The following is a 72,089-nucleotide window of genomic DNA, read 5'->3' as shown; positions in this document are numbered from 1 at the left end:
CAGCAGTGGACCACTGATAATATCAATTAGGCTTCACTCCCAGAAGGAAAAGACTGACTATGAGAAAAAATACTGAAATCGTTAACAAGACCTGGTAGATGATACCTTGGATGCCAAGGACCTGAGGGAACTGTCTTGGAAAGTGCACAAGATATGATATGACAGTCCCAGGAAGGGACTTCTGGGATAGAATGTGACAGCTTGAAAGATACCGTATTTCTTGGAAATTTCTTGGTGAAGGGACGAAAAGAGGTTAAGTGTAAAGAAAGTTCTCAAACAAATAATACAAAAAATCAGAAGAGAAAGAAACATAATAAGAGGCACCATGTATTGTAAAGAAAATGCCCTATACTATAACAAGAGAAGGAAGAAGAAAATGAACCCAGGAACTAAGTAAGTCACATAGGTTGTCACAACAACTCGCCCAGAGGATGACCAAATGTTTTTGTACAGAAAAATACAACACAGTTCAAACAAACAGGGAACAACTTCAACAGCAACCGTTCAAAGTTACTAGTAAATATATATATATATAATATATAAAGTCTATGCTATATAACTTAATATTTTATTTATATTTATAAAATATTTTATTTATATATAATGTTATATAATTATATATGATTCAAATTTTTCAGCAGATGAAAACACACAGATACACATGCACACACAAACTTATATGACAATGCATGGGATCTAGAATTTTATTAGCCAAGATCATTATGAAGAACAAAGTTAAGGAATTTTACCACATGAGATCGAGGCATATACATAAGGTAGTATCTAAGGAGAAACAGATCTATGGAACAGAATAGAGTTCAGAAAGAGATGTACACATATGTTATCCCCTGATTTATAACAATGTTACCATTGCAAACACTTGGTGAAAAGATGGTCTTTTCAATAAAAGGAACTGAGTCAACTGGATATCTGAATGGAAAAAAAAAATCAATCTTGACTCCTACCTTACGCCATACCAAAAAATAATAATAATAAATGGCATAGCTTACATGTGGAGGGAAAAGACATTAATCATTTAAAGAAAAATAGAGAATATGTGCATGACTTCAGGGAAGAGAAAGATGTCTCAAACAGGAGACAGAAAGCACAAACCATAAAAAGATTGATAAACTGAACCTCATAAATATTAAGAAATTCTGTTCACCAGAAACATTATCAAGAGGGTGAAAATGTTCCAAATACTCCTACCTGACAAGGGTTCATATTTAGATTTAAAGAACTCCTACAAATGAATAAGAAAAGAAGCAGTCCAGCAACAATAATAATAATAAACTGTTAAAAGACATGAACAGTCGCTTCACAAAAGATACTATCTGAATGGTCAATAAGCACATAAAGTACTACTCATTAGGAGTATAAGTTAAAGCCAAAGTGTGATACCACCAAGCATTGAGTAGAATGGCTGAAATAGGATAGAAATATGTATGTGAATGTTCATAGAAGCACTGTTTATAATTGTAAAAAGTATTTTTAAAAATGAACTGTTCTTCAGGAGAATAGGAAAAACTACTTCATTCATCCAATAGATTATTATAAGGCAATTAAAATAACTGAACTAGTTCTACATGTATCAACATGTATACATCATAACATTTGGTGGTGATGGTAGGAATCCAGGTGCAAAATTTTGTATACCACTTGAAATCATGTATCTGTTTTATGATTACATTCATGTAGTATAAAACAAAAATACATAGTGGAATTAAAAAAAACTTTGGGGAATGGAGGGAGGGAAACCGATGGGAAAAGAGTCTTTAGCTGCATCTATAATGACTTATTTCTAAAAAAGGAATTAAAGAAGAAAACTATAAAGAAAACATTGAAAACATTAATATCTGCTTAATTTTACAGGTTGGTGCATCAATGCATTGTTTACATTGTTTTATGTATTCATCATTTACATTTGAATTCTTCACAGTGGTTAATTGTCAAACCAAGAAATAATTATTGACAGAAAAACATTAAAAAGGACTGTCAACTATTTTAAGAAATATTTGAAATTTGTCTTTTACCTAACCGAGAAATAAGATTTTACTGAAATGAAGTAAATTACAGTGAAAAATATGGTGAATTGTGGTGAAGAGTCACACACTCAGTAAGTGCCCAAGATAAGTAGACATTTTAAGAGCCAATGTTCTGGTGAGAATGAAATACTAGTTTGAAGGGAACTGTATGTTCTGGACAAGACAGTGAGATACCGCAAAGAGACAAACCCCCAAATGTGACATCAACATTCATCATATGAAAAGGATGTTTGAAAATGGCCATATTCCTGAAACTATTCCAGAGATGTGTACATTAAGTCAAAATCTGGTGTCATCATTTTGAGATTTTTACTATTTTGAATTTTAAAAACTAAACAACATTTTAAGAGAAAATTAAATTTCTAGTCCTCAGTACTCTTGCCTTAATGACTGCAAGGGACACTGTTTCCATTGTATCGTATGAAAATATTACATGTATTAAGTGTACATGTGGTGGTCCTGGAGTTCTGCTATAACCCATTTTATGGGGTAGTCATTTTTCCTTGAGATATTCTCCCACTACGAAATTATCTTTCAAAATAGCTGACATCTTTGGTTCTTAACACTGGCTGCACATTTGAATTCCCTAGGGAAATATATATATATATATATATATATATATATATATATGTTTCAGAAATCTTTGTTTAAACATTAAGATATAATTGACATATAACATTGTATAAGTTCAAGGTGTACAGGTGTTGAGTTGATAAATTCATGTATTGCAATATGGTTACCACCCAAGTGTTAGCTAATACGTCAGTTGTGTCACATGATTATCATTTCTTTTTTATGGTGAGAACATTGAAGATCTAGTCTCTTAGCAACTCTGACGTATATAATGAAATATTGTTAACTACAAGCACATGTTGTGCATTAGATCTCCAGGACTTATTCATCTTCTAATTGCAAGTTTGTACCTTTTGACCAACATCTCCCAAATCCCACCCCCCCAGCCCCTGATAACCGCCATTTTACTCTGTCTCTAGGAGTTTGGCTCTTTTAGTTTATACACATAAATTGTCACTACACAGTATTTGTTTTTCTCTAGTTGGCTTATTTCACTCAGCATATGCTTTCAAGTTCTACTCAAGTGGTCACAAATGGCAGGATTTTCTTCTTTCTCATGGCTGGATAATATTCCACTGTGCATATACACACAACATCTTCTTTACCCATTCATCCATTGATAGACACCTAGGCTGTTTTCATATCTTGGCTACTGTGGGTGATGCTGCACTGAACATGGGAATGCAGATCTCTTCAATATTCTGTTTTCATTTTCTTTGAAATCCTATACAGAGGTAGGATTGCCGGATCATATGATATGCCCAGGTCACACACCAGACCAGTCAAATCAGGGTCTGTCGTTGTGAGTTACAGGTATCAGTATCTTTTGAAGTTCACTAGATTTGTCCAAGGTACAAACTACTTTTAGGGACTGACCTGAGAAATGACTTGGTCCTATTACTGAGTTTGTGCCTTCAGCTACTTACTGAAGTTCTTCATACATTTGGCTTTCCCTTTCTCATAGCAACTGTTCCAAATAAATGAGAAAACAAACAACAACAACAAATATATATATATATCTTCAGGACTTGCTCAAATGTCTGCTCCTGGGGAAGTGTTCACATCTCCCTGAGGTTTGTTTATGTGCATGTGTGTGCTCACATGCTCCCAAGCTCTCCTCTGTGTGTGGCACTCCCTGTACTGTAGAGCAACTGTTGACGTGCTTTTCTATTTTCTCCACTAGATCAAACAATTTACGGTAAAGAAATGTGCCTTAATCATTGTTGTATCATCTACCACATAGTAAATACCCAATAAATATTTGTTGAGAGAATGAATAATCCAATGTAGGAGGTATTATTATTTTATTACCTTTTTATAAAATTGATGCATCCTTCATTTCAGAAATCCATTAGTATAAGGACGCTGAATTATTTGTTTTTTATTTTAAAATTATGTAATTTCCTTCTACTACTTCCTGGTATTAAGAATTTGGATTTTTTTTTTTTCTGGGCTAAGCACCTGTAGCATCTACTGGTGCACCACTGATTAAATGTGGCCACATGTTTATCTTATCTCCCTCCCGAGGAACTCACCACCATACATCTCCAGAATTTTTGTCATCTTGCAAAACTGATACTCTGTACCCATTAAACAGTGACTCCCCATGGCCCCCTTCCCCCAACCCCTAGAAATTACTGTTCTACTTTTTTTACTTTCCTTTTTTCCCCTTACACTAGTGGAATCTTATTCAGCATTTAAAAAGAAGGAGGTTTTCAGTTTGGTTTATTTTTCTTATATTTATCCATGCACAGTTTTAGGGGTTACACGATTTTACAAAGACTCTTACCAAAAAGCAGCTCTTCCTACCCTATGCTATTTTATCCTCTCAGAGGCAGCTACTTTCAACTATTCGCTGTTTCTATCCTATCATCCTTATCATTCAATCAGGTATCAAGATCCCTTGTTTTTTATTTTTCAGTTTTAAGCATTGTGTATTTACTCTGAACAATGGAACATGAAAACTTAGATAATTTTCATAATGTCCCCCACAACCACTACACACTGCATACACCACACAAACTCAGTAATACGCCCACTGCAAATATGCAACCAACCCACACATCCTCCCAACAGAATTACAGCATAATTGTGGATACACCAGTATTTATATTATTATGACAATAAATGTCTTTGATAAGTTACTGTTTCTTCCAAATTATTATTATTTGAGGGTTTTAGGTCTCTATTTCATGTTAGGTAATTTTCTAAAATATTCAGTGACTTTTGTCTGCCTACTCATAATTAAGAGCTGTACTTTACAATGCTGAGTGGAAGCTTGTATACATGGACAGATTTGTCAAATATGACTTTATTGTAGAATATGCCTGGATTATATTGGGGGATACCACTAATTTCAGTGTCTTTCAATGTTTTCTGTTAGCCTTTCTGGAGAATAATTCTCACATCTCCTGTTTAGAGGGTGTAAACCTAGTTTCCAAGGCTCTGGGATCCAAGAAATGGACAGAGCTGGAAGACTAATCACCAGGGAAAGCTGTTCAACCTCATTAATCAACAGGGGAAAGAAAATTAAAATTACGACCCTATGTATCAGGTAGTAGCATGTGTTGGTGAAGATGAGAAGCCACTGAAACTCTCATGAGGGCTGAGGGGAGCATGAATTTGCACAGCCACGTTACAGAATGGTTTAGTAACATCTACTAGAGCAGAATATATGCATATACTGTGATTTGGCAATCCCACTCCTTAGTATATACCCAACACAAAGGTGTGTATACGTTCATATATATTTCAGTTAATATTATATATGCATGAATCTTACAAACATAATGTTCAGTGAAAGAAACTAGGACAAGAAAAAATACACACTAATTCCATTTATGTAAAGTACAGAAACAGGCAAAGGTAATCTGTGTTGTTAGAAGTCAGAATAAAGGTCCCTCTCAAAAGAAGATAGGAAGTAGGTGAGAGCACAAGGTGGAGATTCTGAGGAACTAGTGATGTTCTGAATGCTTTGTTTTGTTTTCAGTGTTATTTACTTAAGCGTAATCAATGACAAAAAGAAGTTCTCGCTCTCCCAGGCAAAGACTGATTGTCCGATAGCAGTGGTTTCATGGAGTCACCAGAACTGGTTTGAAACTTGCTGAACTGATCAGAAACTCACCTCAGTGAATGTGCTTTTATAATCAGTGACAACCCTGCCTTCCTGAGAGGCAGTTCGTCAGGAATGGATTCTCTGCAATAAGAACGCCTCTGGCTGACAACACATCAATTAAAAATCTCACCTGGGTGAACACTACAGCTAACATTAACTCAGCCGCTACAAAGTGTCAATACCAGAATTCCACACTTCCACCCAACTTTGTATATAAGATCATCATCTGCTCTGCTCAGAGACACTGCATCTAATACAATTCTCCTTCACAAAAATAAGCAATAAATTCAACAATCTTTTTATTTTAGATATTGAGTGGTGGTCTTATCATCCTTTGATTACAGATTATGAACATTTATTCTACTTCGTGCTTATGACAGGTGTGCCTTTGCTATATGTATAGAGATTACAATAAAATGGTTTTTCAAAAGGTCATCTACCTCTGACTAAAATGAAGGGATGGGGACCAGATTTCCTCTATTGCCTTAAATAACCAAAAAGCAGACCAGATATATGAGTCACTAGGTTTCAAGTCACTGGACATTAGTCAGTGAAGAGTGCTTTTAGAAGAGGGAAACAACTGACCCCTAGAACTGCCTTCACTTACTGTCTTGAGACACCGGAAAGGGAAGAAAAACCCAGGTGGGTACTGATGGACTCTCTGATTTGAGGAGACAGAGTTAACAATCACCATGTTTTTAAAGCACCCAGAAAATCCTGGTGGTTATCATCCAGGAACCAAAGTTCTAATTGTTCTATAAACATTCATATTGTATTTAGGCTTTCCCCAAATTGTTCTTCTTGACACGTCACTTCAGTTTCTCTTCTGCAATAATGGGGATAATAATAGCAACTACCACATGGGGATGCTTAAGAGTAAATGAATTAAAAGGTATAAAACACACAGAATACAGCCTGGTTAATAAGATTTTTGTCAGTGCAAGCTCTTCCTATTAGTACTTCTTAACCAGGTAGCAATCGGGGAATGACAGAGCTCCCATGCCTAAACAGAAACCAGGGTTAGCCATGGACATTAGATTGCTGTCACAATCCACTGGGAAAGACTTTGAGATTATCTGATAGACATCAGGCAGTATAGATGTATAATTGGGAGATTTCCACTTTAGTGGTAATAATATGACATAATGACTTGCTAAAATGTGCTCTGTACAAACTCAGATTATCTTTGATTTACTCTCAAAATTCTTCATGGAAATAATACTCGTGACACACTAAGTGTAAATCTTTTCTAGTATGACATCTGAAATAACATTTGTTTAGGTTTTTTTTTTCTTAAAGTGTAACATATCCTCAATATTCTGAATCATGGCAGAGTACTTATTAATGTAAAGAACAGAACCAAGCATGGAGCCAGGATAGACTTTAATGTTCATCTCTCCCCAAGAGACGGCCAGATGGCTGCTTAATACACTTTAGCCTGGCACTGTTAACACTTATCAACTATTAGAGTTTCAATTTCACGCTGGATGTAATTCCTTGCTTCAACATAAGGGGTTCTCTTTTATAATTACACTAATATATAATCTTCAGTTCTCCTAATGTCTAAAGGTTACTGAAAGATTCTCTTGAAATTATTTTTTACAAAGTCAAGAAATTTTAAAGAGAATAATGTGACAATCTCAGGAAAAGTTTAAAAAGTGTCTATTTGCATATTTATATTTTTGCAGGTAAAATTCTATTTGAAACTAATTCATTTTCAATGTAAATTTTTATTTGCTGGAGCTACTGCTATGACCTGGAGTGTGACCCACTGTAACTGTTTTGATTTCATAAATTCAATTAACAAAAAATCCTGAAGACCATACACAATCCCAGAAGTACTCATCCTAAAACATAGTAAGTCTGTTTAAAGAAAGTGCTAGTGTTCGGGTTCAATACAGATGCTTGCTTGCTAAATGCATTTGTATTTTGGGGTCTCAGAGGGAAACAGGGTAAAGCCATTGACAGAAAGCTATGGTTAAAGAAGCAAAGCCAAAGATGTCAGCACAAAGAGGAATTGTTTCATTTATACTAAATGGATAGAGGTCCCTCTGTGTAACGGAGTAATATGTATTTATTTTCACTTCTTTTCTATTCACCTCTTCTTCTAACCATGTAATCTGGCTTCTGCCTCAGTCACTGTAATTAAACTTGTGTCACATAGCCACTGATGGCCTCCCTATTGCTAAATCAAACAGCTTTTGTTTATAATCTGTCTCAGCATTGTCTGTGCTATTCTCAGGGTGGCGTCTTCTTTAGAACACATGACCCTATACTGTCTTGACAAATTCTATTTTATTATTCCTTCTATTTCATTGACAAGTCTTCGCCCCTTTCTAGATCCTTTTCTCCAACTACATACACCATATACTTCTGCCTCAGAAGCTCCTTAAGTATAACAGTGCTTAAAAGAGTGAATTCTGATCTGCTGCTCCAGTTCTATTCCCAACATTTCCAACACTGTATATTCGAATCCATTCCTATTTCTCTCTACTGGAAAAAAAAAGTTTTAATTTTCCTACCATTTCTGTCATCTGTGCTCGAAAGTACATATTGTACTTTTACTCATCATTCTCGTTGAGATTTATTCAACCACAAAGTCCTGCAAGTTTATATAAAATATGCCTCTCATGTCTACTTCATCCTCTTCATTCCCACTGGACTGATCTGAATCTGGATAATTTTCTAGACCCAAATGTTAAGCACTTTCCTAGCTACATTCCTTGTGTTAGCCTCCCCTGCAACCAGTGTTTGTTAGGAAAACAGTTCTCCATGAGTATTTCCACATTTCTGCACAGTCTGGGCTTTCTGAGTAGAGTACTGACAGCCTGGGTGAGAGGATGACTAAATAGTAAACAAGTCTTCGAAGTTAAAGCTAATGAATTGCTCTGGGAAGATCTAAAGGCATGTCTCCCAAAGCCATCTGCTTACATGGTAAGGGTAACACTCAGAGGTGCTTTTTCCCCTCCCTCAAAGGCTTTTGCTCACCTCCAGGGCAGCAGTGTCCTCCCATTCCTTGGAGAGGATTTGTTACATTATAGCTGTAGAGAGTGAAAGTCTGTCCCACCTTCTCTACTCTCCCTCCTCCGCTCCTCTTTCCTTCTCTCTCTTATTTTCTCCCTTCCTCCTTCACTCTGTCTCTCTCTCAGCCTTCTTACAGAAGGGCCAAGTCTCAGAATTTGGGGCTGATGCAAACCGCACTGATGCACAGATGACATCAGATGCCGCTTGCTTTGTGTGTGGGGAATTGGGGTGTGGCACTGCAAAGATGCTCTGTGAGTAAAGGTTCTGCTTCCTGATCAACAGGTCTCACGTTTCCTTTTAGGACTGACTAATTAACTAAACCAAGAAACAAACTTAACACCTTGAACAATATTACAAAACGGAAATTGCTTAAACAATAATGTAGCCAATTATTTCTTTGCACAAAATACTTGGGGGATTTTTTCTTGCTTTTTTTTGACTACTGGGCTTTCAACATCCTTGTTGTTCCCCAACATGACCATATACTATAGTTAGTCTTCTCTGTTTCACAAACACATCACATTTATTGCTGCTTCTGGAGAATGGGACACTTTCTCTTTAGTATTTGTATTGTAATAACAGGATACCCTTATGGGAAAAGAGATTTGGATCCATAACTCATATGACAGGCCAGGATAAACAAATCAGATAATTACATGTAAATAATTAAGCAATAAACATAAGAAAAATATGTGAGACTTTTATGTAACCCTGCAATTGGCAAAACTTGCCCAACTATGACGCAAAATCTAGAAGCATAAAAATTTCAAAAACATGGAAAAGACACTATAAGCAAAGTAAAAAGGTAAATGAGAAACTGCATAAAAATTTTGACACTTAAAAACAAAGGTTTTGGGGGCATTTGAGAAGATGGCGGAAGAGTAAGACGCGGAGATCACCTTCCTCCCCATAAATACATAAATACATCAGAAATACATCTACATGTGGAACAGCTCTTACAGAACACCCACCCACTGAACGCTGGCAGAAGACCTCAGAACTCCCAAAAGGCAAGAAACTCCCCACGACCTGGGTAGGGCAAAAGAAAAAAGAATAGAGACAAAAAGAATAGGGATGGGACCCGCACCAGTGGGAGGCAGCCATGAAGGAGGAAAGGTTTCTACACACTAGGAAGCCCCTTCGCGGGCGGAGACTGCGGGTGGCGGAGGGCGGAAGCTTCGGGGCCGCGGAGGAGAGCACAGCAACAGGGGTGCGGAGGGCAAAGCGGAGAGATTCCCGCACAGAGGATCGGTGCCGACCGGCACTCACCAGCCCGACAGGCTTGTCTGCTCACCCGCCGGGGCGGGCGGGGCTGGGAGCTGAGGCTCGGGCTTCGGTCAGATAGAAGGGAGAGGACTGGCGGCGTGAACACAGCCTGAAAGGGGATAGTGCGCCACGGCTAGCCGGGAGGGAGTCCGGGGAGAAGTCTGGACCTGCCGAAGAGGCAAGAGACTTTTTCTTGCCTCTTTGTTTCTTGCTGCGCGAGGTGAGGGGATTCAGAGCGCCACTTAAAGGAGCTCCAGAGACGGGCGCGAGCCGCGGCTATCAGCGCGCACCCCAGAGACGGGCATGAGACACTAAGGCTGCTGCTGCCGCCACCAAGAAGCCTGTCACAGGTCACTCTCCACACCTCCCCTCCCGGGAGCCTGTGCAGCCCGCCATGGCCAGGGTCTCGTGATCCAGGGACAACTTCCCAGGGAAAACTCACGGCTCGCCTCAGGCTGGTGCAATGTCACGCCGGCCTCTGCCGCCGCAGGCTCGCCCCACATCCGTACCCCTCCCTCCCCCGGCCTGAGTGAGCCAGAGACCTCGAATCAGCTGCTCCTTTAATCCCGTCCTGTCTGAGCGAAGAACAGACGCCCTCTGGCGACCTACACGCAGAGGCGGGGCCAAATACAAAGCTGAGCCCCGGGAGCTGTGAGAACAAAGAAGAGAAAGGGAAATCTCTCCCAGCAGCCTCAGAAACAGCGGATTAAAGCTCCACAATCAACTTGATGTACCTGCATCTGTGGAATACCTGAATAGACAACGAATCATCCCAAATTGAGGAGGTGGACTTTGGAAGCAAGATAGTTTATTTTTTCCCCTTTTCCTTTTTTTGTGAGTGTGTATGTGTACTCTTCTGTGTGAGATTTTGTCTATATAGCTTTGTTTTCACCGTTTGTCCTAGGATTCTGTCCATCCGTGTGTTTTTTTTACTTTTACTTTTTAAAATTTTTTTCTTAATAATTTTTTTATTTTAATAACTTTATTTTATTTTATCCTCTTTCTTTCTTTCTTTCTATTTTTCCCCCCTTTTATTCTGAGCCATGTGGATGAAAGGCTCTTGGTGCTCCAGCCAGAAGTCAGTGCTCTGCCTCTGAGGTGGGAGAGCCAACTTCAGGACAGTGGTCCACAAGAGACCTCTCAACTCCACGTAATATCAAATGGTGAAAATCTCCCAGAGATCTCCATCTCAACACCAGCACCCAGCTTCACTCAACGACCAGCAAGCTACAGTGCTGGACACCCTCTGCTAAACAACTAGCAAGACAGTAACAGAGCCCCATCCATGAGCACAGACGCTGCGTAAAATCGTAATAAGTCCACAGACACCCCAAAACACACCACCAGACGTGGACCTGCCCACCAGAATGACAAGATCCAGCCTCATCCACCAGAACACACGCACTACTCCCCTCCACCAGGAAGCCTACACAAACTACTGAACCAACCTTAGCCACTGGGGACAGACACCAGAAACAACAGGAACTACGAACCTGCAGCCTGCAAAAAGGAGACCCCAAACACAGTAAGATAAGCAAAATGAGAAGACAGAAAAACACACAGCAGATGAAGGAGCAAGGCAAAAACCCACCAGACCTAACAAATGAAGAGGAAATAGGCAGTCTACCTGAAAAATAATTCAGAATAATGATAGTAAAGATGATCCAAAATCTTGGAAATAGAGAAAATGCAAGAAACAGTTAACAAGGACCTAGAAGAACTAAAGAGGAAACAAGCAACGATGAACAACACAATAAATGAAATTAAAAATACTCTAGAAGGGATCAATAGCAGAATAACTGAGGCAGAAGAACGGATAAGTGACCTGGAAGATAAAATAGTGGAAATAACTACTGCAGAGCAGAATAAAAAAAAAAGAATGAAAAGAACGGAGGACAGTCTCAGAGACCTCTGGGACAACATTGAACGCACCAACATTTGAATTATAGGGGTCCCAGAAGAAGAAGAGAAAAAGGGACTGAGAAAATATTTGAAGAGATTATAGTTGAAAACTTCCCTGATATGGGAAACGAAATAGTTAATCAAGTCCAGGAAGCACAGAGAGTCCCATACAGGATAAGTCCAAGGAGAAACATGCCAAGACACATATTAATCAAACTGTCAAAAATTAAATACAAAGAAAACATTTTAAAAGGAGCAAGGGAAAAATAACACACAAGGGAATAAGGTTAACAGCTGATCTTTCAGCAGAAACTCTGCAAGCAGGAAGGGACTGGCAGGACATATTTAAAGTGATGAAGGAGAAAAAACTACAACCAAGATTACTCTACCCAGCAAGGATCTCATTCAGATTCAATGGAGAAATTAAAACCTTTACAGACAAGCAAAAGCTCAGAGAGTTCAGCACCACCAAACCAGCTTTACAAAAAAATGCTAAAGGAAATTCTCTAGGCAAGAAACACAAGAGAGGGTAAAGACCTACAATAACAAACCTAAAACAATTAAGAAAATGGGAATAGGAACATACATATCGATAATTACCTTAAATGTAAATGGATTAAATGCTCCCAAGAAAAGACACAGACTGGCTGAATGGATACAAAAACAAGACCCATATATATGCTGTCTACAGGAGACCCATTTCAGACCTAGGGAAACATACAGACTGAAAGTGCGGGGATAGAAAAAGATATTCCATGCAAATGGAAATCAAAAGAAAGCTGGAGTAGCAATTCTCATATCAGACAAAATAGACTTAAAAATAAAGACTATTACAGGAGACAAAGAAGGACACTCCATAATGATCGAGGGATCGATCCAAGAAGATATAACAATTGTAAATATTTATGCACCCAACATAGGAGCATCTCAATACATAAGGCAACTACTAACAGCCATAAAAGGGGAAACTGACAGTAACACATTCATAGTACCCCTACTTTGACACCCCACTTTCACCAATGGACAGATCATCCAAAATGAAAATAAATAAGGAAACACAAGCTTTAAATGATACATTAAACAAGCTGGACTTAATTGATATTTATAGGACACTCTATCCAAAAACAACAGAATACACATTTTTCTCAAGTGCTCATAGAACATTCTCCAGGATAGATCATATCTTGGGTCACAAAACAAGCCTTGGTAAATTTAAGAAAATTGAAATCGTATCAAGTATCTTTTCTGACCACAACGCTATGAGACTAGATATCAATTACAGGAAAAGATCTGTAAAAGATACAAACACATGGAGGCTAAACAATACACTACTTAATAATGAAATGATCACTGAAGAAATCAAAGAGGAAATCATAAAATACCTAGAAACAAATGACATTGGAGACACAACGACCCAAAACCTGTGGGATGCAGCAAAAGCAGTTCTAAGAGGGAAGTTTATAGCAATACAATCCTACCTCAAGAAACAGGAAACATATCGAATAAACAACCTAACCTTGCACCTAAAGCAATTAGAGAAAGAAGAACAAAAGAACCCCAAAGTTAGCAGAAGGAAAGAAATCATAAAGATCATATCAGAAATAAATAAAAAAGAAATGAAGGAAACGAAAGCAACAATCAATAAAACTAAAAGCTGGTTCTTTGACAAGATAAACAAAATTGATAAACCATTAACCAGACTCATCACGAAAAAAAGGGAGAAGACTCAAATCAATAGAATTAGAAATGAAAAAGGAGAAGTAACTGACACTGCAGAAATACAAAGGATCATGAAAGATTACTACAAGCAACTCTATGCCAATAAAATGGACAAGCTGGAAGAAATGGACAAATTCTGAGAAATGCACAACCTGCCAAGACTGAATCAGCAAGAGAGAGAAAATATGAACAGACCAATCACAAGCACTGAAATTGAAACTGTGATTAAAAATCTTCCAACAAACAAAAGCCCAGGACCAGATGGTTTCACAGGCGAATTCTATCAAACATTTAGAGAAGAGCTAACAACTATCCTTCTCAAACTCTTCCAAAATATAGCAGAGGGTGGAATACTCCCAAACTCATTCTACAAGCCCACCATCACCCTGATACCAAAACCAGACAAAAATGTCACAAAGAAAGAAAACTATAGGCCAATATCACTGATGAACATAGATGCAAAAATCCTCAACAAAATACTAGCAAACAGAATCCAACAGCACATTAAAAGGGTCATACACCATGATCAAGTGGGGTTTATTCCAGGAATGCAAGGATTCTTCCATATACACAAATCAATCAATGTGATACACCATATTAACAAACTGAAGGAGAAAAACCATATGATCATCTCAATAGATGCAGAGAAATCTTTTGACAAAATTCAACACCCATTTATGATAAAAACCCTGCAGAAGGTAGGCAGAGAGGGAACTTTCCTCAAGATAATATAGGCCATATATGACAAACCCACAGCCAACATCGTACTCAATGGTGAAAAACTGAAACCATTTCCACTAATATCAAGAACAAGACAAGATTGCCCACTCTCACCACTGTTATTCAACATAGTTTTGGAAGTTTTAGCCACAGCAATCAGAGAAGGAAAAGAAATAAAAGGAATCCAAATCGGGAAAGAAGAAGTAAAGCTGTCACTGTTTGCAGATGACATGATACTATACATAGAGAATCCTAAAGATGCTACCAGAAAACTACTAGAGCTAATCAATGAATTTGGTAAAGTAGCAGGATACAAAATTAATGCACAGAAATCTCTTGCATTCCTATAAACTAGTGATGAAAAATCTGAAAGTGAAATTAAGAAAACACTCCCATTTACCATTGCAACAAAAAGAATAAAATATCTAGGAATAAACCTACCTAAGGAGGCAAAAGACCTGTATGCAGAAAATTATAAGACACTGATGAAAGAAATTAAAGATGATCCAAACAGATGGAGAGATATACCATGTTTTTGGATTGGAAGAATCAACATTGTGAAAATGACTCTACTACCCAAAGCAATCTACGGATTCAATGCAATCCCTATCAAAATACCGTTGGCATTTTTCACAGAACTAGAACAAAAAATTTCACAGTTTGTATGGAAACACAAAAGACCCCAAATAGTCAAAGCAATCTTGAGAACGAAAAATGGAGCTGGAGGAATCAGGCTCCCTGACTTCAGACTATACTACAAAGCTACAGTAATCAAGACAGTATGGTACTGGCACAAAAACAGAAAGATAGATCAATGGAACAGGATAGAAAGCCCAGAGATAAACCCATGCACATATGGTCACCTTATCTTTGATAAAGGAGGCAAGAATATACAGTGGAGAAAAGACAGCCTATTCAATAAGTGGTGCTGGGAAAACTGGACAGGTACATTTAAAAGTATGAGATTAGACCACTCCCTAACTCCATACACAAAAATAAGCTCAAAATGGATTAAAGACCTAAATTTAAAGCCAGAAACTATCAAACTCTTAGAGGAAAACATAGGCAGAACAATCTATGACATAAATCACAGCAAGATCCTTTTTGACCCACCTCCTAGAGAAATGGAAATAAAAACAAAAATAAACAAATGGGACCTAATGAAACTTCAAAGCTTTTGCACAGCAAAGGAAACCATATATAAGACCAAAATACAACCCTCAGAATGGGAGAAAATATTTGCAAATGAAGCAACTGACAAAGGATTAATCTCCAAAATTTACAAGCAGCTCATGCAGCTCAATAACAAAAAAACAAACAACCCAATCCAAAAATGGGCAGAAGCCCTAAATAGACATTTCTCCAAAGAAGATATACAGATTGACAACAAACACATGAAAGAATGCTCAACATCATTAATCATTAGAGAAATGCAAATCAAAACTACAATGAGATATCTTCTCACACTGGTCAGAATGGCCATCATCAAAAAATCTAGAAACAATAAATGCTGGAGTGGGTGTGGAGAAAAGGGAACACTCTTGCACTGCTGGTGGGAATGTAAATTGATACAACTACTATGGAGAAGAGTATGGAGGTTCCTTTAAAATCTACAAATAGAACTACCATACGACCCAGCAATCCCACTACTGGGCATATACCCTGAGAAAACCATAATTCAAAAAGAGTCATGTACCAAAATGTTCATTGCAGCTCTATTTATAATAGCCAGGAGATGGAAGCAACGTAAGTGTCCATCATTGGATGAATGGATAAAGAAGATGTGGCATGTATATACAATGGAATGTTACTCAGCCATAAAAAGAAACGAAATTGAGTTATTTGTAGTGAGGTGGATGGACCTAGAGCCTGTCATACAGAGTGAAGTAAGTCAGAAAGAGAAAAACAAATACCGTATGCTAACACATATATATGGAATCTAAGAAAAAAAAAAGGTCATGAAGAACCTAGGGGTAAGACGGGAATGGAGACACAGACCTACTAGAGAATGACTTGAAGATGTGGGGAGGGGGAAGGGTAAGCTGTGACAAAGTGAGAGAGTGGCATGGACATCTATACACTACCAAATGTAAAATAGATAGCTAGTGGGAAGCAGCTGCATAGCACAGGGAGATCAGCTCGGTGCTTTGTGACCACCTAGATGGGTGAGATGGGGAGGGTGGGAGGGAGGGAGACGCAAGAGGCAAGAGATATGGGGACATATGTATATGTATAACTGATTCACTTTGTTATAAAGCAGAAACTAACACCCCATTGTAAAGCAATTATACTCCAATAAAGATGTTTAAAAAAAAAAAAAGCCAGTATTGAATGGGAAACTATTCACTCCAGGTTTACTTAATCTGGCAAACCAGTTCTCTAATACTCTAGATGTGACCTCCAAGGTAGACAGCCAAAATTCTTAGTCTTCAGCTCCAGTAAATGAAGACCCCTAAACAAAACCAAAAATCTACTTCCTGCGATTACTGCAAAGATCCAGGACATTGGAAAAGAGATGGTTAGAAATTTAAGTGCTTTCGACACCTTCTGCCATCTAAGTAGCCTTTCCAACATCCTCCCAATTCTTAATGATGGGCTCTGAGGGACTACAATGGCTCTTCCATTTCCTCCCTATTAATCAGCTTGGGGAAACATTTTTTTTTTTCAGATTGGGGGCAAATCTCTTCCAGTCCAAACTGACATTGGCACTGCAGTCTCGATGCTCAACCTGCCTTCGAGTTTTAAAACAGTTCAGATAGTGGGGTTCTCTAATGAACATCAAGAGACTCCTGTCTCTGAACATATTCCCTTTTGTTTAGGCCCTTTGAGAGCTACCCACCCTTTTCTCCTTATCCATTTATTAGGCTAAGACTTCTTAGAGAAGTATAATGCCAGAATTTCTTTCTCCCAAAACGGGGAAGTAATTCTAGAAATTGACAGTAGTCATCAAAGTAGCTCACCAGGTGAATTAAATTACCGTCTGAAATATTTTATTTGTTTGGTCTCTGGTGGTACTAGAATAGATTCTGAGAACACTGATATTTTGTCCCTCTTGAATCTGTCACCAGTTTCCTTACTGGCAAAACCTCCAACTGATGATGGCAAAATTCACAGCCCATCCCCCATTAAAGTTCAAATAGATCTCTCAAAATCTCTTCCTGGAATTAATCAATACCTTAGGAGTAAAGAAGCCCTTCAAGGGCTTCAAGAGTCTCTGTAACACTCCCATTTTATTGGTGAGAAAACTGAGGGTGGAGGTCTGTCCAGGACCTCTGAGCAATAAACAACATTGTTATCCCTAAACACTCTGTTGTTCCTAACATTCTAATGGATGTTAGGTTACTAACATCCATTCCCACAGGAAACAAATTCTTTACTGTAACTGATTCATGCAGTGCATTCTTTAGTATTCCAGTTGATGAAAGTAGCCAATATCTTTTTGCCTTTACTTGGGAAGAAAAACAATTCTTCCGAACAGTAATTCCTGAGGGTTTCACTGAGATTCCTTCTTTTTTCTCAAAAATCCTGAAGGATAAGGTGGATGATGTAAAGTTCCCCAGAGCTTCTATTGATATTGTTGCAATATATGGATGATTTACTTCTTTGCTCTTCTTCTCAAGCCTTCTCACAGAAAGACAGCATCCACTCACTAAAGCTTTTAGACTTAAATGGACATAAGGCTGCCAAAGAAAAAGTGTAGTTTGCATAAACCCAGGTTTGATATTTAGGGCATCTGATATTAGAACAAGGGCTATACCTAGATGCAGTTAGGCTTCATGGTGTTCTAAGTTTCCCAAAACCCAAAGCTAAGTACCAACTGTGAAGTTTTTCTCAGGCTAGTTGTTTATTTCTGAAATTGGATCCCACATTTCTCTTATGCCCAAACCTCTATATGTTTTACTAAGCAGTAACAACCCCGACCAATTTTATGGGAAGAACCGGACAACACAGCCTTCCAGGCCTTAAAGGAACGTTTGATGACCCCACCTGCCCTTGGGGATCCCAATTATCAGATTTCTTTTTCCCTTATTGTACATGAAAAGGAAAGGAATGCCCTTGAGTACTCACCCGGAATCACAGGGACCTACATCAACCCATAGGGTGTTATATGCAGCAACCTGACCCTGTGGCCCAAGGACACATCCGTTGCCTTAGAGAAATTACAGCCACTGCCTTTTTGCTTAATGCCACTGAGAAAATCATGGGATCTCCTTGAACCATTTTTATACCTCATGCAATAGAGTCTTTCCTATATTCTTGTCATACTCAACATTTCTCAGCCAGCTGCATCACCACCTATGAACTCCTTTTGTCAACTGCTCCTTATATAACTCTTTTAACTTGTAATAACCTCAACCCAGCTACTCTTCTCCCCTCTATCACCAATAAAGTCCCTCACAACTGCTTAAAAGTGGCAGACCACCTCCTGACTCCCGGCAATGATCTACAGGAAATTCTGTTTGGTATTGCTGACTTCTCATGGTTCACTGATGGCTCTTATTTAAAAGATGACAATGGCAAACACTGTGCTGGGTATGCCATTACAACTCCTTTGGATGTTGTTGAGGCGGCATATTTACCAATGGCTACTTCAGCCTTAAATGGACATAACGTTTCTCAAATGATAATTTAGAAAAAACTGGCTAGAAAGGCCCAACAATTGGCCTTAGAAAAGGTAAAACAAGCTTGGAAATTCAACAATTGTTTGATAAGAAGAGAAAGCTCTGGTTCAGACCAAATAACAACCCAGTTCTACAAGAGACTCTAAAGTTCTTTCTCCTCGCCACAGTACATGCATTAAACCACTGGTATATTGACAAAATAATAGCCTTCATGAATCGATATTGGTGGGGAAACACTAACAAGGCCACAGGAATTGCCTACCTCACAGATGCCTTGCTCTGTTTGTCCGAAGTACAATCCAGGGAAGCCTGTTCATACTGCCCCCAGACACTTTAAACTGCCTAATGGACTATTCATGGTCTGACAAATGGCTTTCATACGTCCCCTCGTCTAACGGTTGTATGTTTTAGGCAGGTCTACGTCTTCACACTGGACTGAAGCCTTCCCTTGAAGACAGGCTACTCTACCTGTTCTGTGGCTAAAGTCCTTTTAGAAAAGTTTATCCCTACCGGGAGAATTTCTCCAAACTTCATAGTGATCAAGGAACCCATTTTACTGGCCAGGTGCTTTGACAAGTCTGTGTCATGTGTCTGGATTTACAACACTTTCACTGTGCTTACCACCCTCAATCCTCTGATTTAGTTGAACACACTAATGGCATTATTAAGGCTCCACTGGCAAAATTTGTAGAGACCGTCCAAATACCTTGACCAAAAGCAATGCTATTCATCCTTTTAAATCTCAGATCCACCCCTTATGGAACTCAAACTCTCACCATTTCAAGATAATCACAGAACACCAAATGCACTTGGTTCCTGCTTCTTTTGACCCACAAGTGATAAAAGGAGATATAATCCAATATTTCAAAGGCCTGATTGTTCCTATTGAAAATCATCATGATTTGGTAGAACATTTTTTTCACTCTATGCCTTTGGGAAACTAAGACCTTAAGTATCACGCCTTGCAAACTGGAGAGTTCATCTACAGGAAAAGACATCTCCAGAAGAACCCTCTTCAATCTTGCTGGAAAGCCCTCTATCAAGTACTGCTAACCAACCCTTGTGATACCAAACTCGAAGGAATAGACTCATGGATTCCCATGACACACCTAAAGAAATTGCTAAACCCTGACTGGAACTGCACCTCATCTGATGACCTAAAAGTAAAGACATACTGGAATCAAAGCAGAAGAAATTTGATGAGACAGACTTCTCAAGAAGATATCCAGACCAGACCTGTTGGAAGTTTGTTGCCAAACCTTTGATCATGACATAATGCATCAGATTGTCTGCAATGTCTATGCTCTTAATAATATACGAACTTTAGATAAAAATTGCCTGAGAGTTCTCCCTCCCACCCCTCCCTGTTACTTGAATGTGATGTTAACAGGTGTCCAATCTGTGTACTTTCCCTCTGATGTGAGACATTACACCCAAGTCTTTCCTGGCATTGAGGGACAAAAACTGCTGCAACTAGAAAGAGTGACTCTTGATCAGCTATGCTTTCAGAGAAAGATCTGATCCAAATGGGAAAATATAAAAAATTAATACATAGAAACCCCAGTTAAATAGAGGTGGGAGACCAAAACGGGAAGCTCTTTCCCCCTGTGACAATGGCAGAAAGAAGAAAGACTCTTCTTTCCTGGGAAGGACTCAGCCAATGAAAAGCCATGGATTCTTTTTTCCCTCTCTATAAAAGCTTTCTCATTCCCTTGTCACGGGAGGACTTGCAAGTGGCTTGCCATGATTGTAGCCCCTGAAACTGCAATTCTCTGCTGATCTCAAATATGTCCATCTTTGATGGAAAAATACCTGGCAGTCTATTTATTTCAAGTCAACAATATATTCTTACATAAAACCAGAAAGACAATCTTTGAGTTTTATTTCTTTCAACCCTTTTTTGTATATTTTCCAGAATTATCCTTTATTGAACAGTAACTTTTTTTTCAGACAGCTCAAATGTTATCATTCTATTCATCCCTACAATTTACATGTAGTTAAGGCATTTTTAAGGCCTTTTTTGATCATGATATTTCTTGCATAAATATCTTACTCTCTAAAAATAATGGCTCAAAATCTTGTACTAAGAGTTACCAGTTGGTTAAACAGGATTCCACTGAAGTTAACAGGAGACCACTAAAGAAGACTCATAGGATCCGAAGTGAAATGTAGCTACAGTTTGCTGTAGGTAAAGAATATAATAGAGCAATATTGAAGTAAGGGTATGCCTCACAGCAAAGGTTCAGGCATAAGCTTTAATTATTTCCCTTCTGCAACGGCATACTGGATGCATTTTCTTTCTTGCCATCAGGAACCACTGGTGTGTATATAAAACATCTCAAAATCAGGTAGGTCAAATGGAATATTGGCTAGACTCTCTTATATACTATTGGTTATGTAAGAACAGTCTTGCTACATAAGCAACCCCAAAGGCATAATCCTTTGGGTCTTACTGTGACTATATATAAATCATCAATCTCTGTTATCAATAGATAATGTTAACAAATTGGTATAAATCATCCTGAAACTCCTTGGATCATGGTTACAATCAATATCATTAATATTATGGTTGTGTTTCTTATTTCAATAAAACAGATCAGGCTAATTCTTGACTTGCTTGAATTAACCCTCACAGCACTGTCAACCTCCCTGATTTACAGGCATGGTCTTGTTATGACAAAATAATCACAAGAGGAAAATGAGGCCTGCAGAACTCCACCCACAAAAAGGAATTAAACAGAGCGGCCCTTTAATGGATGACATCAGTGTAAATATTGTGACAAACCAGTGAGGGATGATGTGAGGGGTGTCAGAGGTTAGGTGTCATGGAATATTGCAAAGCACGCATTTTAAGAAAGTAAAATTCTGGTTTTAAAACTGCTCCTTCATTTCCTTACACTTCTACATGCTTCTCTGAGTGGGAAAAAGAGGTAGAGTTGGAATAGTCATTCTAAAAACATGACCCTAGCCTTCTCAGGGTTGCAAGGTTCTCCTTTTCTAAACTTGTATCTGTGTGAGGCAAAATTTTTTTTATGATACTGCAAATATACAACATATTACAACACATTGAATGCAGAAGCAGGTATCAGTACTCAACTATCTTCTAGTAAGTTGGCTTTAAAATGATTTGCACAGGTGTAAATAAGAGCATTCTTCTGTTTTGGGGGGAAAACATTTTTTTTTCCACCAATATATCTCATTTCACTTAACATGTAATGAGTTTATTACTGTGATTTTTAAGTAAATTAATACATATGCTTTTAAATTCCAGGTTGTAATTTCTAATATGGTAAATATCAAAAGCAAGTCCTTAATAAATTTTTCGAGTGTAAAAGTGTCCAAGACCCAAGTTTGAGAACTCCAATCTATTCCTCTGTGAATCACACATATCTTGTAGTCTATTATATCTATGAGAAAATAGTAATCTGGGTTTGTCCAGGGGAGCATGTCATCCGCCATGAGCATCAAGGGGAAAAATGACACTTTTTCTCTAGGCTGGTGGGTTCTAATGAGGCAACTACCAAAAGCCTGCCCCTACCAATCCCTTGAACAAAATTTCATTTGAGTTCATATCTGTTTGTTATTTGTGCATGTTTGCCTTCCAAGAAGGAATAAAAATTCTTCTGGTGAAAGATAAACACAATGACTTACTTTAATCGCCATATTTCTTCCCTCATCTCCTTTTCCCACTGAGAATACTGCTTAGTGTAGAACAAAGCACTAAGAATCCTTTGTTACTTAAAACAAAATCAACACCATACTGGGAAAGTATCTATAGAAGCTATCTAGAGAATATAAACCTGATAGCTGGAGAAAAAGAACTGAACCTCAAAAGGTTATGTAAATAGTGTAAAAATAGAGTTAGAGGGGTCATCTACATCTACGTATCTATGTATATCTATATCTATATCTTTACCTATCCATCCTGATCGTGAGAATGACATGGGTAATGGATAAATTGAAAACTTAAAACATTTAAAGTGTTGACACAGAAATTTTGTTAACCCATGTCTTTCTGTTTTTACTAATGAAAAGCATTGCACAATACTTTAGAACATATAGAAACAATGAAGGCACCATTGATTACATGCAGCATGAGATTTAAAATTTTTTTCTTAAGTAGTGAGATATGCATTAGCAAATGCATTACCTTTCAATATTTTATAAGCAGATTTTTAAAAAATCAGCTCATTTTTAGGATTGTTCACCAAACACTATGTCTATTAATGTCACAGGAGAAAAACACAGACTAAAGAACTCTGTCAAATAGTCTACTTCTGTTGTGCTAACATTATATATATACACACACACCCATAGACCCCAGGAGAATCTAGCAGTTATCTTGACCTCTACTTCTTGATTAATGAATCATCCATTGTTAATCTTCAAACATAAAAGTCCAAACCCACAGCCTTTTTTAAGCTTACAAATGGTTTCTTAAAATAATTTAGAAAGCCTTTAATAAATCAAAACAATGAGATCATAGACATGAAACTATACTTATTAGCAGCTTTTCAAAAAAGGTCCTGGAGGAAAGCAGACTATGAATACCTCAAGAAGTTGTAATTCCCTGGTGTTTAAGGAGCATATACTATGGCAAAATTCATCTGCAGCCTTCTTATGAAGGAAAGAAAATGACCAGAAAAAAAGTCCTTCAAGGAGTAATTATTTTCTATTATCTGATTCAAATTGACCCTTTGACAAAAGTCTTAGAAGGATATTTTCTCTATTATCCATCTTTTCTTACTAATACCAGAATCTAAATTGTGTGACAGTTTACTTGGTGAATTTTGCTTAATTAAAAATCTACAAGTGATTTTTATCTATATTTAAGTATTCTTTCCCAAATATGCGTGAGCCACCTTGTAGCCTTTGACACAAGTTTCCTCTTTGCCTGTAATAATAATAATCACCATCCTTGTGACCATACACTTACCAAGTTAAATATCAAAGTAACCAACAGTATCATACAGAACAAAGACCTGTGTATGTCAATTCTTACAATAAGAATCAAAGTGATACACTTATTTCCCTAAAGATTTACTGGCAACAATAGTTCCTATATTTTAAACATTGCTAAATGTAAAATATGTTCTTCCTTACATTTGGGTTCACAATTCATTAGTAATTACATGGAATGGTTTCAAATTTTGTAATGAAGGAAAATATCAATATAGCAATAATTGACACTATGGTTGTTTATGTTTTAGGCACTTTCTAAGTATATCTAAAAAGGCAAAATGCTACTCATCTGGTGTCAGTCTATGAATTGAAAACAGATACATTGTTTTTCTTCCATTGCCAGAGACGTTACCAGAGGAGGAATTTTAATGCACAATATTGGGACATTAAATTGTATTCTATGTTCACTGTTTTAAACATTTTGAAGAAATGTTAATTATCTTTGTTTCATTTGATGTTTTCATCCTCCATTCCAAGAAGGTAGCCAGACTTTCTGTGGAGCTGAAAATAGAAGCTTGTGAAGACAACCTTTTTATAAGAGCTTAAACTCACTGTTTGCATAAAAAGCTTCCATCTCTCAAAAAAGCTCCCATCTCTCAAAAAAGCTTCAAGTCACTAGACGTTTAGACTAGCTAACAGGTGCCCAATATGTGTTTGGGGGTCCCTGAGACTCTTGTAGGGGTCCTCAAGGTTATAACAATTTCTTATTATTAATTACATGGCAGGTGATATCATTATGTTAACAGCTACTAGAATGTGTGCTTGCATGTTCTTATGCTCGAAAATTTTCTCAGTTTTAGTTTCTAATAGGGTATATATCAATAGGATAGAACCCACATAAACAGAGTTCTTCTGATATCCTCAGTAACTGTTTAGGAGAGTCAAGGGAAAAAAGTTTAACAACTGCAACATTAGTTAATCTGAAAGGGTAGGGATAAAATTGGACTGCCTTCTTCGGAGTAAGAGGGGTCATGGTGAGAGAGAGGAAGTAAGTTTTCCACACTTGGGAAATAGCAGAGATTAGCTTGACCCAATTCCCTTGCAAGGTCTCTGCGTGGTGGCAGGATCTCAGAAGGCTGAAGACCAAGCTGACACTGTAGCTTGGGAAGAATATGGCTGAATTGCCTGTCTTCATGGAAATAGATAACCACGAGCAATTAGAATATCAGGCACAAACATGATGTACTGAAGTATAAAAAGTTTTCTCTTTTCCAGGCAGAGTATGCAGTCATTTGTTTGTCCAGTAACCTCATATATCTTTGGGAAAACTTCTTTGGTTTGTCTACTCTTGATATGAGGAAGAGTCCATGTTCTTGGTCCTCATTTAGAAGGCAGATTCCCCCTCTTCTTGTACCTTGGTGTAAACAGGAGGTAGGCCTGAGACTAAGGTCTGACAACCCACATTCTCTCTCCTGAGACTGTAAATCTTGAGCTGGTTGACACGGGGATGGAAAGAATGTTTGAAGACTATTCATCATAGTGACTCTGGTGGCAGCAGCAGCAGCGATAAAAGATGTCCTGGCTGCTATGCTTCCTGCCTCTTTCTTTCTAGGACTCCCTGAATTCCTGGCCATCTTGAGTCTGCTGCCCTGGACCCTTTCCAATAAATTTCTCTGTGCTTAAGTCAGCCAGAAATCTCCCCATAACATTACATCCCTAAGGAGATAGAAGACCATTCCCACTCGAACGAACACACAAACACAAACTCCCAAACCACTGTGAATAAATATCTCTCATGTTCATAGAGATGAGGGCATGGAGCTAGACTAAATTTAATTTTTAAAATAATAAAGAAAATACCATGATCCGTTAAGTTAAAAAGACAGGAAACAGTCACTAATTTACAGTAATTTGATATTCACTGTCAACAATTAGCGACCTCTATAAAATTATCACTTCTGGCTTCAGTTTCATCTACTCAACAATCCTTTTCTGACGTGAATATGTAGATGATAGAATTCAGAATCAGAGACATATAACAAGGTGCCTGGAAAACTAATTTTCTGACCAAATAAGAAAGATGCCATTTAAAAGTTGGCAGCCATTTTATATGCTCCTAAGTGGAATGAGCAAAGTAACTGAAGAGAGATTTTCTATTACTGCAATAAAATCAGATTTAAGTGGTCCTTATTATATAAATGCAATACCAAGGAAAAGAACTTTTTGGTTTATGTATTGACAAAGCATCTGTTTCCAATAATCTTTGATATGCTTAGTGGATTTTAGATAGCACATGGCCTAGTGTGAAGTAGAAGCACTAGGTAGTAATAAAGAGAACAAGCCTTGGAGTCAGACTGCTGGTGAATTTGGATTCCACCACATATTTGCTATATGTACTACTTTGGGCAATTTTCTTAATTCTTCAACTCTCGGTTTCTTTATCTATAATATAGGGATATAATAGTACACACCTCATAGGGTTATTGTGAAGATTAAAAGAAGATATACATATCTAAATAAAGAGGTTAAGAAAGCTATTTAAGGAGCCTGTTTAAGATCCCTAAACATTCCCTTTGCAGTTCACCAATTATTAGGGCCTTCTGAATATTTTGTGATGGGCCTGACTGAGGTTCACCGATAGAGGAAGGGGACCACTATCTCCAAATGTGAACTTATAGAAAGTAAAGAGGAGTCTACTGGGTAACACAAATGGAGGAATCATTAATTTAGTCAAAGAGAAAATTCAAGAGCCATAAAATTCTAAGACTTTTTTCTTCTATTCCAGGTTTGAATTACATTCGCTGAAAAGGATCCGACTGAATCCTTATCAGAATTAAGATAATTATTCAACAAGAAAGCTGACTGAGCAGGAAATAGTTTGCATTGAAGTTGGTAAAATTTTCTTGAGATTTAGTAAGGACTAAATACACGTTTTGTTGGTAAGTTTGAGCCATTCTGTTCGAAACAAATTTTCTGCTGTCTTTATGTAGAGAATGATCAGAATGATTCATGAAGAAGCAATTTAAAAAGAACAAAAGGGGGAAAAAAGAAATGTCTTTGCCAAGCTGGTTAAGTAGTAAATTTTAAAAGTAAAAGCAGAAAAAGAAAATGGCCTCTAAAATAAAGGAAACGTGTAGATTTCAGAATGTTGGAGTTAGATAATTCTCAAATTCAGTGGCTTCCTAGACTAAAACAAAAGTAGTATAAAATGTAAGTTTTATATTAAATAGTAAAAATAAACTTTAGTGATTTAAGGGATAGCAAATATTAATGTTATGTTCATGTTTTATCTTTGATACTGTCCTAGTAATTTTCTCTTTCAAAAAGAAAAGTAAGGAATTAAAATGCCACTAGAGATTGATACTATGTATTTTAATGTCTTTGTATTTCAATAGAATTTGATAAAATGAAGAAGATATACTGAGATTTTCAGTATTTTTCAATTTATTTCCAACAACAGAATTAATGCAGTAATACACTCAGTACTCTAAAGGCAATCTTTGGAAAGTTCTGTTTCCAAAGGAAATGACATAGTCTAAACAGAACATCCTTCAGCCAGAACAACCAAAAATATGCATGTAAACAAAAAAATCATGTATCTATTAAACACGCCTAAGAACAATAAGCACAAAGAAACGCAAAGGAACTAAATCTTACTGACAGACAAGTCCTGTTTGGGCCAGCAGAGATCTGTAGCCACTGTTTGTCACTGGGTCTAGGTGAGCAGAGGACTGGACCTGCTACAGGTACAGGAACTCTGCTTGATTAAAGCGAATCCAGAGGAACTTTTCACAGCCACATGGCCATTCTAAATGATGAGCCTGAGTAAGAGTCCTAGCTGAAGAGCTAGATCTCTTCACGCTGCTTCTAATTCTCCTGTATGGGACTCTTCTTGAGTTTGCAGCAGTGTGGGTACAACAGAATTTGGGAATCTTGGCTAGAAAGAAAACATAACCTCAGGTTTCTCCAATTCTTCAATTTTCTACTGGAGCAAGGGGCCTCTCGTATACACAGGACACATAGCCTTTAACAACTTTTGAAACAGGAGGTAAAACAAAACTAACTACAGCAGTAACACTGCTCCAATTCAGCTTAACTACTGATTGGATTGAGTCCAAATGTTTAGCCAGTCATACTAGCTGCCTGGAATATTTCACCTCTGGGGTGAAAATAATATTTACTTCCATTTCTATGGGTCTTTGAAACACAATGTCCAGAAAATAATGAATCACTATGAGATAAAATAAGAGGCAGAAATTGTGATCAATAATCAGGGGAAAAGAAAAATATAAAACAAGAAACAAGTTTTAAAAAGGATCCAGAATTTGGCATTAACAGAATTGGCATTATGTCAATATTTTAAAGAAATTATAGCAAAAAAGAGGTAAATAAAATCAAATGCAAAGATTCAAAGGAAAACATGAGAACAATGTCTCACCAAATCAAGAATACCAATCAAGAGATAGGAATTATTAAAAAAAAGACCCAAATAAAAATTCCAGAACTGACAAGTACAATAATTGATATGAAAAATTCATTAAAAAGGCTTACCAGCAGATTTGAGCAGGTAGAAGAAAGAATCAATGACTTGAAGATAGGAGAGTTGAAACTATCCAGTCTGAGGAGTAGAAAGAAAAAAGAAGGAACAAACATGGACAGAGCCTAAAAGCTCTTGGGAGATCATCACGTATACCAACAGACTCTTAAGAGTATTCCCAGAAGGAGAGAACAGCAAAGGGACAGAAAGACTCTATGAAGAAATAATGGCTGAAAACTTCCAAAATTAGATTCGAAATATTAATATACACATTCAAGAAGCTCAACAAACTGCGAGTAGGATAAAATCAAAGACATCTGCACTGAGGAATGTTATAATCACACTGTTGAAAATCAAAGACAAGAAATCTTGGAAGCAACAAAAGATAAACAACTCAGCAGATGTTAATCTTATTGAGATTTGTACAAGCTATCTCATCAGAAACCCGGGAGATCAGAAGAAAGTGGGATGACATAGTTCAAATGCTAAAAGAAAAAGAAAAAAGAAAAACTGTTAACCAAGAATTCTATAGCCTGCAAAACCATCCTTCAAAAATGAAGGAGAAATTAAGATATTCTCAGATAAACAAAAACAGAGCTCATTACCAGCATACCTGTGTTGCAAGAAATGCTAAATACTATCCTTTAGACTGAAATGAAGGAATTTGAATCCACAAGAAGAAATAAAGATCACAGATATAGGTGACTATATAGGTAAATATAAAAGTCAGTATAATTGTATTTATTACTGTAACTTCTCTTTTTAGAAAAGTAGATTCCATATAGTTTAAAAGAAAACTGTAAAGACGATAAGTATAAATCCTTGTGAGTGGGCACACAATATATAAAGATGTAATTTATAACAATAACAACATAAGGGGAGGCCAGAGTTAAATAAGAACAAAGTTTTCATATGCTACTGAAACTAAGTTGGCATTTATTTGAAATAAATTTTTACAAATTCAGATGTTAATCATAATCCCCAAGATAATCACTAAGAAAATAAGTCAAATATATATAGCAAAAGAAACAACCAGGGAATTAAAAGGATATATTAGAAAATATCTATTTAACCCTAAAGGAAGCGGTAGTGCAAGTATTGAGGAAAAAAAGATACAAGACATATAGAGATTGAATAGCAAAGTGGAGGAAGCCCTTATCAGTAATTACATTAAATATAAATAGATTTACCTCTCCAATTAAAATCGATACTGGCAGAATCAATTTTTTAAAAGATCTACTTATATGCTGTCTAAAAGAGACTCATTTTAGATAGAAAGACAAATAAGTTGAAAGTGAAAGAATGGAAATAAATTATTCCACACAAACAGGAACGAGAAAAAGAGCTAAAGTGACTACGCTAACATCAGACAAAACAGACTTTCAGACAAAAATTTTAGTTATATGTCAATTATCTCTCAGTAAATTTGGAACAGAAGTATTAAAAGGGACAAGGAGGGATAATTATAATAATAAAAAAGTGATCTTATCAAGAAGATTTAACAATTATAAACATATAGTCACCTAACAACAGAACACCCAAAATACATGAACAAAAACTGACAAAAATACAGGAAGAATTTAACAGTGCTAACTGGGGACTTCAATACTCCACTTTTGATAATGGATAGAACTAGACAGAAGATGATCACAGAAATATGACTTGAACAATGCTATAAACCAACTAGATCAAAAGACATACACATTCACAGCAGAATACACGTTCTTCTTAAGTGCACATGAAATATTTTCTAGGATAGACCAAATGTTAGGTCACAAAAAAAGTCTCAATACAGTTTTTAAAAAATTTAAGTCACTCAAAACATCTTCTCTGACCACATGAAATTAAAAATCAATAATGGAAGGAAATCTGGAAAATTCTGACACATGAAAATCAAATAAATCAGTCAACCAGTGGACCAAAGAAGAAATCACAATGAATTAGAAAATACTTTGAGATTAATAAATATAAAAACACAGCATGCCAAAACTTACGAGGTGCAGTGTAAGGAAAGGACATTTATAGCCGTAAATATCTATATTAAAAAAGAAGAGAGATCTCAAATCAATAACCTAAATTTCTGCCTTAAGGAAGTAGAAAAAAATGAGCAAACCGAAGTCAAATAAAACAGGAAGAAGGAGATAATAAAGATTAGGGTGGAGATAAAAACAGCTTTGCCTCTCTAGAAGTGACCCAGTAGCAGTAACATCAGAGGCACTTTTCCCATGACTAATACTGACGTATACTCCTAGCCTTCAGATTTTTGATCTACAAGATTAAATATAATGTAATATCTATTTTATATAATGTCTATATGTAATTATATATAATGTAATATGATACTAAGAATACCATAATACCAAAAAGGAAACAGGACTCCTCAAATGTAGTTGATTCTCAAAATTAGAAAAACAGCAGTTTAGGTTAGCAGCTTTTGTTGCCAAAAAACAAAAATGCCTTTGAGGTTATCTGGGCCAGTGATAGAGGGCAAAGGGTCAACTTAAAATTGACCACCAGCCAAACTGTGAATATATAATGTTAAAAAAAATTGAAATTTTTGTGGAGGGGCAACAAATAGTAACATTTTTCCCTTTCAAGTTAAAAAAAAAAAAAATTAACCATAAGGGTCAATCTGCTGGAGCTCAAATGTTCACTTTCATTTTTAACAATGAATCCCATCAGAAAATGTGGCATTGGATATACAGCCCAATATATTGGTTAATTCTCTCCCTAAATTAGACTGTGCACCCTGCCCCAGCTGGTTCAGTAGAGAGCCTGCCCTGCATGTTTACGCAAGGCATCCTGCCTTCTGACTGCCTCTGAAGCAGAGAGAAGCTGTAACAGTAGCACCTCCACCCCATCACTCAAAGAACACCCTGTCAACAAGCTTACAACTTTTTTCTTAGTATCAACTCATTTTCCATGAGACAGCGAGATGAATCAAAAAGGAACAGTAGGCTTACATGCGCTATGAAATACATAACTTCACAAAACATTGGTTTTATACTTTTAAACAATATAAATTCCATATTAAGAATATAAGACAATACATACACCTGGCTTAAACGTTTAACAGCATGAAAAAAATAAAATGAAAAAATTCTCCTTTGTATCACAGTGCTTCAGTGCATTTCCCTAGAGAAAACCATGTTAATATTCTTAAATATTCTTTCAGAAGGATTTGATAGGTATTTAAAAGTGTGTGTATACATATTTTCTTTGAACACAAATGGGAGAGTACTGTCCTTATAATTCTTCATTTTGCATTTTCATTTTATGATAAATGTTGGGGATGTTTTCATATCAGCACATGTAAATCTACCTTTTTCTTTTTAATAGTTGCAAAGTATTCCAGTGGATGAATGTATTATACATTTAGTGTCCTACTGATAATTGTTTTAATTATTAAAAGTCCCTTATTATTATAATAAAAGCTGCTATAAAAGCTTTTGTCCTATAGATTCTTTCTGTAAAATGGATAAATATTTCTCCCCCCAGCATCCTTGGCATTATTTTATACCACTAAATATTTCATCTTTTGCCAATTCACTGCTCAAAAAAAGCTCATAGATAATCCTATTTGCTTTTCTTTATTTATGAGTGATGGTGAATAACTTTTCATATGGTTAGAATCTATTTTTTGTTAACTCTACATTCATCTCCTCCGTCCATTTTCCTATTGCCTTTTTGAAAGTCCATGGTTCAAAATAATTAAATAGGGCTTCATATTCCAACTTTGAAGCTTACTGTAACATGCAAGATACTACAGAGCTTGTGATATATTCAGGCTCTCAGAGACAGGTCTCAAAGCAGTAGCTTAGATTTTTTTTTCCAAGTCATTACTAAAATTAATATATTAACAATTCAGGTGAGATCAGATGACTTTCCTCCAGCATCACTTACAGATGTAAGAGGTCTTGAGACATACCAACAAAAAATGTTGCTAAATTTACAATGGGTTGTCAAGGACATTTGCCATAAATAAATGTCACATTTTCTATAAAATGTAGCATGGTATCATGATTCGTGTCTATTTACTCAGCACCAATCCACGTGGCTTGAGATTAAGCAGACGCTACAGATTGCCAGTTGCAGAAGTGCGTGGTTTGTAAGTTTGCCAGCCAAAAATCAAGGAAATTTTCTTCTGCATGGTGATTACTGAAGATGTTCATGACTGATTATGGCCCTTCAGGGAGTCTATAAAACAAGGCTTGGAATATCATCGTAAGATCCTGAAAAGATAACCACTAATAGAAGAATATTATTACAAGATAGACTTGTTTACAAGAGGAAATTAGGTGCATTAGCTCAATGCATTTTCAAAAAATCTAAAGCATGTTGTCAGAGCAGCTATTTTCTGTATTTTTAATATTTAGAGTGATCAAAATATTGAGTAAGCTCATGTTTCAAAGAAGTTATGATTTTTATAATTCCCTTTGCATCAGAGACAATCTTAAACAATGTTCTATCTGTCTTGATAATAAGGGCTTATTTGGGGAGACCAATCTGTAGATTACTCAGTAAATCACCCTGTGAAAGTCTATGAAGACTGCCCAACTTCTAGTTTGTGTCTTTCTGGATTTGATTTCTTAACTGTTTCTTCAATAAAATCTACAATAATTATTCATAAATGTAATAAATTAAGCAAAATAGTTATTAAATATAAAAAGAACCAATAAAGAATCTTTTTAAAATGGCACGAAAGAAAATTTTCTGAAATTATGAGTGACTGATTACCTTCATAGAATCAGAGTTACATTAAAAAATAATCTTACTTGTTTAAGGAATATTTATGGTTTGATTACTATGTACCAAGCAATGTTTTATATGCTAGGATATGGCAATGAACAAAATGGAGAAACACCCCTAACTCATGGAATTTCCATTCAGTTAAGCAAAGAGAAAAATAAAGGAAATCTGAATAGAAATATTCAATGGGGTGACTGTGAAAAAAAAAATAACAATTTCTGCCAACATCTTGTTCTAGAGCTTTTTAAGATAAGAATTGATCTTCAGAACTAGAAAGCAACTCAAGATTCTGAAGCATCTTAAAAAAAATAAGACCACGTTATATTAAATATGCTATAGTTAGCAAAATCAGGTTACTATTTTGAGTCTGATTTCTTTTCTAAATTTAGTACATCTTTACATTGTCACTACATATAGACCTGTATGATTCTTTGTAAACTGACATTAAAATTAAAAATTGCAGTCCATAAAATGTCCCTAATTGCCTAGTTCCCCTCACACTCAACATGGGGAACCCCTGTTGTTCCTGGTTTCATATGTATCCTTCCTGAGGCTGTTATATATATATATTCAAGCAAATAAATTGTTATCTTCCTCATTTTTATGCAAAAAATAAAAACACATAAGATACTATTCTGTGAATTTTTAAGTTTTCTTTACAACACATGTGGACATCTTTCCACATCAGTATATAAAGAGATCCTTCAATTTCTATAACTGCACGAGATTTCTTTTTACGGATGTACCATGTTTGTGTCTTTTATCTTTCCCCCAATATTTTATATACAACCGTTAAAATCACTCTAAGTAAAAAACACTGGAGGATTTTTAGTGGTATTTTTATTGTAATTACTTAAAATATTCTATTTTATTTTTACCTCCATCATATTTTAATCTGGAAGGAACAAAATGTGACTATTAAGTTTAAACATATTAATGTTATTTTAGGAAATAACGTTTGGATTTGTTGCTTGCAACTAATTTTTTTTTATATATAAAAATAACTACATTGCGCTACTCTTTAAAATAGTCTTGAAAAGAGGGGGATTCAATCCACTTGGGGAATAACTGGAAAAAAAATTGATTGGCAGGAGAGAAAACAGGACTAGGTTAAAATGGCCAGATTGAATGTTGGGGGCTGGATAGAGAAAGATCTATAACCTCTACGACATAAAGAAAATAAATGTAATGGGGGGTTGTTCTACCATAAAAAGTCTCTCTTGAAAAATAGATATTTATACACCACTGAAGTAAAATTTTTATGATAAGTTCTCTTAATGCAAAGAGAACACAAGAACACTAAAGCCCATGGGTAAAAGAAGGATGAAAAGGTATGAAAGAAGAGAAGCATCTGGTAGAAATAAGCACGTATTTATTGCATGCCTGTCTATTCCTCCCTTTGCCTCTCCCTATTAGAAGCCAGGTTTCCTTTGGGGAAGTGTCATTTACACTTATTTGTCATTTACACCACATTTACCTAACAGTGTGGCGGCCATGTAGTTGGAGGTAAGACTGAATTCACTCTTGACTCTGGGAAGAGTAATTTTCTTACTGAAAAAATTTGTTCTGGTTACCCAACCCCAAGTAATCAGCAAAGAACTGGAGACTTTGGCCAGGAATACCGTACTAAGAACATTTACCTCCCCCTAAACGATAGCCACGTTGCCACCATGAAGTATGCCTCCTGTGGTGGAAGATAGCGCACAGAAGTGCACATCTCAAGAGAAACACAACGAGTTGAGACTATAGCCCTGTTCAAACCATGGCTGCTCATCATACTTCCTTTGGAACGTTTAGGTATATAAACCAAAAAATGCCCCTGAATATTTCAGTAAGTTTGACTTGTGTTTTCTATTTCTTTCAGGTGGAAGTATCCTCACTGATATAAATGAGGGGACGGGGAGAAGAGGGGGATGGTAGGCAGAGGAGCTGAAAGTTAAACTTGGTCTATGGTTTATATTTGTTTATTTAGAAATTCTCTTGAATTTCTCTGTATAATTGTCCTGGAAAAGGACAGGTAAACAGAGCTGGTTCTGTATCAGGCTTCTGAATCTATATCTGTATTTATATCTATTCATATCTCTGGTCTCCTTCCCTAGTTTTCTCTCAATGCTGGTATTCCTGTGCCTTCAGTTCTTTATCTTATTTCAGTTGTATGTTTGTATCATAACAAAGATACCTCTAGCAAAGATAATCTTTACACCCTGTCAGGTTACATTACCTTCCTATTAACTCTGTTCACTTTCTAGTCTCAAAGTATTATATGAAAGTATGCAGTTATTAAACCCATACTGTAATTACTAACTAGTTCAGGGATACTATGGATGGAATCAGGGAAAAAAAATCACTGAATAGTAACATTTAAGCTGTATTTCTATCTTCTGCTAGTCAGTGAGAATTTAAAACATTAGTCATAAAAATAGCTATGTAAAAATACAGCCCAAGTACTGGTGAGCAGAGAGAATGTTGAGTATCTGAACCAAACGCCCAGGACCGTTCTCAAAGTCTTCTAGACTTGTGACGTCGAACCAAAAAGTGATATGAATTTGGAATCTGCCAGACCCACTGAGGAAAAAAGCCTCACAATCTCAAACTAGAAACCATTGCCATAGGTTCTTGACAGTTGTGAAAGCAAAGTCGCTTTCTAACTAGCTTATCCCTCAGTTCTTTATAAACAAATAACAATATCAAGCATTTTACCAAGAGGTAAACAGAGACTTTGAAAAATGCAGGCAGAAAGTGACAATTGTACTCTACAATATTTATTACCAAGACAATTATATTCTACATTTGTCAGCAAGTCTGTACACAAGGTGCTATTCTTTGGATGACAATGACCTTACCTAACAAGGAGCAGGGCAAACATACATCACAGCATGCCTGATATTATTCCTGTATATACTTCTTTTATCCGTGTTTGTAATTATTAATACTGCCCTTTCACTTTTAAATATTTTCTGTTTTGGAAGATGTCATATGGTCACCCTACTTATGGGGTGTGTAATCATATATAAATATAAGGAGAGCTAATGAGGGGAAAGATGTGTACTCTGTTAATATATATAGCAAAAATAATCATCCCCTTGTAATCAAAACTTCTGCAAATAGATTCTGAAACTAGGGAGTTTACTGACAATTGGAAAACTTCATCTTCCAATTTTTCCTCCAGAAAAGTATTCTTTCCTGATATATGTTAAAGTACAAATTTTCTGAGTTAAAATAGTCAACTAGTTCTTGATCATGTCAATAGCACAAATAGAGCATTTGCAGTGATCCAGATTCCAGAAAGGAGGACAGGAAAAGATGGGGAGATAGGGAAGGAGGGAGGGAAAGATGAATAACAGCTTATAATCCAATGGATTTTATTATTACATTAAGCATTTTTTCTATTGTGATGAATAATAAAATAACGAACGTGCAAGAGGTAAGTCAGAAGTGAGAAGACATCCTCCAGAAATGTTTATTAATTCAACAAACATTTATACTCACTTGTAAAGTGCCTACCAATCTTACCTCATTTTATTCAACTTTATTCTGCTTTATTAAACTGAGTAAGCAGCAAGTGGGTTTTCCTTTTAGTCTCATGACTCAGATGCTGTCCTTAGCATCCCCAAATGTACATCCTGAAGACCTCAACCAAGACTCTGAGAGGCCACACATAAAGTGAAGACAGATGTTGTCAAAGTAGCCTCCTACGGAAATGGTACTGGCAGCTTTGTGTCTTTATGTGTAATCAGTAACAAAATCCACTTACACAAATTGAAAGTTTATGAGTAGCACATTGTACTCCAGGCCCTGGATTTTACGTGATTTACAGCTTTGGGTTTTAAGCTGAAGGTTTTACAATCCGTTTTATTTGTTAAACATATTTCTCCTGTTAATCTACATTACGAAGAACAGTCTCATAAGTAGAGCTGTTAATATATCCTTCTCATTTTATTTCCCCTCATTTGCTTGTATATAAACAGAAGTAGGATAGAGAACTATGAAACGGCAGTGCTGCTTGGATGCCTGAGTGACTGGGAGATGCTAGGCTCTAAGGACGTTGCTAGGAAGCTGCTCTCACTATGAAATGGCCAATCCTCGCAGCCAATCAGATCAAGAGCCCTGCGTGGGATGACTAGGGGATTTTGAGCTCTTTACTCCACATTATTGCTGAGGATCATTCTCCTAGCTACATTTCCTTCAACTGATTAAAATGCATATATTTCTCTTACCATTTTATCCTGTCATATGGCTTTACAGTACGTGGCTGAGAAATTGTCACATAGAATCACAGAAGGGATGACTTCAGCAGGGGTGAAAATTCATCTCACATTTTCCTTATTATTTTTAGCTTGCTTTTAGAATGGGGTTTTCTCAGAATCCATTCCCAAGAGGTTTTTTGTTTGTTTGGTTTTTTTTTGACCTCTCACCCAGGAAAGGTGATTGTAGTTGAGTCAAAATTCACTTCAAGCCCTGGTGCTGCTACCAATGTGAAGTTGGGGAGTCTTATGAGTTGCTCTCTCCCCCCTTCCCTCATCCTGGCAATGGTAAGGATTTGTGTACACCTTACCTCAACCATTCATTCTCAGAGTCAAACAAGATTTCACAGGAAAAAGAATTCTGAAAGACTTATAGACTGAAAAACGCAACATAGCATGATAAAGTTTTGTATTTTTGTTTTAGTTATTGCCCTCTAGGCTATAACACTGTTCAGTAGAATTTTCCGCAGTGATCAAAGGAGCACTTGAAATGTGGTGTGAGTGAGGAATCGTTTCATTTTGTTTACTTTTAATTAATTTTAATTTAATTGGGCACATCTTGCTAGTGGTTGCCATAAACAGACAGCACAGCTCTAGGGCATTAAATAGTTTTTATTATTTATTGCCTTCTAAGACTGTTTTTAAACACTTGCAAATTATCAACCACTAACCTAATAATGCAGGTTAGTCTAGAGGATATAAGAATTAATGAGATCTAGATTTCTAGCCTTCTCTAGGGTAGGCCGTCTTAGAAATAAAGATTATCTTTAAAATATCTCAGATTAAGAAAGGAACTTGTTAGTGACTATATTGTTAATAACTATATTTTACAACTATATTGTTAAAAGAAAATCTCTTTACACATGACTCTCACTCTGACAATGTGTATACTGATATATACACATACAGTCTCTCTATATAGCATATTATGTCACTTCAGGGATTTGACTGTGGAATGGTTCATTAGGGAATCAGAATGCTTGGTATAAAGTCTTGACAATGATACTTTTCTTGGTCAATTTACTCTTCAAACACCTTCAGTAACTTCCTGTAAGCGACAGAATAACATCCCAAAGCTTTAGCATAAATTTTGAAGCCGCTTCCTCCTCACCATAAGCAATTCACCTCCTTCTCTGCTTTTTCACATGTTCTACAAGTAATTATTGAGAACCTACTATATACAAGACCCTTTGCTAGGTGCTTCAAGTACACTAATGAAAATACAGTGTCTTCCTCTGGTGATGATTACATTTTAGTAGGAAATATCAATAAAAATTATTACTATATTTTTTCATGCCTAATATTAAATTGGGATTTTATGAAACAAAAGTAAAAGATGGGACTGGAGATCTCATGTGGGTCTGGTTTGTGAGGGTCCCAGAAAGCCTTCCCTATGGAACTTAGAGTTAATCCTAAAGGTTGGCAGCAATTAGAGTAGAGCATTCCAAATGGGAAAAACAGCATGACTGGGCTATGGTGTTATCTCGGCCTTTCTTCTCTTCCCCCACATGCTGAAGCACTATTTGTTTGTCTAACTTACAAAGGACCACTTTTGGAAAGCGATCTTATCCCAAAACCCCCATCACAATGAACCTTGCTCTGATACAAAACACATCACAGCTTGACACATTATAACTGCTTGTATTTATGTCAGTCTCCCATTTACACCTTGAATACCTCCACAGAAATTGTCTTCACCCTTACCTCCTCTAGCATTTATTTTTTGTGGGGCCCTGAATAAATTTGAGAGATATAAGAATGTATAACTTAAGTGCCCTTCCCTTTAAAAGTTCAAATTAGAAAGGGAAGGGAGATATGGAACTTAATCTTTGTTATTCTGTTTGATCCTTGCTATAATAGGGACCTGCCAAAAATGTAATGCAGTAATGAATAAGTTTTTTTGTAGGTAGGTACAGAGAGAAAAGTAGCGTGTACCCAAATAAGTATCTTGTGTATGCTGACAAAATTTAGTCCGGGAGAGCTACTGGAATAAAGATTGGTAAAAACAGCCAGAATATAGTGAGACAGAGGTAATAAAAAATAATGATACGAGTAGATCCATCATTCTGTGGAAATAAATCCACTGTCAATATACTGTGTCCATCAAAAAGAGTCCTGAACTGTTGCTAACGAAATTTGTAGCATGTGCAATCACTAACCTGAGCATGTTTCCTCTTCCATAACATGTAGAGCTTGTATGGATTTGAGTAGTGTTTTCTAAAGGGTCTTCTGTATAGCTTCCTGAAATGTTAATGCTAAAAAGTGATTTGTGGAAGCTCTGGATTAAATAAAATTCTGTAAGTTTCTTAGACTAGGACTTTCCATAATCTATCAGGGCTAACGTGCAAAGTAGCTCACTAGAGAGGTCCATTAAATGCCTTTCTCAAATCTATCTGAAACATCAAGCCTGTGCATCATTTATGTATATAATTACAACTTATGACAAGAGACATAAAGGAAAAAGAACAGGGGAGACTTCCCCCATAGTCCAGTGGCAAAGAATCTGCCTTCCAATGCAGGAGACATGGGTTCGGATCTCTGGTCGGGGAATTAAGATTCCACATACCATGGCGCAACTAAGACCGTGCACTGCAACTACTGAGCTCGCGAGCCACAAACTACAGAACCCACGTGCCCTGGAGCCCACGTGCCACAACTAGAGAGAAGCCCACGCCCTGCAATGAAAAGATCCCACATGCCTCAAACAAAGATCCCGCATGCTGCAACTAAGACCCGATGCAACCAAAAAAAAAAATTAAAAAAAATAAGGGTGGGGGCTATGAAATGGGATAAGCTTCTATAGATTATAGATTAAGTGGCTTGGGAATACCTCTGTGAGATCAGAATTGTGACATGAGGATGAAAAGAAATCACGTAGAGGAAGGTGACAAGTATTTCATCAATAGATGCAGTATGTACAGATGCCCTAATGGTGAAAAATTACTTGGCTCATTAATTTTAGGTGCTAAAAAGCCACAGTGGATTAAGCATATGAAGGGAGAGGGTCAGAAAAAGCAAACAGGCAGAGGTGGGTGGAGGCCTCTAAAATGGCCCTGCTGTGCTGACAGTTATCAGTGCACTTCTTCCTTCATTGAGAAGCTCTAGGTAAGAAAAGGTGAGCTCAACAGTGTGTTTAATAACATGATTTATCTTTTTCCATCTGTTGTAAGTACATTATGTCACAGCAAAACCGAAACAACGGTTCATAATCCGTGTACTATGAGTAACTCCAGGAGGCAGAAGTTAATTCTGAGCATAATGGAAAGGCATGGAGGATCTTTAAGCCAAAAAGTGATAGTCTTCTGCAAAAATGCACCGAGAATATGATGAAAACCAGAGATGGTTGTTTCTGTCCATTGCTTACCTTTGCATATCTAAAATGTAATGATACCTGATTCTACTGTCCCGTCTGACCCTGTACTTAAGTCCAGTGAGGAAGAAAACGGGAGAAAGGGCTTCTCCTTTCGGCAGTTTCAATGCCTCCACACATTAGGGGCAGGACAGGAATAAAGACGCAGACATAGAGGAAGGACTTGAGGACACGGGGAGGGGGAAGGGGAAGCTGGGATGAAGTGAGAGAGTGGCATGGACATATATACACTACCAAATATAAGATAGATAGCTAGTGAAAAGCAGCTGCATAACAGAGGGAGATCAGCTCGGTGCTTTGTGACCACTTAGAGGGGTGAGATAAGGAGGGTGGGAGGGAGCCGCAAGAGGGAGGAGCTATGGGGATATATGTACATGAATACCTAATTCACTTTGTTATACAGCAGAAGCTAACACAACATGGTAAAGCAATTATACTCCAATAAAGATGTTAAAAAAAATAGAGAGAGAAAAAAGGAAAAAAAAGTAGGTACACACTGCTCAAAATCGCCACTTTAATACTCCTAGTTTTTCATCTTTCCCTTTCATTTTTGTCCTGTCGCTGTTCTATCCAAAAGTGAAGTGAATAAATGACCTGTGTGGGCAGGAACTATTATATTGATGATTACACTATTCTCTTGTTTATTCCACATTAAAATTACTCTCCCTTGGTTTCCATACGTTTGTTCTCTACGTCTGTGTCTCTATTTGTGCTTTGTAAATAGGGGAAAGAGGGGTGGCGGGATGAACTGGGAGATTGGGATTGACAAATAAACAATATTGATACTATGTAGAACACAGATAACTAATGAGGACCTGCTGTATAGCATAGAGTCTACTCAGTGCTCTGTGGTGTCCTAAATGGGAAGGAAATCCAAAAAAGAGGGGATATATGTACACGTATGGCTGATTCACTTTGCTGTACAGTAGAAACTAACACAACATTGTAAAGCAACTATACTCCAATAAAAAATTTTTAAAAATTATTCTCAAGAATGGATTTTAATCCTCTTTCTTTTGACACAAATTTTAAGTTTGGAAAATTGTTTTTCCTTCTGTCTGGCTATCCTGTCTTACTTTCCAATATCACGGAAGCAAAGTATGAGTGTTCAAGGGCTATACTGCTTTCCCTTGAATGATGTAAAATTTCTTTCCTGAGGAAGAATAGCCCATTTAGAACTGCATGCAGTGCCACCTCGTGACAAAGAAGGTAATTGTCTGTAGTGAATAGAGCATCTGCACGTTGCAATCTAGTGCTTTGCGTAATTCACACCAAAAGGTAGAGGGTTTATAAAGTCAGCAGGGAGTGAGAAACAAATATGAGTATCTTGGTTTTTTCCTGCTATTTGTTCTATGAAAACGTGATGACAGAAACTAAAAACAATAAACCCCTGGATTATTCAGTTTTAAGAACCTTCTTTGAAATGGTATATCCTGTTTGTACTAAAAAATGTTAGGTCAATGCAAAGGTAAGCCAGAGGTCACAAGATGGGCCTACATATTTAGCATCTCCCTAGGGTAAAAGCTTCTAGGTAACCAATCAAAATTATCTTATACTGGAGAGAGCGAAGCTGATGACACTTTTCCAAAAGCCCTCCTCTATCAGCAAGCTAAGAAATTACCTCCTGGATTTTCAGTACATAATTCATAGCTAGCACACAATTATTCTCAAGTAAACGTACACATTACTTGATGGAAGAGAGGCAATTCCTACATGGATGCTTTTGAACACCACGTTCTGATTTAATTGTTATCACGTGCCTTTCTCCACCTGGCACTTTTCTCTGGAAAACAGTCTACAAGTAGAGAAAACGTTTGAACTCTATAGACGAGAAACAGTTTCTTTTAAAATGGTGAAAACCAGTTTTTTGCTAAATATTATTGCAAATATGCATTATGTGACACATTGTAGTTTAGATTTTGCTCTCCTAATTACAAAGCTCTCAAATGCTTATTTAAGAATTCATCTTGTTTTGGCCTCCGGCAAAGAACTGGCTGGGAAAGGATCACACTCTCAGTTTAGTGAGTGGACTCAAGGAGAGAGACTACAGCTTATTCAAAATGTTGACCACAGAAGCCAGGAACAATCACAGAAGTTTTCCTTTTTTTAATTTGCTAATGAAGTAAAATAAATCTTTGATTAAGTAAACTACTGGCATTCTAAAGAACAATTAAATGTTAATGATTTCAGAGATTTTTACTAAAGAATGCTTGAGTAGGCTAAAACTCTGAAACAGACACCAGAGGAAACTGCAGGAATAACACGGGGTTTTTAAAAGGGAATTTAATATTGAACAACCTTAATATCAAGAAAAAGATGTAAATTAATGTAGATCTACCATAATCATTCCCATAAGTCACTTGGACTCTGCTTTTTCTAGACTCCGAAAAAGTGACACACGCATTAAAAAGTTCTTTAATTTCTACTCCAACTCTATTTGTGGAATGGAATTTTCCTATACAAATAAATGTGGGCTCTGCTACAGGAATTGAACAAAAGAGCTCGTTTTTCTAAAGAACTGCTTACTTATGAAGTCTTTTGATAACTCAGACATCTGGACAGCTGTGTTTAATCTGTACTTAGTTTCACTACTTGAATTCAAATTTTCTATAAAAATTCAAAATGTTACGCATGGATACTCAATTTCATCTTTAAACAATTCGATATTTTAATGCGTCAGCTAATGTAGACACAAGAATGAGACCTGAGCATAATTCCCAGGATTGCGGGAGGCACTGCCCTAGCTCCTGTGGAGAAGAAACATGAAGATGGCATTTAGCAACTGTTAACCAGCTACTGAAAGTTACTGCCTAAGCCACAGCTTCAAAGGACGGGAGAAGCATCAAACCGATGGGAAAAACTACAGAAGCTTGGAACGGAAAAATCCTCTTGTACTAACATTTCTGTATCATGTCATTTTTAAAGAACAGCAAAGCATGAACCCCCCCAAAATCTGCCAGAAAGCAATCATCAGGAGAGAGCTTGCTTCGCCTCTCCGCTCTCCACCATGAAAGGACACAAGAAGTTGGCAGAATGCAACCTCCATGAGGGTACTCACCAGAACCCGACCATGCTGGCACCCCGGTCTCAGATTTCTGGCCTCCAGCACTGTGAGAAATAAATTTATGTTGTTCATAAGCCACTCACCCTACGGTAATTTGTTACAGCAGTCTGAACGGACTAAGACAATACCCAGCTGTTTTCACTAAAAGCAACACAACAACAACAAAACACCCTAACTGAATTACACTGAATGTTGTTAGCGCTCTAAATGAATTCAAAACAGATATTGCGGGACTTAAAAAACAACATAAACTCTTAGCGTTTCCCCTAAACTTAACACGCTTCTCTTACCGCCGAGGCTTTCTCCAAGAGCTTTCCTCTAGAATGCCTCCCAGCGTCCCTTTATTCCCTTCAGCTGATCAAGTTCTACATTGTTGGAGACATCAGCATAAATAACAAACGACTTTCTTGCCCACCTCAAATCAATCAGCCAATCAACTATTTGAGCACCCATTTTACGTATATCCATAGAGTGTACTCACTCCAGCAAAACACACATCACCTGTGTTTCTCATTACACTAAAAAAAGCAAGGGCTCTGCTTGTTTTTTACTCTTCCAATACCAGCACCTACCAGAGTATTGAATAAACCCTAAAGTAGCCAACCTCACCTAATCTAAGGCCACATCTGAAAGATGCCAAAAGTAACAATAGGTTGAAGCTGCTACATCACTGGTGAAAAACTGAAAGCTTATTTATGTGATGATTGGTTCAGTTATCCATCAATTCGATTCAGCTGTTATGCCAGACTAAGACTTCTGGGATTGCCATGCTTATGCATCAGTGTACTTTCATTTATTCTTATCTTCACAGATATTTACTGAGTTCGTATGTGCCAGGCACTGTGCAAACTGCAGGGTGTATAATACTTAACAAAACATAGTCCCCTGTTCTTAGAATAAGTGCATGAACCATTTTGCTATTGTGTATTCACCTGACCTGAGTTTGAAAAAGTCCAGATAAAAAGTAGGAAAGGGTAACAGAACTAGGGAAGTCCAGAGAGCAAGCTGTCATATTTTTAGTAGTATGTGAACACTTGAGAAGAAGTACTATGAAGTTAGAAAAGGTATCTTGAATCAAATCTCCTTTTAAAAGTTTAGGAAAACTAAGAATAAGAAAGCATAAATACCTAATCCCAAACGTAGTTGTAACAGGAAAAATAGAATAAAAACCAGGATAACATTTCTACAAATAATGAAAACACACCAAAGACATGCCCACAAAGAGAACAAAATGAGCTAGAAGATATTTGGAAAATGATTAAAAACATGAGGAAAAAACATTAAAAATAATTTTAAAAACTCAGAAATTGATAAAATGCAGCGAAGACAGAAATTTTTAAAATTCAAACATTAAAACTATAAGAAAAATAATAATGAATAAATAATGTCTTCAGATAGAAATAAAAGGTAAAGATGGAAAATTTTTATTTTAAAAAAGAATGAAAACAGATTAAAAGGGATAAAAAAGTAATATGTATGGTTTTTTGTATATATATATATATATATATATATATATATATATATATGAAAATAGAAATCCCTAAAGGCAAAAACAAAAGCAAAGAAAACCAAGCTACTATTAAAAGCTGTAATTCAAGGAAGCATTTGTGAATTTAAAAAATTTTTGAAACTACTTAATGAAAGAATGCATTGCATACTTAAGAATATTAATTTAAGTGAACAACACCAAGACATAGTCAATAAAATTACTGAATATCAAAAAAATAAAAAATTATTTTAGGTGTCAAAAGAGCCCTTTGCTCTTGCAAAAAGAGCAAGTGACTCATAAAGGAAATAAAATTAGCTTGTCATCAGACTTTTCAACAGCAACTCTCTATAGCGGAACAAAGAGGAATAAGATATTTAAGATACTAAAGGAAAGAAAATGTGGACAAAAGACTTTATACCTAGCAAAACTGACATTTTATTATAAAGGGCACAGGTCAATTTTATCATCATGCAAGAACTCAAGAAATATTTTTTTCAAGAATCCCTCTGAGAAATTTACTAGAGAAAAATCTTCAGTTAAAACAAGTAGAGAGGGACTTCCCTGGTGGCGCAGTGGTTAAGAATCCACCTGCCAATGCAGGAGACACGGATTCGAGCCCTGGTCCGGGAAGATCCCACATGCAATGAAGACCCAGTGTAGCCAAAAATAAATAAATAATAATAAATACATTTATAAAAAAATCCCAAAACAACTAGAGAGTCACCTACATAAAAAGTGGTGAGTTTTAAACATACAGTAACTTGTAACATCAAGATGAAACTAGTGGGCTTCCCTGGTGGCGCAGTGGTTGAGAGTCCGCCTGCCGATGCAGGGGACACGGGTTCGTGCCCCGGTCCGGGAGGATCCCGCATGCTGCGGAGCGGCTGGGCCCGTGAGCCATGGCCGCTGAGCCTGCGCGTCCGGAGCCTGTGCTCCGCAACGGGCGAGGCCGCAGCAGTGAGAGGCCCGCGTACCGCAAAAAAAAAAAAAAAAAAAAAAAGATGAAACTAGTATTAAAAGAGGAGTGTAGTAATGGCTATATGGTTTGAAAATATATACAAACTATTTTTATTGGTCAAAGAATATGTAAGGTATTTTAAATTAAAAACATTAACATTTTCAGTAAGCTTATCAGTGGTTGTATATTAGTGTTGCCATAGTTGTACTATGTTGTACACATACTTGTATGTGTACCGCCACACACATACTGAAATAGTTGCGTGTGTAATATATTATAAACCAGTGAGTGATTATAGGAAACTCTAATTCCTTTCATCAAATGTGTCTTTGAAAACCAGAAGTCCGGTTGAAAGAGTGGAGATACAGATGTAAATAAGATGGAAGTTAAGTAAAAGTCTCGGAGTCCCGAATTTGAATTAGAAATATTAGTATAAACTCATGAGGTTTGTTATTCTTATTATTATTTATTACATATATGTGTGTATATATAACCCCAGATTCCTATCTTGGCTATTCAACCAAATACTTATCTAGATATCCCTGTGAAGGGATTTGCAGGTGTAATTAAAGTCGAAAAGTTATGGAGAGTATCTTGGTTAGCTGACCTAATCACTTGAGTACATTAAAAGCACAGAGTTTTCTCCTGCTGCTTGTATAAGAGGTCAGAGAATCAAAACACAAGAGATATGCATACCAAGTCATCACACTGTATACTTTAAATGTCTTTCAATTTCATTTGTCACTGATACCTCAACAAAGCTGGAAAAAAGGAAACAAGCAAACAAACCGAAACTCCACAAAACACACGGCAGATTTAGCATGCCATTCCTTACGGGAAGTTGGAGAAAGGATCATGTGAAAAGGACCTGAAGGAGGCTTCTAGGAGCTGTGAGTGATCACCAGTCAGGAGCCAGCAAGAAAATGGGACTTCAGTCCTACAGCCTGAAGGAACAAGATCTTTGGAAAATCTGAATAAGCCTGAAATCAGATTCTTTCCTTGAGTCTCCAGGTAAGAAGGCAGCTCACCCAACATTTTTATTTCAGCCTTGTTAGACCGTAAGCAGAGAACCCCATAGAGCTGGACTTTTTGGAACTACACAAGTGTGAAATAATAAACACAGATGTTGTTTTAAGACTTGAAATTTGTGATAATTTTTTACTCAACAATAGAAAACATACAATCTCAGGACATTCTGTTATAGTTGAGAGCAAGGAAGCCATTGGACCACACGGGTAACATCAAAAAGACTCAGGAGCCATTTTCAAGAAACCTCACTGGACAAAGATGAGACAACTTGAGCTTTAAAAATAATAATAATTGAAGTGGATAAATCCAGCATATATGTTTAAGCCCATGTTTAAATCTATGTGGTCATCATAATATAAAACAATAGGTCACATATGGAGGAGGATAGGGAAATTTTTTATCTTGAAAACTGATAAATAAAAGAGAAACCTAGCATACATATCTCTAAGTAAACAAGAGATGAGGGAAGGAGTTCTTTATAGAGGTTTCCCAGCTAAGAAATTATAAGGAAATGATAACTTTAGAATATCATCATTTTGTTACCGCTTAATGGATCTTTGCATTGAGTATCAACATCTACTATCATGAAAAAGAGACAATCAGACATAGTGTTCCTGATTTAAGAATGTAACACCACTTGTACTCTTGTCAAAGGGATATAATCTCCGTCTAATCATGTCTCTGGATCCAGCTGCCAGTTATGAGGAAATACAGGACTCATCAACAGCAAACTGGATGATGAGTTTTCAAAATGTAAAAATCTAGCCTGTGGGAAATGCTAAGGTTAACTGGCCCAGTTTCTTCAGCAGATAAATTATAAGGAAAAGAAAGGAAGGAGCGGGAAACTGAAATTGAAAAAGAATAAAGCGGCATATGAAATTTGCAACATGGTCAACAATAATGTCTAGGAAGCACACTAGAGTGATAAAACTGTACAATAAGGCAAGGAAGTGGTTGCTATAAAACCCAGGTTAGTGGTTTCTTTTGCAGGGAGCAGTTCCTTGTGATTGTGTTGGACCACAAGGGCAGGCTTGCTGGCAAAATTTTATTTCTTGACCTGGTTTGTAATTACAAGGATGTTTCCTTTATAATAATGCATTAACCTTTATACTGACTTGTTTTCTTGGTAGTACTTTCTGTCTATATGTTTTATTTTATAACAAAATGATTGTAAAAGACCCTGCCTGGCATGTTTCATTTTCACCTGAGTATATGTGTTGTTACTATCACCATGCGCGTTGCTGCATTTGGGTTGTGTCACATCCCTTTGGATTATGATTAAGAAAATACATGGTATTTCCTGCATGCATCTGAGCTGTGCAGTATTGTTAATTACTTCAATTTTAGATTTCGTGCTGAAGCTGATAAAATTTTACTCACCTGTCTTTTCCACCTTAAGTCATATTTATTAAACATGGGTATTTTCATGACTATGGAGTTTTCTTAAACAAGATGTCACCTCATACCACCTGTTCCCCCCCCTCCCAGGTTTCTCTGAGAAAAACAACCAAGATAACTTCAAACTCCTCCAACCTCACTGCTTTCCTCTGTGATTAAGCTAGCTTTCTAAAGTTGTGTCCAATCTATGAACCAAATCCCCAGGCCTGGCTGCAAATTTTAGCCTGAGAAGTAGGGCATCCCCAAATTCCTCTGCGACACATCCCACCCATTCCGACTAGCATACTCATAGCTTGTTTGAAAAAGATTCATTGCAAGGATTCTCAGCCCTGATTGTTCATTAAAACCAACTGGAGGAACTATGAGAAAATATCCTCTGGTCCTGCCTCAGACCAATTAAATCCGAATTTCTGTGTGTGGTAATATGTATTTTTTCAAAGCTCCTCAGGAGGTTTTAATATGCAGTTAGGAATGTGAACTACAAAACTACTTATTTGTAAGAAAGTTTAATACACCTAATTCTTTTGTGAAGGGAACCATAAATTAGTTTTTTTTTTTTTTTTTGGCTGCGTTGTGTCTTCGTTGCCGCATGCGGGCTTTCTCTAGTTGCGGCGAGCAGGGGCTACTCTTTGTTGTGGTGCGAGGGCTTCTCATTGTGGTGGCTTCTCTTGTTGTGGAGCACGGGCTCTAGGCATGCGGGCTTCAGTAGTTGTGGCACTCTGGCCCCAGAGCTCGCGTGCTTCAGTAGTTATTGTGTGCGGGTTCAGGAGTTGTGGTGCACGGGCTTAGTTGCTCCGCAGCATGTGGGATCTCCCTGGACCAGGGATTGAACCCGTGTCCCCTGCATTGACAGGCGGATTCTCAAGCACTGCGCCACCAGAGAAGCCCAAACTCAGTTTTAAATAGAAAAAATTCTTCTATAAGTTATCTGTGTGTGCTAACATTTGTCTATCAGTTACTCTTAAAGAAAGACATTTTTAATATGCTAGTATATGTTAAGATGACAGGGGAAAATGATAAAATGAGACAGAAGTATTAATTTTATTGTGTTTGAATTAAGTTTGAATTACTGCCAGATCAGAAGAGCCTCTGGAGTACTTACATCTTTTATAACAACACAGTTCAATTTATACATTCTAAGCTACTAGGAAGGTTTTAAAAATGATTCTATTTTCAATTGTATTATACATCTATGGTCATAGTAACTGATTAGCACTGTGAAATAGGAATAATGTATTCAAGTAATACGTTTTTCTGTGTGTGTGTGTGTTGTTTGTTATTTGAAGCAGTGGCGCTAGAGAGGAGAACAATTTAATTCAAAATGCCGACCAGCCAGGCAAATTACATCTCTCCATGGTGATCGGAGATAAATAAATTGAGTACAGGTTGGACCATTTAAGATGCTTTCAGTTGCAAATACCACATTTCTGATTACACATGGCCATTAGAAGTTTAATATATGACATAAGAAATCCAGAGTAGATGGTTCTAGATGTGATTCAGTCATGTCAGGCCCCTGGCCTGCTTTCTCTTAACATTTGTTTGATGTCTAGAAGATGCTTGCCAAAGCATTAAGCACCGTAACTTGCACAAAATAATCAAAGGAGGAAGAGAAAGAGGTTCTCTTTGCACTTGTCTTTCCATTATAGAAGAAGGTCTCCAGAAGAATTCTCAGTTCCCCTTATCCAGATCAGGTTGAAAGTAAAGCAAATGAATCTTTGGCATTTTCAGCTTTTAATAAGGGGGAGGGGTAACTTCTGCCAGCCAGGAATTAAGGTGGTTAGAAATAGCATTCAGAAGGCAACCGGTAGAAACTGGAGCAATAATTCTTTGTCCAAAATACAGACCTTTAGTAGTCAAACTGTATGCATGGAGTAAACAATTTTCTGCATGATGTAAAAATAAAAGGAGCAGAATTTAAATTAATCAAAGCATGCAGTGTGATGAGTCTCTCTGTCTATATACACCAGTATTTCTCAAACTTCACATACATAAAAATACATGGGGCCCTTGTTAATTGCTCAAGCCTGAAAGATACTAGAGTGGAGCTTAGGGCAGAGTTGAGCTCAGTCAAGGACAAGAACCAGATCGCTGTTTGTCCTGAGCCTATACTTTGGGAAATATACTACACTAACAACTATTAATAATCCCCAATACTTAATCTTGACTTTTTTGCCACTGTTTCAAGTAGCTGAAAATCTCCAGAATCACGTTTATGCCAACCCAGTAGCATTAATGAAACAGCCTCTGAAGTGGATTTTACTTGCTGCTCGACCTTGCACGTAATTAGTTAACCCGCCTCATCACAGAGACTCCGTCATCGTTATTAAGCTAAATCTCTGAGGTTGGCCACAGGTCCCTGAGTGTTTCTGATCTAATGCCCTCCCATTATAAACAGAAAATGTCCACTGCTTCACTCTCTCACTAGTTTTCATTAATTAAAAACTCCCCAGTCATCAGGAAGCCATATACTCAGCATGCCACTGTGACAGCACAATTTATCAAATTACCCTCTTCCTTGGGCAAGTAAATTCACCGCATTGCTAAATTATTTCCTGTTTTTGTTTCCAATGCCAAACGCTTTTTTTTATCCCCACTCTGCCTGATGTAGGATGCCTTAAAAGTCTCAAATCCTTTTTATTTAATAGCATAATCCAGGAAACATAGCCAATGGTTTTTTATTTTAAAAGAAATGAAATTTTCTCACAACGGCCAAATAAAATTACATCATTGACTTACCAAGCAATTTGGTAAACATGCCATAAATAAGTTCAATCCCTTTCTGGTATCATGTCTTACCCATGGCGCTATCTCCACTTTTTTTTTTTTTTTTTTTTCCCGTACGCGGGCCTCTCACTGCTGTGGCCTCTCCTATCGCGGAGCACAGGCTCCGGACGCGCAGGCTCAGCGGCCATGGCTCACGGGCCCAGCCGCTCCGCACCATGTGGGATCCTCCCGGACCGGGGCACGAACCTGCGTCCCCTGCATCGGCAGGCGGACTCTCAACCACTGCGCCACCAGGGAAGCCCTCCATTATTTTTATTTCAATGTCAGCTGCTTTTCCCTTTATGTCTGTCACCTCAAATCCTGATCATAGGTTGCATATGCTATTCACCCATTATTCAGCCCGTTGTAAATGTAAATAAAAATAAATAATCCCCCTCACTCCCACCAAAGAGAAAAATGCTCAGAAAGAAAACTTGATTTTATTTCATGATGTAAACCCATAAAGAAGACTTTATATGCATTCTAGTGAACACATAACTGGTTCCACTGTGCCCTGTGCCGGTAGCTACAGTAGCACTTAGAGCCCTATGCTGTTTCTAGATCTCATCTCCTATGACTGGTGCTAATAAGTGTGAGAACAGCAACTGTCATCTTTCCCCTTGGCACTTCCATGTATAACACATTGCCCACCACCCAGATATGCACTCAGCAAGCCATTCCCTCCTACCTTTTCTTCCACAGTGCAAAGATTTTATATATCAGAGGACATATTATAAATGTTACTGCCTCACCTCTTTTTAGCTCTACTCTGACTCACACAAAGAAGTAGTTACCATTTTACAGAAATAATCTCATATTAAGAAGATGAAAGTTGAATTTTGTCTGATTGATTTTATTTATTGCTGAATTATGCAAACTGATCGACTGTCCACAAACCAAGTCCCTTAGGTTAACTCAGTAATAATTCCCAAACTGCAAAGTTCAAGTCAACTTTTAGTTTTGAAGAGTCTTGCATTTATCATCAGAGGGTTTTCTAAATATCATTATTCATATTTAAATTTAATATTCCCACTTGGCTGCTGACCAAGAAATGGAAGCTATTGCTCATCTATGAGAATGTTATTATTCTCTGTCAGAGTTTTTCAAATATCTGTCAGTGCGTTTCATAGACCACTCACAGAATGTTCAATGGTGGGGAAAAAAAAAAAGGTTAAACTGTCATATGTGTGAAATTCATTTTGGTTAGGCAAAAACTAAAGACTTTGAAAAACTTCAGGACTTCTTTGCTAAAAACATGGGAATGTGCATTTTGAAATTCTAATGTGGGTGTGAGTACGTAAGTGTGCAAGCATAATATTCTAATAGGCTATATATCAGATTGAGAATTGTATTTCCTTCTATTTTACTTCAAAAAATCATTTTCAGCTGTTCTGTAAAAAAAAAATTAAAACGTATTCTTTGCTACTGAAATGTGGTTTGAGAAGAAACAATCGTCCCCAGGCTGGGTGTAAGCGGGTTCTTCTCAGCCGTGAGCGCGTGAGTATGCGGCACAGAGAGCTGGATACTTGCTGTTAATAATCCAGGGGTGTCCGGATTGCAAGCGAGGTGGGAGCTGTTCACACTAGGAAAGGTAGGCTCTTTTGATCTAGACAACCTCAGGAAGCTTAAATGAGGCAGAAATTTGGAGGCTGCTCGGATACACTTTGTTGTTCCGGAGGGGAGAGGCTAAGAAAGAGAACATCTTTGCATTGAATACAGGGAATTCCAATGACATGGGGGTTTTGTGACTTTCAGGAAAACAGTTTCAATCTGGAGCCATGTGGTCTATAAGAGACTAGGATATTATTTTCTCCAGAGGAGAGGTCTCAAGGAAAAACATCTCTCTTAGCCTTGTAGATAACCACTGAGGACAAAAGAAACAGGAGAGCTATTGCCACTTGAAACATTTGGAACTGTGACTTGGTAATTTACTGCCTCTGTATGCAAAGAATTTGTCATTGAGGTTCCTTTTATACCACAGTTTCTCCAAGTATGATTCTGAGACTACCTATTCCAGAATCACTTTTTAGGAGAACTTTTAGAAAATACCTATTCCTCACCCAGAACTATGAAATTAAAAGCTCTGAGAGGGCTTCCCTGGTGGCGCAGTGGTTGAGAGTCCACCTGCTGATGCAGGGGACACGGGTTCGTGTCCCGGTCCGGGAAGATCCCACATGCCGCGGAACAGCTGGGCCCGTGAGCCATGACTGCTGAGACTGCACATTCGGAGCCTGTGCTCCGCAATGGGAGAGGCCACGGCAGTGAGAGGCCCCTGTACCGCAAAGAAAGAAAGAAAGAAAAAAAGCTCTGAGAGTACTCATGGAAGTCTGCATTAAATAACAAGTGATTATGTGCTTACTAAGGTTTGTAAAGAGCTACTTGATATTAGAATGACAGGTTTCGAATCCCTTAAGTTGCTCAATGCACATACCGGTTTGTAACGGTGTGTGTGTGTGTGTGTGTGTGTGTGTGTGTGTGTGTGTGTGTGTGTGTGTGTGTGTGTGTGTGTGTGTGTGTGTGTGTGTGTGTGTGTGTGTGTGTGTGTGTGTGTGTGCGCGCGCGTGTGTGCGCTAGGGGTGGGAAGCAATGGATAGAGGTAGGAATAATGTTCAGGCTTGAAGGAACCTGATCGTCTGGGGCTTGGTTACGGAAATGACCATTTTCTCCAGGATGGAGAGTGTGGCAATCAGGGCAATTGAGAGGAGGTATATGACTCTGAGATGTGTCATGTTTATGGGTGATTCATGGCTGTGGTGCACTACGTAAGTCCCTCCCTCTGTGAAATGTCCTGTTACGCTGGGTAGTTTTCAAAAACTGTTATGAGAAATAAACTAGATAGACTGAAGTATATAAAACATGTATTTAAATTTGACCAATGAAATGATGATAAAATAATTATAAAAAATGGTATTTTTAGGGGTGTGGTGTCCTTCTACAGCCCAAACATCTCAGGATTCATTATTTTGGAAAATTGTTACCACCACCCATCACACTCCAACCAATATATAAGTTTAACTTAACAAGCTGTAGCCAACAGGTGAAACAATCTGAACAAAATAGCAGTTTATCTAATTCTTATCTTCAGTGCTCATTAGTCTTGGAACTCTCTCTTCAGAAAGACAAACACACTCTAACTACAGATAATACAGCAAAGTCTTTCCACTCTATTAAAATTTGCCACCAATTTTGAGCTTATCTATTAAAGAGAATGTTTGTGAGCCAAAGATGTAATTGCGGGGAGGAGATCACTTTTGATACGTCCCTGATTTCACATAGCATGGTGATATTTTTCCGTTTTAAAGTTAACATTTTAATGATGAGATAACCAGCCTTTAAAATAAAGGGTTTTACTGTCTAGTTTATATTGTTCATTACACTTCTTCATCAAACTCCTTAGAAGATTTTTTAAACTGGGGGAAAAAAGCCCCATAGGTTTTAAATACAGCTACATAAACAGCAAGTACTTACTTATCAATACGTGTTATTTCCATTTCCTCCCTCCCTCCCTCTTTCTCACTTTCTTTCTTCCTTTCCAAAATTTTATATTCTAGTATTACTTCCAAATGGGTCAGTAATAAAAAGGTATAAATTGGAAGAGTGAAAATGTTCCTTTCACTCCCCATTAGTCAATTCCCCTTCCTGGAGGAAACAACATATATATTTTAAAATTATTTCCAGAGAAACCTTTTCATGTTCTTATTGTTTTTATATATATATGTAATATATATAAACAAAAATACAAAATACATATTATATATTTTTTTCCTCTTTATTACACAAAGGGTTTTGTATGCTATTCTGAATCTTAGGTGGCGTTTTAAAATCAACTCATTCTTCTGCCAAATATAAGCAATACTTAAATGAATTTTTTAAAAAACAGTTTAATTCTAGAACAAGCATACATTATAAAGTTGATAAGTAAAACGTAACATGTAGAAAAGTATTATGTCATAAAATAAATTTCATTGGTATTCCCATATTTCTTAGATGGTGGTAATCCCTGTTCCTAACTTACTTTGATTCACTGACAATTTTTAACAGGAATGCTCAAATTTATGAAAACTCCTTCTGCATGTGAGTTTAAAAATGAAATTCTGGATAATATACTTACTGTATTTCTACATCAAAATTATCTTTTCTCTGCCTTCTGTTGGTCAGGCTTCTCTTGGAGCTAATAATTTAAGAATATGTCAATTGACCTGAGCCATTTTACAGAAGGAAAGACTGAAGCCATTTTTGTTTTTTATAAAATAGGCCCAAGATATTCTTTGATATCATTCAAGGAGTTTAAGATTTCTCTCAGACTGAAAGCTTAAACCTTTTCTATTTCTCTGCCAGACTGAAAATTTTAACTTTTTCTATTTCTTTTTAATACACAGTAAATGATCCAATAAGTACAGGTGAAGAGTAAATTTATGGTCATCTTCTTTTAAAAAAATCATTTGAATTTTAAAATCATGACTGAACATTAATCTAAAAAAAGACATGACACTTAGCTTTATGGAAAGAAAAAAACCTGGTTCCTACACAAATATCATTGTAACTCATCATATCTACTTTTATCTGGTTATGTTTTCTTGTCTAACAAAGAGAATTTTGCTAGCTCAGCAGAAATCTCTCCCATTCCCTTCAACAAATCTCTAAACCTACTTGAGCCTATATTTATCTTCTATCACAACTAGAAAAACGCTGTCACTCCTATCAAATGGGAATCTCTCCGGATGCCTCTGGATCCCTTCCAACTCCTCTGCTATCTACTCTGCCCTACATCATTGGACTCGCCCTCTCCGCTGGATTAGCCATTCAGTATACTCCCATTTTTAAGACTGCACATAACCACCCCCACTCCCGCCACAAAAATAAAATACCATCGACTCCATATTCCAATGCAGCAATCACTCAGTTTTTCTTCCTTCCCTTAGAGCATAACTTGATGCCCAACTTTACTCTCTGAATCTGGTTTCATTCCTTCCCCAGGAAAAAATTCTCCAGAAAAACTGCTTTCTTTCTGTTCTTGAGTTCACCAAGACTTTGTCCTGTAGCGCCTTGCCCTCTTCTTAAAATGTTCATTCTTCAGCTGTTTCCAAAGTTTTATCTTTAGGATCTTTTCTCAGAGATTTGAGTATCTTATGTAAATAAGGTGCATCTCCTACTCCAGTTATCTGCTGACATATATTCTTCCCATGCCATCGGCACGACCAACCTCCAACTCTTAAATGTATGTGTTTTCTTATTTGCTTATGTTTATGTCTTTCCTTCTAGAATGGAAACTCATGAGGGTAGGTGTCTTTCACATACTAGTCACCCCTCATAAACACCTAATGAATGAGGAAATTGCTGATCTAGGTCCTAGATGCTGTGAGTGTAGATAAAGCCATAATCTTCCTTCCCCAATAACTCTTTGTATAAACTAACACGCATACCAAATGCCTATATGATATCCGGGGCAACATGAAGGAGAGTCATTTACAACCAGTGGAGAAAGTTATAGCTCTAGTTTCTATTCTCTTTGGTCTCGTGAACTGAACTTAAGCGTCTGTGGCTAGTGGAGAGAAGTCCAGCAATAAACAGAACCAGAGTTAGGTTTTTTTGGGTTTTGTTCACTGGTTTTCTTGATTTTTTTTTTGAGTCTTGGGAAGCATACAGGTAAGAAGTGGTCAGAATTTAGCAGAAAAAAATGTGAACTAATCTAGAACTAAAAAGAAGTGGTTCAGGTTCCTGGAGACAAAAGTACAGTTATGACTGGAGGGAAAACAAAAAACAACCTTGGTACCTCGAGGTCTGGAGAACATCTGAAATGAGTCACAGAAAGGCAGTAGTAACTGAACATTATCCAGTGGCTTTGCAGGCAGATAAGCAGACGAGTGAGAGACAGAATGGGAGAGCAAAACTGGGGTGGATATTGCAGTGATCACAGTTGACAGACTGATTTTGAGAATATATGAGAAGCCCTTTAAACAACTCTTGGAAACAATGGGCAGGTACTTTGAGTGGAACTAATTTCCAGCAATCAGACTAGTAAGGGTTAAAGTTGACAGAATTTATTCATTAACATTAAATATGAATGTATATGTATAAGTGTATGTATATATAATGTGACCTAAAATCTCAGAAGGAAAAGTCTAGGAGGACATCTGGGGTATCCTGGTGAGGCTTACACCTGAGGACTGATTTTCATCCTGGAGCATCTTGACCATTTTCCTTGCCATTTTTTAGTGTGTGCTGTGCCATCAGTTTCGTTGCCCAATATGTCACTGTTTTAGTATCACTTTTCTAGGAAAGATTGTATTTTAAGGTTATCAGTGGGCCAAAGACCAGTTGAAAGCAGAATTGCTTAAACTGCAGAATTTGTTATGTATGTGTATGCCTCACGAAAACTCTTGTCAGGAAGCTTGCCCTTCTACCTGATCATTGCCTTTCTGCTGTGCCTGACACAGATCTCAATAGAAGCATCTTCCCATGTTAAATTTTCTGAATATCGAGCAGGCAATAACAGGTTAAAACTCATTAGAATCTACATATAGCTTCCTAAATCTGATTTTGTGGTATTTCTGCTTATTTCAAGAGTGATTTGAACGTTTATTACTATTTTAATATGCTCTAAATAAATAGCATGATGGCGTTTTTTTGAGGAATAACCGAGAACCTGAGAGTAACAGCAAAGTTAGAAGAAAAGATAGATATGTATAAATCTAAACTTCAAATTCCTCCAGAAGTTGGAATGATTATAGTTTGAAATATGTAACTTTTATGATATTGATTAGAGATAAAGCACATGGAACTAAGTAAACATAATGTACTCACAATACATAATTATAACCAAAAGATTAGCTTTCTGGTACAGTACATAGAATAAAACTAATCCATATTTAGAAAAATCCATATTCACAATTCAAGAAGAGTGCCTCCATCTCAATAATGATGTAGAAAAGAGACTGACCAGCTGCTTTAACTACACAACAAACAAATTTGGAAAAATGCTCACAGGTAAGGTTTTAATTTCCACTGGTTATTTAAAGGTATACTACAGTCTAGGATTAACTGGCCCTTTACTTGGAAGAAATTTAAAGCATAAGATTCTCAAAAGAAGAAAGTTCTGATGCTTCCAGTAAGATTCTTTTTTTGAAGAACTATTAAGAGGAAGTAAAGGAGATTATCAGATACAGTGAGTTAAGAAAAAAATCAGGGGGCCTCCTACCTCTCCTCATTTAAAGTTTTGTTTTAAAAAAATGACATCTGTTTTCAACAGTATGGTTGACAAGAGGTCCTGAAAACACCTAAAAAAAAAAAAAAAGGATAAAACATAAAGAGACCCTAAGGGTGTGTTAGTGGTAATAGTGTATACTATTTCTTACACTGAGTGGTGGGCTTGAGGGAATATTTCTCTATTATATTTTATTTCAAATACACTTATGTTTACACGTATATGTATATATCTTTCCCACATTTTTATTTGTAACAATTATTTTATAATAAAGAAAAAATCAGGATACAAAATTTCACTTATGTATTATAATCATAACTATTTATAAACAGCAATAAAAATCTTGAGTCTAGAAGAAAACTAGACAGAAACGTACCAAAATACTAATAGTGACTGATTTTCATTAGCAGGAATGTATGTGATTGCTTTTCCTCCTTTTAAAAGTGTTTTGTAGTTTTAAATTTTCTATAGTGAGTACCTTTTCATACAACTTTTACTTATTTCATTAATAGAAATAGAAATAAGAAAAAAGGGAAACAGATGTTCATATAAAAATGGAAATGAACACTATGTCTATACAAAAACCTTACATACTTGTTTATAGCAGCTTTATTTGTAATAGTTAAAAGCTGGAAACAGCCTAGATGTCCTTCCATGGGTGAATGATTAAACAAACCATGTTATACCCATGCAGTGGATACTACACCACAATAAAAAGAAACAAACTAATGATGTACCAGCACCCTGGATGCCTCTCAAGTTCATTATAATGAGTAGAAAAAGCCAATCTAAAGTGTTATATACTGTATAGGTTCCCCTTTGTACAACATTCTCAAAATAACAAAATTGTTTGGGGTGGAGAACACAGTAGTGGTTAGGAATGGCAGTGGGGAGGAGGGTGAATGCGACTACACTATAAGGGGTAGTGTGAAGGAGATCTTTGTGACGATGGAATGGTTCTGTGTGTTGGTTGTGGCGTGAGTCACATGAATCTACTACCCATGTGATAACATGTTATAGAACTATTGGCACTTATTGTACCAGTGTTCACTTCCTGAGTCTGATACTATACTATAGTTATATAAAATATGAAATTGGGGAAAGAGGGTGAGGGGTACACGAGAACTCTCTGTACTCTCTTTGTAATTTCTTGTGAATCTATAATTATTTCAAAATTAAAATTTGAAATTTTTTCTGTAGTTTCAAATTTTCTATAGTATTTCTTTTAGAATGAATAAAGTTTTATTTATTTTCTTATTTAAGAAGAGGAGTAGCATGTAGAAACATTTTACAGACATTACCTTTCTTCCTTACTTCCTACTCTGGTTGTGTCTCAACACAAGTGAAATAAAAGTTAATTCAAAATCCAACATGCTATTATCAAATTGAAACATAATGTTGCATTCAAGACTAAAATTTTGTTAAAACCCTAGTTGAGGATAAAATAAACCTGCTTTGGGGCAGAGCGCTAAATGCAGGAGTTACAGTGGTAAGTAACACAGATTTGGTCCCTGACCGCAAGAAGATTACACTGTAGTGAGTGGACAGAAAGTGAAAGGAAAAATTGAAATTAAATGAATGCTTGAAGATATTGGTCTGTTTATGAAGGAAACAGAGAACTGACATAACAAATAACAGTGGAGTCTTAATTTATGAAGGTTGGTCAGGCAGGGAAGGCCTCTCTGGGGAGATATTTAAGCTGAGACTTGAAGTAGTTGGCCACACTTTAATTAAGAAGCTCTCTAGAACATTAAAAAGAATTCTGGCTTTGCAGAATGTGGCTTTGCAACAACGAGGAGCACGTATATATTTGACGCGTATTTCTACCAGACGCTGTTCTAGCCCCCTCCTGGCACACAAAGGTACTTAGTGTGTGTCGCATCAATTCCTGAGTATTGATTCCATTGGTGGCACATCACAACCAAGTCCTCTGCAGGCAGGGAAACGTAATGAATAAACAAGCAAACAAAAAGAATTTAAAATAGGACCTCTATTTCAGCCACAAAATTGAAATATAGAATTTAAAAATATTTAGAATAATGTTCTCACAGAATTGTTTTAATTTATGTTTTTATGTAAACTCTTTGTCAGCTATATTATTATTCTTTCAACAGAATTCCATTCCTCTATCTTCTGGTCTCATACTTCAAATATTCCCTTGTAAAGAAAGACATAATACTTTCTAATGTTGTGCCACTTTTAGTGGATTTCTGTCTGCCTAATTCAAAAAAAAATGTGTAATGCTTCCAGGGAACACTATTTAAAACTTCAAATATAGTCCAATAATACTAGTAAAATTAATTTTTTACTGTGTTCACTGTGAGAAAAGTTATATGCCAGGTTGGCCGGGTTCCTCTCTGTCCCCTCTGCACAGTCATCATTTGCGGCCGCTTCTGAGTCATCTGATCCTAGTTCTAGAATCTAGAGTGATGATAAATCACGGGGTTCAAAAATGTTGCTCACGCAGCTTCTGACTTAAAGCAATGAAGATTTTTGAGGCTCGGCTTTAATGCCAACGCTTAAAAATAATGGGTCCTGGGCTTCCCTGGTGGCGCAGTGGTTGAGAGTCCGCCTGTCGATGCAGGAGACACGGGTTCGTGCCGCGGTCCGGGAAGATCCCACATGCCACGGAGTGACTGAGCCCGTGAGCCATGGCCGCTGGGCCTGCGCGTCCGAAGCCTGTGCTCCGCAACGGGAGGGGCCCCAACGGTGAGAGGCTCGTGTACCGCAAAAAAAAAAAAAAAAAAAAAGTGGGTCCTTGTTCTTCCTGTTGCTAGTGAATATTTTTCTTAGTTTTACAGAAATTCTCAGTGAGAAATACAGGCCTATTGTGCAGCTCTGTTTAACAGCTGGAAGGGCAGAAGCAGATTAAAATTCAATAAATCTCGAAATACTCTACCTACAGTAATAACCTGACAAGTATTCGTAATAGAATTACAAGCCTTGTTATCTTGGAGGGCTTAGCTAATGGAGGGATTAGCATGTTCTGGGGTTTCATTTCACAGTATAGTGAGCCTGCCACCCAGACACCACCACTTCTCCATCATCAAACACAGCAAAGATGCAAATAAAAGTGTTAGATGGGGGAAATGGAGAGAGCTTAGAAAAAGTTGTTAGGTTAGGGGTATTCGTCTGAATTTTGAATTCTTCAGCCTGTTGTGGCCAACATTATTTCTGTACTCTTGAATTTTTAAAGACCTGTGTGATTTTCACTAGGTTATAAAATGTGGAAGAGCTTACCCTAAGGATTACTCTAAAAGCATAAGCACTTCAGAGGAAATTCCTAATAAAACATAAAAGCAAAAACGAATGAGAAACTCAAGAGAAAAAGAGAAATAAGAGTAAAAGAACCATTAAATGGTACTCAGATATATTATTTAAGCCATAGAGCAATGACTGTTTGTATACATTTTTTTCATGTACAAAAGTTTCTTAACCATAGTCCATATTTGTGTCAAGAAGAACCAAAAAGGAAAGAGAAGAAAGGTATGAGTATTGGCAGCATCCTTCCTAGTGTGAGACTATAAATTCTAAAATTAACTATTTTCATAAAACACGAATCTATGCATTTCTGAATGATACCACAGTCTGCTCAAACAATAATAGAGTATATAAGGATTTTATAATGTCTGCTTAATGTCATCATTTTTCCAAGGGTAGCTGTTTTAGCAGTAATTTTTAAAACAAAACATCTAGAAAAAAAATTTTTTTAAATCTAGAAAAAAAGGAAAACTAATTTTTATTTATTTTAATCTCCTAGATGACGTATAGGCTACTGAGCATCAGAGTAAAATCTCTCTTTCTCTAAGGCATTTAACAGAGTACACTTTTAAAGACAAACTCTTGATCTATTGAAGTCACATTAGTACAGACAAAATACTGTCTTTTCTAACTTTCCTGCTTCACAGCCAATTAATGACTGGTTATGGTCAATTATAGAATGCAGTATAGTGGTACAAACACACTGGGAGATGAAAAGTGTGTTTGTGTTGGTGTGTATGTGTGCAGAATTCTCTTCTACAGTTTTTATATTCTTTGAGAGAAAGTACAATTTAAAGCCCACTGACTAAAGATCACAGGGAACACACCTATAGCTTAAAACAAAAAAAAGTTTATTGACTTGCTGCCAGGATGAGATACATATCATAGGAATTGGGCATTACAGTATCCCTGACAGGGTTTGGACTTGTGTTAGATGATTCTAAGGAGGGATAAGGGCTAATTTTGGATGGGACGCTATCAAGAATTAGGGACAATTCAGCAATTCAGTGTCTTATTTATGTTTATACTGTGGGAGTGTGACGAGGGAAAGGAGACATCATTGATAAAAAGGCAGCAATTACTCAGAAGGAAAGACGGTTAGTCATTTTGTGCCTGGAAAGTAGCCCTGGTTATATTCTTTTAAACACATTATGTTCTATTGTCCTTGCCCCTGTCTTTTTAGAATCATTGTTGATATTCTCTTAGGAATATCATCATCTCAACAATTACCATGTTACAAAACAAGGCTTTATTTTATCATAGTACTTGTCCATCACCTCCATGAGTCACAAGATTGTAACAAGAAATATACTAACAATTACAGGTTATATAAATGGTTTTGCAAAAGAGGAACTACGAAGTTTCTTAATATTAAAGCAAACCCTCTAAATGCATTGGTTGTACCAAACCATGAGAAAGAGTTAAAATATTTTTTCTAACCCCATTTAGCCAACCTGAAGAAAATCATTTACTTTTCTAAGATTCATCGTTCCATTTGAGAAAATTGGGATGATTAATCCACTTAGTCATACTTAAGTGGTTAAAATAAAGAATCAAAGACATAAAGGATCAATACATCAGTGATGTTACTTATTGAAATAATAATAAGCATTTATATGTTGTTCTAAGTAGTTTACATATGTTAATATGTTCTAAGTACTTTTCATAAATTAATCCACTTAATATGGATAATATTTTTTTTTCCAATGAGAGGCTAAGTAACTTGCAAGATCACACAGCTAAATGATAGACATACTGTTCAGATCAATGTTGCCGTCTCCAGAGTCCTTGCTTGTAGAGGATACAGATAAATGGAGTTCACCTTACAAATAGTGTTAAAGGTTCTTGTGTCTGGGGCTTCTGTCTATGTGATTCATTTCTAGTGATGGATATGGTGCTGCAGTCATAAAGCTGGCCTTAGTTTTTAGGGTATAGAGAAATCTCCAACTATTTGCTCAGACTCAGCAACAACAAAACTTAAACTTAAGTCTATGAATCAAATAACAGTTTCTTTTATATATTAATAGTCACAGAGTTGGGAAATTTGTTATAGCTCTTCAATATATAAAGAGTAAAATAATAAATTGGTTTATCTTTTTCTAATGCTTTCTCTCCACACTCTTTTCTACTCAGCCAACTCTAGTTTATTATTTGAACAGAATTTTATAGATTTTTTTTGTATGTGTGCTGCCAAAGCAAGCACAGATTTTTCTTATAATTACATTTTCTTTAAGAAAATCAGAATCCTAAATATTATAACCCATAACAAGCATAATAGGAATTTTTCTTTCATCCTCATAAAATAACCCAACATATTTTAAAAAATAAAGAAAATTGGAATAATACGGTGCTATTCCATAATGAATGATTACTGAACACCCAAGATGTGTTGCAGAACTTGTTCTAGATTCAGGACAGTCACCAAAGTACACACAAACCTCACATGCTCACATATTGGGTTTGGGGAAAGAAGGAGAAAGGAAGAGACGGAGGAACAGAATGGTATTCCTAGTGTACTTGACACTGGGTGGGGTGCAGGGAGGAGGGCAGATCATTTTTTAGAACCCCCATTTTATGATAAAATTATTTTCAGTAACAATCATGACACGAAATTAATAAAATAATGGCTAGAAAAAAAGACAAGCGGTAAACGTTTTCTTTTATTGAAATATATATGTGTGTATAAAACTGTGCCATAATAAGACAAATAAATAATATCACAGTACAAAAAGGGAAAATAGAGTACTAGATTAATACTGCTTAATTACACTAATGCATTTTTTATAAAATGGGGAAGAGTTACACGTATATGTTGGTTTGTTGTAATGATGAGTAATAACAGTATGGTTTAATAATGAAAAAGAGCAGCAATTTAAAAAAAATTAGATTTTAATTTTAAAGATATTATTCAAATTTAATAAAATATTTCACTACTGAACTAAAACTTGCATTACCCAATAAAAATATTACATCTTGGGCTTCCCTGGTGGCGCGGTGGTTGAGAGTCCGCCTGCCGATGCAGGGGACGCGGGTTCGGGCCCCGGTCTGGGAGGATCCCGCATGCCGTGGAGCGGCTGGGCCCGTGGGCCGTGGCCGCTGAGCCTGCGCTTCCGGAGCCTGTGCTCCGCAGAGGGAGAGGCCGCAGCAGTGAGAAGCCCGCATACCGCAAAAAAAAAAAAAAAAAATTACATCTTGCAACTTGCGCTCTTTCATTGTTTTAATTATATATTAAAAATAACCAAGTGGTCACGTAGAATGGCAGAATTGAATTGACTCAAGCTTTTTCCTTCATTTTTACAATAACTCTGCTGTTCACTGTTTTGAATCTGGTTCTTAAATGTAGAAATATACACTATCAACTGGGGTTGGAGACAGAAATTACAACCAAAGCTAACTTGAATGATTCTAAACGATTATAAGCTTACTCTCCAGATAAGCATGTATAGTTGAGTCCACAGATGTATAACTGGCAGTTCTCCAAATAAGCCGCCATATAAAACATTTTTGAAAAGGTGAGTAATAAAACTGTGTTAATCTGGACTTTAAAACTGAACAGTAACCACCACCATTGTTTAGAGCTGAAGCCAACAGAAGCTTTTATCAGAGAAGAATAATTTATAACTCTTTTAGAATCTATCAATTTTTTAAGAATTGCTGGTGCATTATGACATTAAAAGTAAGACTGACTTTTAGCTGGTTTTGTTATTGACTTTGGATTACAATGCACACCCTTCTCACTTGCACCTAGGCAGACTGCTCTCCTATCTTGGCCTTTGGTAAGCCACAGGAGAGAGAGAAAGAAAGAAGATATAATTAAAAAAATAATTTTAATTAGTCTATTCTGATGGGCTGAAATCACAGATCAAAATAAATGCTTTTTATTCAAATTGAATCTGAAAGATATCTGAATTTTAAAATTAATTTAAATTAGTTTATATTTGTGATAAATTAAAATTCCTAATTGAAATGGAAAAGCATCTAAGGAATTTAAATTAAATTTAATTTAAAATCTAACAGCCAATTTCATTTAAATTATTTTAATTTAAATTAAATTAAAATTCAGAAGCATCTTGAAATGAATCAGAATTAACCATAACATTCACCTCATATATGAAATGCTGAAATTTTGATTTCTATCGAGTTATAATCAGGCTATGCTGACTTGGTAGCAGTTTGCAGAATGGTTTGACACAAAAGGTTAAAACAGCCTAAAATAGGTAACAAAAGTAAATATGGTTGGCAGAAATTACTATAAGGGGTCATATGATTAATGCCTCAAATCAGATTTATATTAGCTTCAAATATGAAATTGTGGATTGTAGAGAGGATCAGAAAATAATATAAACTGAATCTTTCTATTGAAATGAGAAAAATCTGATCGTTTATGATAGAATATATTTTTCTATGTCTCAATCAGGGTGGCTGTCCCTCTGCTGGCTGAACCTTGCCCACCTCTGGAGTGGTATGAGGGTCCATGAACTTCTAAATGCTCCTGGTGCAACCCCCTAGGTCCATACTATCTGCTTCATTACTGGAAACTTCTTGAGAGAGAAGTTTGACAAGGAAGTTGCAATTAGAACCTATCATCTACACCTTTTTAAGAGATCATCAAGAAAATTTCATCGAGTCCTATAACCCTGTTTATGTCAGTCACTACCAGCCCCATACAGCTCCAATTTCTCGTACCTTTTGCCATTCTCTCTGAATTTATGGTCATAAACAAAACTCCCAAACGGTCAACCTCTTTCCTGATCCAGAGCACCTTCTTGTTCCAAAAGACTCCCAGTCCATGGGGCTAGACATGTTTGGAAGACTATCTGCCCCAATCACTGGAGACCTTTCCTTGCATTTAGTGGACAGGGGTCAGGAACGTTAAATGGACTGGATACATCAAGTCCTGCAGAAGATTTGTCCTTCCTGATAGGCCAAAGGTCCATACTGAGGAACACTGTGGGAGTTCACCATCAGTAAAGACCCTGTTTTCCAAGCATCCCTCTCATCTCGTTGTTGTCTTGTTTCTTAATGCTGTTTTGTTTCTTTCACTCCCAGGACCACTGGGGGATTTGGTTTCATTCTTGTTCCTCCTTACTACTCCCACCTTAAAAATAAGTCACATATATGCTACATTCTACCCCACTCATCTCTTCACTTTTATATTTTTCAATATATGTTCTATTACATAGATTAGCAAGATTCACTCACTTTTTCTTTACACTTTTCTTTCTAAATGAATTTTAAAATCAGTTATCTTACTGGTTATAGTAAATAATTTTTCAAGGGACACAAATATTTCTAAGTAAGCAATCCTATTATATTCAAACAATTAAATTTTTCTTTTCAAAAACATATAGCTTATTTTTCCTTCTCAACTGATGGAACTGACTTGAATCTTTATAATATTGTTAAATTATAGCCAATATAGCAGCTGTTTGGTTTGTTCATGACTTTAAAAGGAATTATTCTAATAGCTGTTATTTTGATGGTGATTTTGTAGACAGTTTTTCTTTACCAGTTTAGGACATTATCTGTTATCATTAACTTGCTAAAAGGCTCATATAAGAAATGAATGCTAAATCTGGCCAATTCAAATCGATCCCTCCTGAAACCAACATCCAACCCTAGATCTAAAACATGACAGTAAATTCTACTATGTGCCCTTTATCATCGTCCTGCCTTCCTCTGAGGCAGCTAACCGCTCTCCTCTATCCTGTTCATCATTTTTTTGCCTAAACACACAAACACCCACACTTGAACAATATTTTATTAAAACTGTTTTAAATTATATAAAAAGTCTTTATACTGAATGTAATCTGTGGCCCACTTCTTGTGCGCAAATACAATCTAACCATGTTGCTGCAGGTAACCATGGTTGTTTGTTTCCTATATATAATATTTCATAGTATAAATATATCATTTTCCCCCTCTTTTTCTTTCTATGGTAGATTCCAGTCTTCTGCTACTATTAACAGTATTTCTGTGCTCATTTCTGAAAATATTTTGTAGTGAAAATGTCCAGGGGTTTCTCTGAAGTATGTATCTAGGAATAGAATTACTGGGTCTTAAGTTATGCTCAATTTTACAAGTCAAAACCATAGTTTTCCAATTTACACTGTTACCAGCTATATTTAAGATATTCTTTCAGCCCACACCATCTCTAATAGTATCATAAGACTTCTTAATATTTGCCAAATGAGTGTAAATGGTATTTAATTTTAATGACCTGTTACTATTATTTGATAATTTATGATCCGTTTTCTTCTACTAGAAGGTGATGTTTATAAAGCTTGGTACTTTGCCTTCTGTATTGTTTTATCTCCAGAACCTATGATAGTCTCTGGTATATAGACAGGCTCAAATAAAAAATTCATTAAATAAATTAACATAAAATTATGCATAAAATTGCTCTTTGGTAACATTTATACATGAGAAAATATACATATAATTAAGACATATATTAAATTTCTAAAAATAAGTGTTTATTATGAAAGTAATCACAGTTCACTTTTTCAACCTTATATTGATCTGCACGTGTGTGTGTATAAATAGTTATACTGTTTACTAAACCTTTGTGCATTTTTCTGAACAGAAAAACTATGAGATCATTTAAATTAAAAACACTGAGTGACATTGCTAAGATTTAAGAGGAAATTTTCCCTCTAATAGAGCCTCAAAGGTATTTAAAACACAAAAACACACACACACACACATATTACATCAATAAAGAAGGTTTTAGTTTGTGGTTGGTGTGCCAAAGACCTAGAACAGCTGACACTCATTAACACAAATTATTTTAATATCTTCTTACATAATTAAAGTCATCTCAAAGTTTTATAGCATTCATTTACCATTTTGACCATAAGTTTATGTTGAAAACAGTTCATTGTTTATCAGAACTCTTATAATTTTTCAGTTCCTGATCTATAAATTTTGATTCATCTAATACAGAATGAATGTTGCTAAATCAATTTTAGTGAGATTTAAATACAGATTCTCTAGGACATTAATTCTCAAATATGATTTGGAGAAATGTGAGGGTCTCTCAAGCCCTTTCAGGGGTCTCACAAGCTCCTCTCTTGTCCAACTGTATACCTATGTGAGGCCAGATTTTTTTCATATACTTAAAGTAACATATTGCAACAGATTGAATGCTGAAGCAGATATGAGAATTTGTCTTGTACAAGCCAGGCTTTAAAAAGATTTGCAAAAATATAAAGGGGTGCTACTCTTCTTACTATTATCTGTTTTGGAAAATACAATTATTTCCATAAAAACATAATTTGTTAATTTTAATGGGTTATTATTTTAAAATAAATATTTTTTAAAAAACAAATGAGTGCTAAATTTGACTAATTCAGTCTTCTTTAAGCTGATTTTTTTCTCTCCTTTACACTATTAATGTGACCAATTACATTAATAGAAGTCCTATTGTTTAATGTTTATTCATTGAGATATTATCTTTACATTACTATGGGATAAAGCCTAATTTGCCATTTTTATATTCTTTTTATAACCTGTTGGATTTGTTTTACTGGTACCTTACTTAGAATGCAGGCAGTTTAATCTACATTGATGATCTCTCCTTAGGCGGCAGGTAGACGAAGGGCAAAGGAAATGCAGCGAGGAACGTGGGGAATCTGCTCACCCTCTCTGGCCACATCTAAACTGTGCTGTTACCTTTGAGGAGAGGAGACCTGCCCAATCCCTGGTACAGGAGCTCTGCCAGATATTTTCTCCGACTCAGAATTCCTTTCCTTAAATTATTGTCCTGAAAGATTTGAATGGGAGAGCTGAGGTGTGACCTCAGAGATGGGGAAGGAATTTGTTCTAAGGTCAGGCTCCCCTTCTCTACTCTCACAGCGCTGAACACAGGCCATCCCCACAGGTGCACATTCTTTGCCTAAGGAAGATCCCACCCCTTAGGCACAAGCTTACTGTCTGATTAGGCTCTGATTAAATAACAATAACATGTTCCCCCTTCCCTCCCCCGTTGGCATTCGGGGAATGAATTTCCTGGAAACTATCCAGTGATTTAACAACTTTTGCTAAGGAAGGAAAATAATCGAGTTGCGGGGGAGGGGGGGAGGGGGGAGTGTTACTTTAAAAGGTGGCTGCAGTTTGAGAGTTTAGTAAGAGGCAATGAACAAACCTCTTAGGGAGAGAACTGTGCTGGTGTTGTTAATGCATGGCTAGTCCTTGTGAAGGGCCAACAGGAAGAAAAATATTAGCCACGAATAGTTAAATTGCTCTGTATAATAACATCTGAAATTTTAAACTGGCAGATTGAGAGACAAAGGATTTGATGGTGAAGGGAGGCTGTCTTAAAAAGAGAGGATTTTGAATAAGGAGTTGGCAAGAGCAGAACCCCCAAGGGAAGGTGCAAATATCAGGGAGAATGATACAGATGCTGGGTGGTACATTTCTTCTTTAGGGAAAGACAAAATGACCTTTAAATTATTAGGTCAAATGTGAGTTCTAAGTTGTTTCCGAGGCTGGGCTCTAACCAGTATCTTATTACCCAAAGGAAAGGCTAAGAATGTGTGTAGAGCAATCTTCAAGAAACACATTCAAAAAACCTAATTTTAAAGAATTTAGTATTTGTTATTTTTCAAAATCTTCAAGTAAGATTACTTCTGGAAAAATATACAAGAAAAAGATAATGGGGGTGCATCTGGGCAACAGGATTGTGGTCTGGGATATGGAGTGGTAAGAATTCTTCCTCATATTATATCTTTGTTCATCTTAATTATAAATTGATACCTACGCTTGTCTTATCTATTCAAAACAAAATGATTTAAAATCAAAATCATTTATTTGGTTTTTTTTCCCCTTATTTTAAAATGCCTGGAAGGAGACTGCAGTATACATTTCCATGTTTTGAACACCAAATTATCCTTAATCCCCCAGAATAAGAGGCTGTTCCACACAAGAGCTTTGTGTTCATGGTACTCTGGGGAATTAAAGGGAAGTGGTGGTGGTTAGGCATGGGACAAAGTATTATAAAAATAGGATAGATGTCTCACAAAACAGAACCAGAAATGGGAATTTATAATGCATAAAGAGAAAGCAAGAAGTTGGAATAAGAGATAACCAAGGAAATAAAAAAAATCCCTCAGGAAAACTCAAAATCTCTGAAAGTTTCGTGGATTTACTTCACTCCCAGGAATCGAACTTGGGCCAGTTTATTATGCTATCAAAGGATGATCCATAAGGCTGAGTGACTGTGAGACATTTGGGTTGTATTTGTTTTTCAGTCACTTTAAAATTTTGCTTTACTCTCTTATGCACGTACACCATTTTGTTCATGCCTCTAATTTCTGGCTGCCAGATTTAACAAGAAATTGTGAGAAATATGTTCTAACCAGAACAGAGCACAATGGACATGCTATGCCTTTGATCTAAACATTACATTTTTCCTGTTCCTGATAAATGCTATATCTAACATCCTGTAACACGTGTAATGTAGTTCTCTTACTTTGGTTTCACAAGGAACTCATCCTATTAGCTCATGTTAAATATTTGATCTACTACTGGGACCATGTCTTTTTTATCTGAATTTCTGATAGTAAGATTGCTTTAACCTGATACTTGTGCAGAACTGCATTTCTACATAAATGGGAAAGTATTTATTTAACCCTCTTCCATACTCTCTTGTTTATTATTACTCTGTAGAAGTCAATTTCTGGATCTTGTTACCCACCTACCTCAAAGGGTTGCTACAAAAATTAAATATTAAATGTAAACCATTCAAATCAATGCATGGCATATAACAAAGGCTCAATAAAACTGTTATTATTATTCCTTTCTCCATTTTCTGAGAAAAAATTTTAAGGCAGACTACAAATTTATCAGATGACTTGTTTTCAGTAGCAGAACACTTCTAGTGGATGTCGGTGTGCTTGAAATCTGCTAGTATGGCTATAGCCTGCTCCTGTGATAGTCACATATAACCTGCATTGAACCTAGACTCCCGTTACTCCACAGACCATCACGTTGGCACTATCCAGGAAACTGTTAGAATTGCAGAATCTCAGACCGCATCCCAGAGCTACTGAGTCAGAATCTCGCCTTAAGAAGTCCCCAGGTGATTCACATGCACACTGAAGTTTGGAAAGCACTGCTCTAGAGATTTTAT

Source organism: Globicephala melas, chromosome 9 (assembly GCF_963455315.2).
Source record: "Globicephala melas chromosome 9, mGloMel1.2, whole genome shotgun sequence".
NCBI classification, from domain to species: domain Eukaryota; kingdom Metazoa; phylum Chordata; class Mammalia; order Artiodactyla; family Delphinidae; genus Globicephala; species Globicephala melas.
The sequence above is the reverse complement of the archived record's forward strand: the minus strand, read 5'-3'. Positions refer to the sequence as shown.